This window comes from Lucilia sericata, unplaced genomic scaffold (assembly GCF_015586225.1).
Source record: "Lucilia sericata isolate MDLA Ls3-8-SP2 unplaced genomic scaffold, ASM1558622v1 Contig000384F_arrow, whole genome shotgun sequence".
Taxonomy (NCBI): domain Eukaryota; kingdom Metazoa; phylum Arthropoda; class Insecta; order Diptera; family Calliphoridae; genus Lucilia; species Lucilia sericata.
In genome coordinates this window covers 99,918-172,006 of record NW_023994403.1, presented here as the reverse complement: position 1 = coordinate 172,006, position 72,089 = coordinate 99,918, and the positions used below count along the sequence as shown (strand labels likewise).

General features: G+C 32.0%; 2 protein-coding genes across 2 annotated transcripts in view; both read left to right on the top strand.

The window, feature by feature from the left end:
• LOC119604354 (esterase B1) overlaps positions 1-10,265 on the top strand; it is a 23,364-nt gene extending 13,099 nt beyond the window's left edge. The window contains exons 2-6 of the mRNA XM_037956932.1: positions 5,696-6,008; positions 6,258-6,408; positions 6,466-7,026; positions 7,102-7,271; positions 9,489-10,265. Of these exons, the coding sequence (XP_037812860.1) occupies positions 5,696-6,008; positions 6,258-6,408; positions 6,466-7,026; positions 7,102-7,271; positions 9,489-9,959 (1,666 nt within the window). The 3' untranslated portion in view covers positions 9,960-10,265. The remainder of the gene's footprint in view (positions 1-5,695; positions 6,009-6,257; positions 6,409-6,465; positions 7,027-7,101; positions 7,272-9,488) is intronic.
• Positions 10,266-21,105: 10,840 nt separating this feature from the next.
• Positions 21,106-43,302, top strand: LOC119604351 (esterase B1). The gene is made up of 5 exons (XM_037956927.1): positions 21,106-22,057; positions 38,865-39,180; positions 39,296-39,446; positions 41,272-42,005; positions 42,127-43,302. The coding sequence occupies exons 1-5, from the start codon at positions 22,011-22,013 to the stop codon at positions 42,898-42,900; spliced, it is 2,022 nt and encodes a 673-aa protein (XP_037812855.1). The 5' UTR covers positions 21,106-22,010; the 3' UTR covers positions 42,901-43,302.
• Positions 43,303-72,089: the final 28,787 nt, after the last annotated feature.

Here is a 72,089-nt window from a genome sequence, read left to right as displayed (position 1 = left end):
TTATAAGAACATAAGCAAATGATAACAAATTAAATTTTTTGACTAAAATTTTCCTTTTAAGCGATACTAACGCTTCTGTGTCCATGTCCAAAGTAATTGAGAATTGTAGATTGATTAAATGATAGACTGACATACAGACAAATGTACATATATAGTATGTATATTAAAAGTATTCTCTATTCGGAAAGACATATATACATAACCAGTAATTCTAATTAGGCTAAATCAACATTTCTTTCCTAAAGTAATATCAACTATAAGAACAGCTGCATTAATACTCCCAAATTAGAAAAAACCTTATAAGCCGTATTTTAAATAAATTAATTAAAAGATAATTGTATGTTAATAAAAACTGAAAAAGGGTTAACAAAAATTTTCATTCCAAATCTGTGCAGCCAAATACAAAAATAGTTAATCTGTTTTAGAATAATAATTTCTCAGCTGTTGAAAACAAGACAAATCATCCATTTTAAACACTAGTTTTTCCTAACGACTTATACAATTGAATATACTGTTGACCAGACTACAGCTTAGACTACAGACTAAAATATAGACGAAACTATAGGCAAGATTATAAACTAGACAATGGAATAAACTATGGACTATACAATAACTGGACCATTAAGTAGACTATGGAATAAACTACAGAGTAGATAATAGACCAGACAATAGACCAGTAGATTATACACTAGACTATAGACTAGACTATCGAATAGATATAGCTATAATTATCGATTGGAATATAGAGTGGACTATACAATTGAAGAAAATAAATAACTAGATTATAGACTACACTATATACTGTAGACTAGACCATAGACTAGACCCTAGACAAGACTATATGTAGACTATACAATAGACTAGAGACTATACTATAGACTATAATATAGACTAGACTATGGACTAGACTACAGACTATACTATAGACTAGACTATAGGCTTGTCTACGGTATAATCTGTAGTCTAGCGACTATAGACTAGACTATAGACTAGACTATAGACTAGACTATAGACTAGACTATAGACTAGACTATAGACTAGACTATAGACTAGACTATAGACTAGACTATAGACTAGACTATAGACTAGACTATAGACTAGACTATAGACTAGACTATAGACTAGACTATAGACTAGACTATAGACTAGACTATAGACTAGACTATAGACTAGACTATATACTAGACTAGGACTAGACTAGACTAGACTATAGACTAGACTGTAGACTAGACTAGTAGACTAGACTGTAGACTAGACTGTAGACTAGACTATAGACTGTAGACTAGACTATAGACTAGACTGTAGACTAGACTGTAGACTAGACTATAGACTAGAGTGTAGACTAGACTATAGACTAGACTATAGACTAGACTATAGACTAGACTATAGACTAGACTATAGACTAGACTGACTAGACTATAGACTAGACTATAGACTAGACTATAGACTAGACTATAGACTAGACTATAGACTAGACTATAGACTAGACTATAGACTAGACTATAGACTAGACTATAGACTAGACTATAGACTAGACTATAGACTAGACTATAGACTAGACTATAGACTAGACTATAGACTAGACTATAGACCTAGACTATAGACTAGACTATAGACTAGACTATAGACTAGACTATAGACTAGAACTATAGACTAGACTATAGACTAGACTATAGACTAGACTATAGACTAGACTATAGACTATACTATAGACTAGACTATAGACTAGACTATAGACTAGACTATAGACTAGACTATAGACTAGACTATAGACTAGACTATAGACTAGACTATAGACTAGACTATAGACTAGACTATAGACTAGACTATAGACTAGACCTATAGACTAGACTATAGACTAGACTATAGACTAGACTATAGACTAGACTATAGACTAGACTATAGACTAGACTATAGACTAGCTACTAGACTAGACTAGACTATAGACCTAGACTATAGACTAGACTATAGACTAGACTATAGACTAGACTATAGACTAGACTATAGACTAGACTATAGACTAGACTATAGACTATAGACCTATAGACTAGACTATAGACTAGACTATAGACTAGACTATAGACTAGACTATAGACTAGACTATAGACTAGACTATAGACTAGACTATAGACTAGACTATAGACTAGACTATAGACTAGACTATAGACTAGACTATAGACTAGACTATAGACTAGACTATAGACTAGACTATAGACTAGACTATAGACTAGACTATAGACTAGACTATAGACTAGACTATAGACTAGACTATAGACTAGACTATAGACTAGACTATAGACTAGACTATAGACTAGACTATAAACTAGACTATAGACTAGACTATAGACTAGACTATAGACTAGACTATAGACTAGACTACTATAGACTAGACTATACTATAGACTAGACTATACTATAGACTAGACTATAGACTAGACTAGACTATAGACTAGACTATACTATAGACTAGACTATAGACTAGACTATAGACTAGACTATAGACTAGACTATAGACTAGACTATAGACTAGACTATAGACTAGACTATAGACTAGACTATAGACTAGACTAGACTATAGACTAGACTATAGACTAGACTATAGACTAGACTATAGACTAGACTATAGACTAGACTATACTATAGACTAGACTATAGACTAGACTATAGACTAGACTATAGACTAGAGTATAGACTAGACTATAGACTAGACTATAGACTAGACTATAGGCTAGAGTATAGACTAGACTATAGACTAGACTATAGACTAGACTATAGACTAGACTATAGACTAGACTATAGACTAGACTATAGACTAGACTATAGACTAGACTATAGACTAGACTATAGACTAGACTATAGACTAGACTATAGACTAGACTATAGACTAGACTATAGACTAGACTATAGACTAGACTATAGACTAGACTATAGACTAGACTATAGACTAGACTATAGACTAGACTTTAGACTAGACTATAGACTAGACTATAGACTAGACTTTAGACTAGACTATAGACTAGACTATAGACTAGACTATAGACTAGACTATAGACTAGACTATAGACTAGACTATAGACTAGACTATAGACTAGACTATAGACTAGACTATAGACTAGACTATAGACTAGACTATAGACTGACTAGACTATAGACTAGACTATAGACTAGACTATAGACTAGACTATAGACTAGACTATAGACTAGACTATAGACTAGACTATAGACTAGAACTATAGACTAGACTATAGACTAGACTATAGACTAGACTATAGACTAGACTATAGACTAGACATAGACTAGACTATAGACTAGACTATAGACTAGGACTATAGACTAGACTATAGGACTAGACTATAGACTAGACTATAGACTAGACTATAGACTAGACTATAGACTAGACTATAGACTAGACTATAGACTAGACTATAGACTAGACTATAGACTAGACTATAGACTAGACTATAGACTAACTATAGACTAGACTATAGACTAGACTATAGACTAGACTATAGACTAGACTATAGACTAGACTATAGACTAGACTATAGACTAGACTATAGACTAGACTATAGGACTAGACTATAGACTAGACTATAGACTAGACTATAGACTAGACTATAGACTAGACTATAGACTAGACTAGACTACTATAGACTAGACTATAGACTAGACTAATAGACTAGACTATAGACTAGACTATAGACTAGACTATAGACTAGACTATAGACTAGACTATAGACTAGACTATAGACTAGACTATAGACTAGACTATAGACTAGACTATAGACTAGACTATAGACTAGACTATAGACTAGACTATAGACTAGACTATAGACTAGACTATAGATTAGACTATAGACTAGACTATAGACTAGACTATAGACTAGACTATAGACTAGACTATAGACTAGACTATAGACTAGACTATAGACTAGACTATAGACTAGACTATAGACTAGACTATAGACTAGACCATAGACTAGACTATAGACTAGACTATAGACTAGACTATAGACTAGACTATAGACTAGACTATAGACTAGACTATAGATTAGACTATAGACTAGACTATAGACTAGACTATAGACTAGACTATAGACTAGACTATAGACTAGACTATAGACTAGACTATAGACTAGACTATAGACTAGACTATAGACTAGACTATAGATTAGACTATAGACTAGACTATAGACTAGACTATAGACTAGACTATAGACTAGACTATAGACTAGACTATAGACTAGACTATAGACTAGACTATAGACTAGACTATAGACTAGACTATAGACTAGACTATAGACTAGACTATAGACTAGACTATAGACTAGACTATAGATTAGACTATAGACTAGACTATAGACTAGACTATAGACTAGACTATAGACTAGACTATAGACTAGACTATAGACTAGACTATAGACTAGACTATAGACTAGACTATAGACTAGACTATAGACTAGACTATAGACTAGACTATAGACTAGACTATAGACTAGACTATAGACTAGACTATAGACTAGACTATAGACTAGACTATAGACTAGACTATAGACTAGACTATAGACTAGACTATAGACTAGACTATAGACTAGATAGACTATAGACTAGACTATAGACTAGACTATAGACTAGACTATAGACTAGACTATAGACTAGACTATAGACTAGACTATAGACTAGACTATAGACTAGACTATAGACTAGACTATAGACTAGACTATAGACTAGACTATAGACTAGACTATAGACTAGACATAGACTAGACTATAGACTAGACTATAGACTAGACTATAGACTAGACTATAGACTAGACTATAGACTAGACTATAGACTAGACTATAGACTAGACTATAGACTAGACTATAGACTAGACTATAGACTAGACTATAGACTAGACTATAGACTAGACTATAGACTAGACTATAGACTAGACTATAGACTAGACTATAGACTAGACTATAGACTAGACTATAGACTAGACTATAGACTAGACTATAGACTAGACTATAGACTAGACTATAGACTAGACTATAGACTAGACTATAGACTAGACTATAGACTATAGACTAGACTATAGACTAGACTATAGACTAGACTATAGACTAGACTATAGACTAGATTATAGACTAGACTATAGACTAGACTATAGACTAGACTATAGACTAGACTATAGACTAGATTATAGACTAGACTATAGACTAGACTACAGACTAGACTATAGACTAGACTATAGACTAGACTATATACTAGACTGTAGACAAGACTCTAGACCAGACTGTAGACTTGACTGTAGACTAGACTGTAGATTAGACTGTAGATTAGACTATAGATTAGACTATGGACTAGACTATAGACTGTATTGTGAGAAACCTAAAATGTTGACTTAAAGAAGTATTTTGCGAATATTTATTAGTAAAACTACTCAAGCTTCAACAGAAAATATTTATTCACATAGATCTTACAACTTCAAGGTACACACCCAGAACTACAGGGTAAATATTTAACCAGATATTTAGTTGTTTTAGTACGTGTGGCAATTATAGCTTCCATGTAGGTGTGCTAGAAATATTAAAATGTTTATTAACAGATTTCCCCTAAAATATGCTATGAAAACTTTTAAAATTTAATTAATTTACTACACTTTTCTAATCACTTTTATTTTATCAAAAACGTTTTTCTATACCATTTTTAGATGCATTGAAAATAAATTTCTAAACTATCGTTTAACTACCAATGAAACGGTGGTAGCTGAAACTGAATATGGCAAAGTTAAAGGCGTTAAACGTTTAACTGTGTACGATGATTCCTACTACAGTTTCGAGGGTATACCGTACGCTCAACCCCCAGTGGGTGAGCTGAGATTTAAAGCACCCCAGCGACCAACACCCTGGGATGGTGTGCGTGATTGTTGCAATCATAAAGATAAGTCAGTGCAAGTTGATTTTATTACGGGCAAAGTGAGTGGCTCAGAGGATTGTCTTTACCTAAGTGTCTATACGAATAATGTGAGTATATTTATGTACATTATTGAAATGTTTAAGAATTTATATGATAATTTATTAGAGAGATTTTTGGGGAGTTTATGTGTTCATTAGCTCACACAATATTAATTATGTTATAGAAATATTAATGCGCTTGTGTTTATTAGATATTTATCTATTAGTTTACTTTAATTGCTTAAAAGTTGAAAATATTGATTTTTAAGGTATTGTTTTAAGAAATTTTATTTAAAAGTTTTTATTTTTAATTTCCAGCTAACTCCCGAAACTAAACGTCCCGTTTTAGTATACATACATGGTGGTGGTTTTATTATCGGTGAAAATCACCGTGATATGTATGGTCCGGATTATTTTATTAAAAAAGATGTAGTGTTGATTAACATACAATATCGTTTGGGAGCCCTAGGTATGTCAGTTTTCATTAGCTAATAAACTAAGACTATATATATTAAACCCTTTATAGGTTTCCTAAGTTTAAATTCGGAAGACCTTAATGTGCCCGGTAATGCGGGTCTTAAAGATCAAGTCATGGCTTTGCGTTGGATTAAAAATAATTGCGCCAACTTTGGTGGCAATCCCGATAATATAACGGTATTTGGTGAAAGTGCTGGTGCTGCTTCTACACACTACATGATGTTAACTGAACAAACACGTGGTCTTTTCCACCGTGGTATACTTATGTCGGGCAATGCTATATGTCCTTGGGCTAATACCCAATGTCAACATCGTGCCTTCACCTTAGCCAAATTAGCCGGCTATAAGGGTGAAGATAATGATAAGGATGTTTTGGAGTTTCTTATGAAAGCCAAGCCACAGGATTTAATAAAACTTGAGGAAAAAGTTTTAACTCTAGAAGAGCGTACAAATAAGGTCATGTTTCCTTTCGGCCCCACTGTTGAGCCATATCAGACCGCCGACTGTGTCTTACCCAAACATCCTCGGGAAATGGTTAAAACTGCCTGGGGTAACTCGATACCCACTATGATGGGTAATACTTCATATGAGGGTCTGTTCTTTACATCGGGTAAGTATTTTGAATAATTGAAAAATATAATTTATGGACAATATATAATACTTCGTTTTGCATTTGTTTTTTTAGTTCTTAAGCAAATGCCTATGCTTGTTAAGGAAATGGATACTTGTGTCAACTTTGTGCCTAGCGAATTGGCCGATGCTGAACGCACCGCACCTGAGACCTTGGAAATGGGTGCTAAAATTAAAAAGGCTCATGTTACAGGAGAAGCACCAACTGCCGATAATTTTATGGATGTAAGTATGGAAGGGAAAATGTATTGTGAATTTGAAGAGTAGAACTCCAATTTGAAGTTTATTGTTTAAAACTTAATCAGGAATATATATACATAAGTGCTTAACATAGGAGTTTTTAGATGTAGAGCATATTTGGGGTTGTATGGGTTTGATGAAATACTGGTTGTTACTTTGAGCATGGATATTGCATGTACTGTATCGAATTGTATTAAAACTTACGACCTTAAGTTTAATTACAAAGTTTACTTAAAAATACAGGCAAACGTTTAAACAGACGGACGGACACGTCTTATTAGGAAATTACTGTTGCTTCAATTGTATATATTGATTTTGTGATTTCGTTTATTACACATAGAAATATCACTCGTAGACCACATAGAATATATATATATATATATATATATATATATATATATATATATTCTGAGTCCTTGTAAAATTCCAATACCGTCTGTCCGTCCATCCGAAAATATTACCAATCGGAATATGATAGCAATCGTTTTACATATGTAAAGTTGGAAATACAATAAATGAAATTTAGCACAAGTAAGTTTTAATTACCCATAAACTATTCTGTAAGTTATGGCTAATATCAACTTATTACAAATGATCTACTCTCCTTAAAAGGACTCCTACAAAAATTTCTTCAAAGCTCATAATAAGCTTAAATGAAAGAGTAAAGAGTTCAAAAATCTTCTTGGATCGGTCCATAATTAATAATATAATACCTCCTTCAGAACTTTTCACCAGGAGATACAAAATTCCAGAATTCAGAATACCTTAAGCGAAGCCAAATATCTTGGCGTAATCTTAGACTCTAAGCTCACGTGGAAACATAATGCTGAGAGTGGAATGAAGAAGGCATTTTGTGCCTTCTATATATGTAAGAAAACCTTTAGGAAAACATGGGGTCTTAAACCATACATTGTGCACTTGGTGTACACCGCGGTCATAAGACCTATTTTGACCTACGAAGCTCTTGTTTGGTGGAGAGCGGTGGATACCAAGACTTATCTCTCTATTCTAAACAAGGTACAAATATGAGCATGTCTTGCAATCACTGGCTGTTTGAGCTCCACCCCTCAGGCTAGTCTATAGACGATGCTAAATATAACTCCCCTTGATATATAGGAATATCAAATGCATTTCTGCTAAATCTGCTCTACGACTTAAACAGTCGAACGGACTGAAGCACGACCGCATTGGTCACGGGGTTATCCTACAAAAGATAGGCAGGCCAATCATGGGGCAGGAAATAAACTACATTCTATCTACACTGAATTTTAATAAGTCATTCAAGACCAGACATGGGGTGATTGGGCCGCGAACACTGTCCTAAAGGGACGACAACTTCTCCGAAAAACTAAATCTTTTACTGTCTCCTCGACTACCTGACACCTGCACGCTCCTTCAGCTAGAGAAATATGCCATCTATACAGCCGCAAGAAGAATCCGGGAACTTAATCTCGAAAATTCGACTATACATATTTACTTGGAGAACCTTGCATCAATAAGGCTCTTAACTCCAATGTTATTAAGTCGAAAAGTCTTCTCAATGGTATTCAATCTTTGGCTCAACTGACACAACATCACGTTGATATGTGTTCCAGGACATAAGGGCATCCGGGAAAATGAAATATCTGATGAATGCACAACCAAAGGTTTGTCTCCAGACTTAACCCTTGCGCAAAAGTATATTCACACTCCGCTGACGGCGGTCAGGTGGTCAAATATCAACACTTGTAGAATATCGAGACTCTGACAACAGATAAGACTAGGACTCTCTTGTCTCTTAGTAAAAACTCGATTAGGCTTCTAACTGGTATAATTACTGGGCACTGTATGATTGGACATATGTCGGAACGTATGAGCTACCCAAGTTATAGCTACTGTAGAAGCTGCTTGGACGAAGAAGAAGTGGAATCGATACAATGTCTTCTATGTGACTGAACAGCCTTATAATAGCACAGACTACTATATCTTGGTAGAGCTATTTTTCATGATCTATACTGTCTCAGAGATGCGTCACTAATAAACATGATCGGAGACCGAACGAACCAAGTAATCAACGAAATTAGGGAATGGTAATTCTTAGGGTATCACAATGGGCCACAAGGCCTCCGAGTGAACTCGCTTACTAGCTAGCAAACCACGTAACCTAACCTTCCTCTTCTAGAACATTATTAGCAATAATTACAATGACTTTTCTTTTTTCAGCTTTGCTCCCACATCTACTTCTGGTTCCCCATGCATCGTTTGTTGCAATTACGTTTCAATCACACGTCCGGTACACCCGTTTACTTGTATCGCTTTGATTTCGATTCAGAAGATCTTATTAATCCCTATCGTATTATGCGTAGTGGACGTGGTGTTAAGGGTGTTAGTCACGCTGATGAATTAACCTACTTCTTCTGGAATCAATTAGCCAAACGTATGCCCAAAGAATCACGTGAATATAAAACAATTGAACGTATGACTGGTATATGGATACAATTTGCCACCACTGGTAATCCTTATAGCAATGAAATTGAGGGTATGGAAAATATTTCATGGGATCCAATTAAGAAATCCGATGAAGTGTACAAGTGTTTGAATATTAGTGATGAACTGAAAATGATTGATGTTCCCGAAATGGATAAAATAAAACAATGGGAATCGATGTTTGAAAAACATAGAGATTTGTTTTAGATTATAACCAAAGAGTGAGATAAATATAACGATATTTAAATTTTTTTATTTTTTTTTGTAATTATGTAATCTTTTTTATATATTTAACTATGTAGTTTTGTAAAAATTAATTCCATATATAAAATAATAATAATAATAGAACATGCAATTTAACAATTGTTGTTTTTTTTTAATATTATAAAGTCATTTGTTTTAAAATAAAATTAATATATTATTATAAATGTCTTATTTTATTATTTACAATTATTTGACTTATAACGTGTTTTAATGAAAAATATTCTCTTAAAATAAATACAATTTTGAAAGTAAATATTAATAGATAAATTAAATAAATTACATATTTATATAATTTGTACTATTTTTTAAATAATTTTTGCATGAAACCGTTAGTTGCATGATATTTGAGTGAAAAACAACAATTGATCTTTAACTAGAGAACAAACTATTATTTTAGAAAGTATATTTTTGATGTTTTGCTAGTTCCGGTTATTATCACTAGTTGTTTTCTATAATATGATTTGTATTCTGTAATAATATGAACTATAATAGGGTGTAAATATACTAGATGTGGGGATTTCCTTTATTATGTATCGCTACTAAAATATTTAATATACATCAGTTCAAGTAATTACGATTGCTTAACTTTGTACACAAAGTAATTTTCTTTTAACTTAATTTTATGGCTGATAAAAGAAACAATATTTATTTTACCTACACTTTATTAACTCTATCACATTGAATTATTAATTATGCAAACATTTATGCATATTTAATGTAAACATTTCTTCAATTAGTGGTAAGTGAGTCTGTAAAAAATTAACCCAATAACGCTGAATGAGTTAAGAAAATACAAAAAAATTTATAAATATTTTTTGGCAATATTAGGGCATACCTTGATGGGAAAATAGTGGGCCAAAGTTAAGAAATTTTACAAAATGAACAAGTAAGGCTATGCAATTCTCACAAAAGTCGGTAGGAAGGTTTCAGTTCTTTATTTATTTCAAAGTTCATAGATCTACTTGTATTTTTAAGCCAGTAATGAGCATTAAAGTCATTTTCTTAAAGGGACCTTAAGGTTAATTATAGGTTAATTATGGACCGATCCTCACAAAATATGGTAGAGAGATTTTAGCTTAAAATTAGTTTATGTCGAATTGCATCGAATTTCATTTACGCAAGTAATGAGCGTTTAAGTGATTTTCTGATGGGGACCTTAAATGAAGGGTAGGGTCAATTATGGACCGATCCCCAAAAAATTTTGTAGAGAGATGTTAGCTCATACAAAACTATATCGAATTTCATCGTTTTTTAAGCCAGTAATGAGCGTTAAAGTAATTTTCTGTTAGGGACCTTATATGCGGGATAGGGTCATTTAAGGCCCGACCCACATACAATTTGGTGGAAAGGTTTTGGCTCCTAAGATACTTATTTGTGTCAAATTTCTTCGCTATACTCGTATTTTTACGCCAATAATGAGCGTTAAAGACATTTTCAGAAGGGGACCTTATATGGGCGGGTAGGGTTAATTATGGACGATCAACATAAAATTTGGTATAAAGATTTTGGCTCATATAAAACTTACTTCTGTGAAATTTCATCGCCATACTCTTCTTTTTAAGCCAGTTACGAGCCTTAAAGTCATTTTATGGAGGGGACATTATGTAGGGAGTAGGGTCAATTATGGACCGATCCACATTAAATTAGCTGGAAAGGTTTTGGCTCCTAAGATACTTACTTATGTCAAATTTCATCGCTATACTCGTATTTTTACGCCAATAATGACCGTTAAAGTCATTTTCTGAAGGGGACCTTATATGGGGGGTAGGGTCAATTATCGACCGATCCACATATAGTTTGGAAACCTATGTGTGTCCAATTTCATCGCTATATTCGTATGTTTAAGCCAGTAATCAGAATTATAGTAATTTTCAAAAGGGGACCTTATATGGGGGGTAGGGCCAATTGTGGTCCGATGTCCGACATAATTCAGAATTTTATTTCGGAGGTCAAAAAACTGACTTATGCCAAATTTTGTGCCATTTGCTTCATAAACAACGAATTTGTGAAAGTTTGAAGCTTTTTACACAATATTCAGGGGGGTACATTTGTATGGGGGCTATGTGAAATCGTTGACCGATTTTGCCCATTTTCAATACCAAACATTTCTGATTAATAAAAAATATTTTGGGAAAATTTCATCTCAATATCTCTTTTTTTTTGTGGACGCTATCGTGCAAACAACAGACAGACGGACGGACATACCTAGATCGTCTTAGAATCCTACGAGGTCCTAGAATATATATACTTTATGGGGTCTGTAAACAATATTTCGATGTGTTACACACGGAGTGACAAAATCAATACACCCCCCCCATCTTTTTTGATGGTGGGTATAAAAAAAGAAAAATCGAAAATAAATGGCTCTGGAAAATGGGGGGAGCGGAAGTCCACAATGTCCTCTATGTGTTTTGTAGTCTTGGATGTTCTCTAACCAACACATTAGGTTCAATTTCCACAATATTTTCATAAAATTTTAATATAATTATTTTATATAAAGAACAAATAAGAATGTATACTCGGGCATGGCCGACCGCATGACATCCTACACAAGTGAGTAGTATGTTAGAAATGTGGACTATTTTTAGTAATTAAGTTTTTGTTTTTATAAAGAAAATCACAAAAGATTTGGTTGGTATATTATTTTTGTCATTCCTCTCAGAAAATTACTTTAACATTCATAATTTGCGCTAAGAATCTGAAAGAATTATTGAAGATTTAAATCCCGAAGATATCTGGGGTCTTCAGAAAATTGATTTTAACAGACAGAAATATGACTAGAGTATGATTAGAATACGAATAGAATATGACTAGACTATGACTAAAATGTGACTAGACTATGACTAGACTTTTTCAATAAGTACTGCAGGTAAACAATAACTATATTTATATAATTACACTATGATTAAACTAAAATTGTGCTAAATAAATATTCATAGAAGTTGTAAAATTTTGTTGCTAAAATTATAATAAATTTTAAAGAACACGTAGTTTTCCATACATGTGTTTCCTGGAAAAATGTTTAATAATTATTCGAATACGTTGATTAGTTCATCTGTTCGTATCTTATCCCATTATAGCCTGAGTTTGCAAAATTTTATCGTTTGGTTGTCAATAAATACATCATACAACTTACTTAAATTTATATCATGCTCGCTTTTTGGTTATCAGATTTAATTGCAAACAATTCTAAGAATCCGAAATTTTCAGAAAATATTTTTAAATTTCACCTGCTGCTCTAATATGCTATTTTCAGTGAATTGGAATTTGATCAAATATGAAATACATCATGCTAAATATACATAAATAAATTATAAGTTTTTACATTCATCTAGACACTGAATATTTCGAGTTACATGGTCAAGTAAAGCTTTTGCCAGCATTGCAACGTTATTGGCAATGATCTTGTATTTGTGCAAAAAAAAAACAAACAAAAATACAATTAAATACAAATTTTAATTTGATTCCAAATCTGTTTACAAGCGGTTCAGTAATAAACTGGTTTCTTTTACGAAATTGTCTCATTTTCAAAAGTTGTTTGTTATGATGACAAATATTAAATTAAATTTCCAGATTTGTAAATCTGTAAGAAAGAACATTTTGTTTATTATTATATAAGATGATGATTTAGATAAATATTACAGGTACTTGAGTATTTAGTGATATTAATTAGGTGATTTACGTTTAAAACTATAAAATATGTTAAAAATATAATAAATAATAAACAAAATCATGTAAATTAAGATACATATTTATATTTAAAAAATTAAAAAAAAAAAAAAAATACTAGACATTTATAAATCCTGTAAACTGCTTTACTCGTTTGCATATGTCAGTCTCAAACAATTTTTATTATTCTTATGAATCAAAAATATCGTAATGCTTACTATTCTGTCTCTTATTAAATTACAAAAACAATTTAGTTATTAAAAAATGAATCGATAAAAATAATGATTGTTGTTAGTTGTAAGTATAATATACGGAAAAACGTTATATTTTTGATAAGCAAAACTAAAACATTGACAGGTTTAAAATTTAAATTACATATTTGCTTAGAAGGTGTGAGAAATATAACGGATGATAGGGGAATTATAAAATAAATTGCTTTCAAGTAGAGTAGGGTGTGATCAATACCATGAATCCCTACAATATCAAAACAGGTAAAGATATTTTTAACTGTGACTAGGTTGTCACTAGACTATGGACTGTTCTCAGGGGAAAACTATTGCTACAACCGTGGACTAAAATACGAACTAGATTACACTAAGCAATGGACAAAAATATGGAATAGACTATGATTACATTATTGACAACACTATAGAATAGACTATATACTAGACTATATACTAGACTATAGATTAGATTATAGACCAGACTACAGACCAGACTATAGACTAGACTATGCCCCTGAGGGCGTTATACCAACGCCCTCAGGGGCAGGGTCTTCCAGTCTGCCAGTGTCGAATTTCCTCACTGGACATGTCCGCTCCGCGTTTGTTTCGCACATCCAGAAGAGACCCATGCCATTTTTTGCTGATGGCGATGTGGTCAATTTGGTTTTCGGTTGCGCGATCGGGCGATACCCATGTCTCCTTATGAATCCGCTTATGGGGGAATAGTGTACCTCCAACGACATGACTGTGATTAAGACACAGGCTCGATAGGAGTTCACCGTTCTCGGTGAACTATAACTATAGACAAGAACTATAGACTAGACTATAGACTAGACTATAGACTAGACTATAGACTAGACTAGACTATAGACTAGACTATAGACTAGACTAGACTATAGACTAGACTATAGACTATAGACTAGACTAGACTATATACTAGACTAGACTATAGACTAGACTAGACTATAGACTAGACTAGATAGACTAGACTATAGACTAGACTATAGACTAGACTATAGACTAGACTATAGACTAGACTATAGACTAGACTATAGACTAGACTATAGACTAGACTATAGACTAGACTATAGACTAGACTATAGACTAGACTATAGACTAGACTATAGACTAGACTATAGACTAGACTATAGACTAGACTATAGACTAGACTATAGACTAGACTATAGACTAGACTATAGACTAGACTATAGACTAGACTATAGACTAGACTATATACTAGACTAGACTATAGACTAGACTATATACTAGACTAGACTGTAGACTAGACTAGACTAGACTATAGACTAGACTATAGACTAGACTATAGACTAGACTATAGACTAGACTATAGACTAGACTATAGACTAGACTATAGACTAGACTATAGACTAGACTAGATAGACTAGACTATAGACTAGACTATAGACTAGACTATAGACTAGACTATAGACTAGACTATAGACTAGACTATAGACTAGACTATAGACTAGACTATAGACTAGACTATAGACTAGACTATAGACTAGACTATAGACTAGACTATAGACTAGACTATAGACTAGACTATAGACTAGACTATAGACTAGACTATAGACTAGACTATAGACTAGACTATAGACTAGACTATAGACTAGACTATAGACTAGACTATAGACTAGACTATAGACTAGACTATAGACTAGACTATAGGACTAGACTATAGACTAGGACTATAGACTAGACTATAGACTAGACTATAGACTAAGGACTATAGACTAGACTATAGACTAGACCTATAGACTAGACTATAGACTAGGACTATAGACTAGACTATAGACTAGACTATAGACTAGACTATAGACTAGACTATAGACTAGACTATAGACTAGACTATAGACTAGACTATAGACTAGACTATAGACTAGACTATAGACTAGACTATAGACTAGACTATAGACTAGACTATCGACTAGACTATAGACTTAGACTATAGACTAGACTATAGACTAGACTATAGACTAGGACTATAGACTAGGACTATAGACTAGACTATAGACTAGACTATAGACTAGACTATGACTAGACTATAGACTAGACTATAGGACTAGACTATAGACTAGACTATAGACTAGACTATAGACTAGGACTATAGACTAGACTATAGACTAGACTATAGACTAGGACTATAGACTAGACTATAGACTAGACTATAGACTTAGACTATAGACTAGACTATAGACTATAGACTAGGACTATAGGAATATGACTATAGACTAGACTATAGACTATACTATAGACTAGACTATAGACTAGTACTATAGACTAGACTATAGGACTAGACTATAGACTAGGACTATAGACTAGACTATAGACTAGACTATAGACTAGACTATAGACTAGACTATAGACTAGACTATAGACTAGACTATAGACTAGACTATAGACTAGACTATAGACTAGACTATAGACTAGACTATAGACTAGGACTATAGGACTAGACTATAGACTAGACTAGACTATAGGCTGACTATAGACTAGACTATAGACTAGACTATAGACTAGACTATAGACTAGACTATAGACTAGACATAGACTAGACTATAGACTAGACTATAGACTAGACTATAGACAGACTATAGACTAGGACTATAGACTAGACTATAGACTAGACTTAGACTAGACTATAGACTAGACTATAGACTAGACTATAGACTATAGACTATAGACTAGACTATAGACTATAGACTAGACTATAGACTAGACTATAGACTAGACTATAGACTAGACTATAGACTAGACTATACACTAGACTATAGACTAGACTATAGACTAGACTATAGTCTAGTCTATGGTCTAGTCTATAGTCTATAGTCTAGACTATAGTCTAGTCTATAGTCTAGTCTATAGTCTAGTCTATAGTCTAGTCTATAGTCTAGTCTATAGTCTAGTCTATAGTCTAGTCCTATAGTCTAGTCTATAGTCTAGTCTATAGTCTAGTCTATAGTCTATCTATAGTCTAGTCTATAGTCTAATCTATAGTCTAGTCTATAGTCTAGTCTATAGTCTAGTCTATATTCTAGTCTATAGTCTAGTCCTATAGTCTAGTCTAGTTGTCTAGTCTAGTCTAGGCCATGGTTGACGGAAATTACATGGAATCTTATAAAACAGCGTACAGAGAAGAAAAACATAGTAAACTGTGCTAAAACCAGGACTGCAGAAGCTCTAGCCCAACAAGAATAGGCCAGATTAGTACGTCAATTGACGGACTCCACATTCTCTACCATCATACCTTTGATGGATGGCAACTACAGACTAGACTGTAGACTAGACTATAGACAAGACTATAAACTAGAGTATAGACTAAACTATACTACAGACTAGACTATAGACTGGTCTATAGACTAAATATATACTAGACTATAGACTAGACTTTAGACTAAACTATTGTCAAAACCTTATATGGAGTAGACTAACTACGTATAGGCTACGGACTAGATTTTGATTAGTTTATAACTAGACAATTGCAATTAAGAGTATTCGATATTTTGTCAGCGCCGATGTTTTTAGTGCTTGCTTGATACATGTGTTTCATGTAGAGTATGTATGTATAGTGTAAGATGTAAAATACAAATGTGAACGTTAGAAGATAAAAAATGGCATTTAAAATATAATATACAATTAATTAAAAAAAATCACTATCAAAACCATGTACATATCGCAAATAAAAAATAAACTACCTACTTTTATAACAAGCCAGCCTTAAAAACAAAAAATATCAAGCTTATTACACTCTACTTCATTATATTGTAATAATATTATATTAATTATTAAAAAAAGAAAAAAACTTTTAAATGTATTTTAACACCTGTTGTAATGGTTGTAGCTATGGAAACCCAGTCGTGCTCACACACTCACATCAACAGCAGCTAACAAATAAACTGCAAGGATATTATGGTCTTGTACTTGTATAAATTGACAAGAAAATTAAGGTGACTAGAATAAATAAAAAAAAATTGCAACCAATAATATTTTGATTTACCAATATAATAAACCTCTTTATAACACTCATTCTAACAAACACTTTGGTGTTGGCTATAGAATACACGCAGACACCTACACATGAGTCAACATAGACAGGAAAACAAATACATTGATAAGATAACCCTACAGTTTGGTGATGGATGATACTACATAGTGGTTTTTATACCAATTTACAGATTATGTAATACAGTCGATTTATTTGAATTTTTCTATGAACTTTTTTAAAGCGACTACTCCCCACATTACATAGGGATACTAATTTGGAGCCTCATTTTCTTCCGAAATTTCTTGAAAAATATTATCTAAAAGGGACACATTAACTTCCTTTTAACTGTTGTGATGTACGCGAATGCTTTCGAGTCTATATGTATATAGGTGAGAGAGTGTGAGAATTTGAGGTGTAACTGTGCTAATAGAAAATAGCTTAAAGCCGCATAAGAGTTTATATTGCTTCTAAAATATAAAAACAAACAAAAGCGGCAGAAGAGGCTGCGGAGAGAAAAAAAGGAAAGAAAGAAAGGGAGAGAGCAAGAGGAGGGGGGAGGGGGGAGGGGGGGGGGGGCAAGGGGGGGGGGGCGAGAGGGAAAGGGCGGGGGGAGACAAGGGAGGAAAGCAGGGAGGGGGGGGGGAGGGGGGGAGGGGGAGAGAAGAAAGACCGGGAAAAAGGCAGGAAGAGGAAAAAGGGGACGCGAGGGAGGGGGGGGAGGAGGAACAAAACGCACGAACGAAACAACGAACGAACGAACGAACGAACGAACGAACGAACGAACGAAAACGAACGAACGAACGAACGAACGAACGAACGAAACGAACGAACGAACGAACGAACGAAGAACGAACGAACGAACGAAGAACGAACGAACGAACGAACGAACGAAGAACGAACGAACGAACGAACGAACGAACGAACAAAACGAACGAACGAACGAACGAAGAACGAACGAACAACGAACGAAACGAACGAACGAACGAACGAACGAACGAAACGAACGAAAGAACGAACGAACGAAACGAACGAACGAACGAAACGAACGAACGAACGAACGAACGAACGAACGAACGAACGAACGAACGAACGAACGAACGAAAGAAAACGAACAACGAACGAACGAACGAACGAACGAACGAAACGAACGAACGAACGAACGAACGAACGAAACGAACGAACGAACGAAACGAACGAACGAAAACGAACGAACGAAACGAACGAACGAACGAACGAACGAACGAACGAACGAACGAACGAACGAAACGAACGAACGAACGAACGAACGAACGAACGAACGAACGAACGAACGAACGAAAACGAACGAACGAACGAACGAACGAACGAAAGAACGAACGAACGAAACGAACGAACAACGAACGAACGAACGAACGAAACGAACGAACGAACGAACGAAGAACGAACGAACGAACGAAGAACGAAAACGAACGAACGAACGAAGAACGAACGAACGAACGAACGAACGAACGAACGAACGAACGAACGAAGAAACGAACGAACGAACGAACGAACGAACGAAAGAACGAACGAACGAACGAACGAACGACGAAAGAACGAACGAACGAACGAACGAACGAACGAACGAAACGAACGAACGAACGAACGAACGAACGAACGAACGAAAACGAACGAACGAACAACGAACGAACGAAGAACGAACGAAACGAACGAACGAACGAACGAACGAACGAACGAACGAACGAACGAACGAACGAACGAAAACAAGAACGAAACGAACGAACGAACGAACGAACGAACGAACGAACGAACGAACGAACGAACGAACGAACGAACGAACGAACGAACGAACGAACGAACGAAGAACGAACGAACGAACGAACGAACGAACGAAAACGAACGAACGAAAACGAACGAACGAAACGAACGAACGAACGAACGAACGAAACGAACGAAACGAACGAAACGAACGAACGAACGAACGAACGAACGAACGAACGAACGAACGAACGAACGAACGAACGAACGAACGAACGAACGAACGAACGAACGAAACGAACGAAACGAACGAACGAACGAAAAGAACGAACGAACAACGAACGAACGAACGAACGAACGAACAACGAACGAACGAACGAACTAACGAACGAACGAACAACGAACGAACGAACGAACGAACGAACGAACGAAACGAACGAACGAAAACGAACGAACGAACGAACAACGAACGAACGAACGAACGAACGAACGAACGAACGAACGAAACGAACGAACGAACGAACGAACGAACGAACGAACGAACGAAACTAACGAAGAACGAACGAACGAACGAACGAAGAACGAACGAACGAACGAACGAAAAACGAACGAACGAACGAACGAACGAACGAAACGAACGAACGAACGAACGAACGAACGACGAACGAACGAACGAACAAAGAACGAACGAACGAACGACGAACGAACGAACGAACGAAAACGAACGAACGAACGAACGAAACGAACGAAACGAACGAACGAACGAACGAACGAACGAAACGAACGAACGAACGAACGAAACGAACGAACGAACTAACGACGAACGAACGAACGAACGAACGAACGAACGAAACGAACGAACGAACGAACGAACGAACTAACGAACGAACGAACGAACGAACGAACAAAGAACTAACGAACGAAACTAACAACGAACGAACGAACTAACGAACGAACGAACGAAACGAAGAACGAACGAAAAACTAACGAAATAACGAAATAACGAACTAACGAATAACTAACTAACGAACTAACTAACGAACTAACTAACGAATAACTAAAACTAACGAACTAACGAACTAACTAACTAACTAACTAACTACTAACTAACTAACTAACTAACTACTAACTAACTAACTAACTAACTAACTAACTAACGAACTAACTAACTAACTAACAAAAAGAACTAACTAACTAACTAACACTAACTAACTAACTAACTAACTAACTAACTAACTAATAATGTTTCATAATATTCCATAACAAATGTTCTAAAAAGCTGTTGATTTTCTTCAGTGTATACTATACGTATATTTATAAGTTTGACTGTAAGTATGTCTATCCGTATCTGAGAGAGTGTACATGCGGTTTTATGTATATACTCTATGTTGTTGGTACGTGTTTGAAATATATTATAAACACAAACTCAACATGACGTTATTGTTGATGATATACTCTTACTGCTGCTGCTGATGTTGTTGTGTTTGTTATTGTTCGGTAGGTCGGTTGGTCGTTGCTGTCGTTGTTCGATGTTGTTTTTGTTGCTATTTGTTTTGCTTAAAGTATCTATAGAATACGTAGAGAATTTTGGTCAGTAGTAGTATGTTTTATATGGCAAACGTTTTAGACTACCGTCAGTTGTCGAACAAACCCTTGTGCAAAAACGTTCGTTAAAAAAAATAAATAAAAAATTAAGAAACAAAAAGAAAACTCTTGAGAGAAATATTGCAAAAAAGCACAGACATAATATAAAAAGTTCTTACCTACACATTCTAAAAAGATACAAAAAAAAAACTTAAATAAAATTTACTTTTCGACAATTGAATTGTTTTGTGTGTATTTGATTTGCTTTTTGTTTGTAAATAAAATTTTCTACCTACAAATTCAACCACTTTTAGAACATGTGAGAAAAATTTCTAGTTTCTATTAAGAGACACAAATTATTAAGTTTCAACAAGTGCTTTAATAACACAAAATTCCCAAACAATTGTAAGAAAAAATTGAATCTTTTAGAACAACAGAACAAAAGCTAAGCAAAAAAGTGACAAGTGTTGTTATATATTTATTTTTCATTTCATACATAGCCTGTCTACAAGTAAAACGTGAAGAAAAAAATCAAACTCACATTTATTGATTTTATTTCCATTTCGTGTAGATTTTGTGGTTTGTTACCCTAGGGCGTATACGTACTTTTTTTGCTCTTCATATTTGTGTAATATTTGGTATTTGTTTATGTTTAAACCCACCACGCGCCTACTCGTGCCACAACGCTTTAACTCTATGAACAATTTTTATGTTGGAAATATTTAAGCATTAAGTAAATTCTTGTGTTTTGGCTGAAATTTAAGTTTCTCCAACATGTCGTTTGATATACCAATCGCTGAACAAATGCGTATAGCATTAAGGTAAGTGTGTAATAATACGGTAATTATAGAGAATTAGTGTCAAATGTAAAGAAAATTATTGATTATGTGCGTGTGGCATTTAACCGCCAATTTTATGTTTTGAAAACCCTTAATAATTTCCAGAAAAAGTGATGATGATGAGGGTCTTTGAGAAATATTTTGTCATAGGATTTGTAACGTTATTTTATTGTTATTGTATTTTGCGGGATATAAAAAACAGAATTTAATGATTAGTGCTAAATAGTGTTGAAAAAAAAACTAGACTATTGACTATAGATTAGAGTATATTTAGATTGGACTAGACTAAATAATACTTATATACTATTGACTAGACTAGACTAGACTAGACTAGACTAGACTAGACTAGACTAGACTAGACTAGACAAGACTAGACTAGACTAGACTAGACTAGACTAGACTAGACTAGACTACACTAGACTAGACTATAGACTGGACGTAGATTGGACTATAGACTATATAAAATGTACTGTCGACTAGGCAATAGACTAGGATATAGACTAGTCTATAGACTAGACTATAGACTAGACTATAGACTAGACTATATACTACACTATATACTAGACCATATTACTAGACTATATACTAGACCATATACTAGACTATAGACTAGACTAGACCAAACTATAGACTAGACTAGACTAGACTATAAAACTAGACTATAGACTAGACTATAGACTAGACTATAGACTAGACTATAGACTAGACTATAGACTAGACTATAGACTAGACTATAGACTAGACTATAGACTAGACTATAGACTAGACTATAGACTAGACTATAGACTAGACTATAGACTAGACTATAGACTAGACTATAGACTAGACTATAGACTAGACTATAGACTAGACTATAGACTAGACTATAGACTAGACTATAGACTAGACTATAGACTAGACTATAGACTAGACTATAGACTAGACTATAGACTAGACTATAGACTAGACTATAGACTAGACTATAGACTAGACTATAGACTAGACTATAGACTAGACTATAGACTAGACTATAGACTAGACTATAGACTAGACTATAGACTAGACTATAGACTAGACTATAGACTAGACTATAGATTAGACTATAGACTAGACTATAGACTAGACTATAGACTAGACTATAGACTAGACTATAGACTAGACTATAGACTAGAATATAGACTAGACTATAGACTAGACTATAGACTAGACTATAGACTAGACTATAGACTAGACTATAGACTAGACTATAGACTAGACTATAGACTAGACTATAGACTAGACTATAGACTAGACTATAGACTAGACTATAGACTAGACTATAGACTATACTAGACTATATACTAGACTATAGACTAGACTATAGACTAGACTATAGACTAGACTATAGACTAGACTATAGATAGACTATAGACTAGACTGTAGGAAAGACTATAGACTAGACTATAGACTAGACTATAGACTAGACTATAGACTAGACTATAGACTAGACTATAGACTAGACTATAGACTAGACTATAGACTAGACTATAGACTAGACTATAGACTAGACTATAGACTAGACTATAGACTAGACTATAGACTAGACTATAGACTAGACTATGGACTAGACTATAGACTAGACTATAGGCTAGACTATAGACTAGACTGTAGACTAGACTATAGACTAGACTATGGACTAGACTATAGACTAGACTATAGGCTAGACTATAGACTAGACTATAGACTAGACTATAGACTAGACTATAGACTAGACTATAGACTAGACTATAGACTAGACTATAGACTAGACTATAGACTAGACTATAGACTAGACTATAGACTAGACTATAGACTAGACTATAGACTAGACTATAGACTAGACTATAGACTAGACTATAGACTAGACTATAGACTAGACTATAGACTAGACTATAGACTAGACTATAGACTAGACTATAGACTAGACTATAGACTAGACTATAGACTAGATTATAGACTAGACTAGACTAGACTAGACTAGACTATAGACTAGACTATAGACTAGACTATAGACTAGACTATAGACTAGACTATAGACTAGACTATAGACTAGACTATAGACTAGACTATAGACTAGACTATAGACTAGACTATAGACTAGACTATAGACTAGACTATAGACTAGACTATAGACTAGACTATAGACTAGACTATAGACTAGACTATAGACTAGACTATAGACTATACTATAGACTAGACTATAGACTAGACTATAGACTAGACTATAGACTAGACTATAGACTAGACTATAGACTAGACTATAGACTAGACTATAGACTAGACTATAGACTAGACTATAGACTAGACTATAGACTAGACTATAGACTAGACTATAGACTAGACTATAGACTAGACTATAGACTAGACTATAGACTAGACTATAGACTAGACTATAGACTAGACTATAGACTAGACTATAGACTAGACTATAGACTAGACTATAGACTAGACTATAGACTAGACTATAGACTAGACTATAGACTAGACTATAGACTAGACTATAGACTAGACTATAGACTAGACTATAGACTAGACTATAGACTAGACTATAGACTAGACTATAGACTAGACTATAGACTAGACTATAGACTAGACTATAGACTAGACTATAGACTAGACTATAGACTAGACTATAGACTAGACTATAGACTAGACTATAGACTAGACTATAGACTAGACTATAGACTAGACTATAGACTAGACTATAGACTAGACTATAGACTAGACTATAGACTAGACTATAGACTAGACTATAGACTAGACTATAGACTAGACTATAGACTAGACTATAGACTAGACTATAGACTAGACTATAGACTAGACTATAGACTAGACTATAGACTAGACTATAGACTAGACTATAGACTAGACTATAGACTAGACTATAGACTAGACTATAGACTAGACTATAGACTAGACTATAGACTAGACTATAGACTAGACTATAGACTAGATTATAGACTAGATTATAGACTAGACTAGACTAGACTAGACTAGACTATAGACTAGACTATAGACTAGACTATAGACTAGACTATAGACTAGACTATAGACTAGACTATAGACTAGACTATAGACTAGACTATAGACTAGACTATAGACTAGACTATAGACTAGACTATAGACTAGACTATAGACTAGACTATAGACTAGACTATAGACTAGACTATAGACTAGACTATAGACTAGACTATAGACTAGACTATAGACTAGACTATAGACTAGACTATAGACTAGACTATAGACTAACTATAGACTAGACTATAGACTAGACTATAGACTAGACTATAGACTAGACTATAGACTAGACTATAGACTAGACTATAGACTAGACTATAGACTAGACTATAGACTAGACTATAGACTAGACTATAGACTAGACTATAGACTAGACTATAGACTAGACTATAGACTAGACTATAGACTAGACTATAGACTAGACTATAGACTAGACTATAGACTAGACTATAGACTAGACTATAGACTAGACTATAGACTAGACTATAGACTAGACTATAGACTAGACTATAGACTAGACTATAGACTAGACTATAGACTAGACTATAGACTAGACTATAGACTAGACTATAGACTAGACTATAGACTAGACTATAGACTAGACTATAGACTAGACTATAGACTAGACTATAGACTAGACTATAGACTAGACTATAGACTAGACTATAGACTAGACTATAGACTAGACTATAGACTAGACTATAGACTAGACTATAGACTAGACTATAGACTAGACTATAGACTAGACTATAGACTAGACTATAGACTAGACTATAGACTAGACTATAGACTAGACTATAGACTAGACTATAGACTAGACTATAGACTAGACTATAGACTAGACTATAGACTAGACTATAGACTAGACTATAGACTAGACTATAGACTAGACTATAGACTAGACTATAGACTAGACTATAGACTAGACTATAGACTAGACTATAGACTAGACTATAGACTAGACTATAGACTAGACTATAGACTAGACTATAGACTAGACTATAGACTAGACTATAGACTAGACTATAGACTAGACTATAGACTAGACTATAGACTAGACTATAGACTAGACTATAGACTAGACTATAGACTAGACTATAGACTAGACTATAGACTAGACTATAGACTAGACTATAGACTAGACTATAGACTAGACTATAGACTAGACTATAGACTAGACTATAGACTAGACTATAGACTAGACTATAGACTAGACTATAGACTAGACTAGACTAGACTATAGACTAGACTATAGACTAGACTATAGACTAGACTATAGACTAGACTATAGACTAGACTATAGACTAGACTATAGACTAGACTATAGACTAGACTATAGACGACTATAGGCTAGACTATAGACTAGACTATAGACTAGACTATAGACTAGACTATAGACTAGACTATAGACTAGACTATAGACTAGACTATAGACTAGACTATAGACTAGACTATAGACTAGACTATAGACTAGACTATAGACTAGACTATAGACTAGACTATAACTAGACTATAGACTAGACTATAGACTAGACTATAGACTAGACTATAGACTAGACTATAGACTAGACTATAGACTAGACTATAGACTAGACTATAGACTAGATTATAGACTAGATTATAGACTAGATTATAGACTAGACTATAGACTATACTATAGGGTAGACTATAGACTAGATTATAGACTAGACCAGACTATAAACTAGACTATAGACTAGACTATAAACTAGACTTTAGATTAGAATTTAGAATGTATAATGTATTACTATTGACTAGTCCTTACTATTGAATAGACTAGAATAAAGTCTCATTATTATACAAAACATCATTACTTTTGTAGTAGTCTTCGAGTTTTATCAAATTTCTGCCACTAAGTACTTATTTCATTAAAAATGTCAGCATTGTAAATACATTTAAGTAGCTACTGACATAGTTCAACCAACTAACAGTCATTTTCTCGACAGTACATATATATTATAAGTTCAGACTTATAATACCAGTTGGAAAGTAAAAAACCTAGATCACCCAACGTATACACCACCACCACATCCTTGTCTTTACAAATTGTAAAATAATTCTTTGTAATTTAAAACTTTTTGTTTTTTTCTTTCAATTTTCTTAACACCAAATTTCAATCAAATTCTTGCACCTTACATAAAATGGTGGCACAAAAAAGAAATCTTCAACTTTTAGAAATTACCGAACTCTTTAGATTAAGGTTCATTAACTAAGTAAATTCAATACTTTTAATAGACAACATAATGATGTGTATAAGGAAGACTGACTCAAAACAATTTGTAGAGTATCTTAAGCTTCACACATTTTATGTTAATTGTTGTAAACGTGTACCTTTACTCTGTTTGAGGCAGCAGCAGCAGCCTCAAACATGAATAGAGTTTGAGGTATATACATACTTTTGTAAGTCATTAACCGAAATCAATCATTGTAAACCGAGTGAGTAAACGAATGAATAAGTGACTGAATGAACGCTTATACTGCTGATGTTCAAATAAATAATTGATTTTCTTTGAAAATAATAAAAGGTGTAAATGCATGTAATACGATACAACACCAACATTTAATCATTTAAAGTAAACAATTTACTTTATTCTCAAATATAACTTTAATGTCACAAAAATAACGTAAAGTAAGGGTGTAAAATTTAAAACTTTTTTCCAAAAGTTTACATGTTTTGTTAAGAAAAGTTTTTCTTAACAAATTTTAAAAATGTAAAAGCAATTAAAAAGTTAAAAATTTAAATTTGTTGCGTTTGGCCTTTTGATAAATTTTGTTTTCTGAAAAAGGTTATCGGCTGCATTAGTATCTGAATTATTTATGCAGTCTTAGCGTAGACATGCACATTAGATTTAACAAAATAAATTTCGTTTGAATAAATCAATAATGACATCAACAACCTTGCAAAGTATGAGAGAGTATGAAAGTATTTAAACAGGCAAGGCTGTATATCGCTACAGGTATGGCAACTTCAGTACTTTAGTACATTTTCAGTACTTTTTAATCATAAAGTACATCAGTACATCGGTCTATAGTCTAGTCTAGCCTATAGTCTAGTCTAAAGCCTAGTCTATAGTCTAGTCTAAAGCCTAGTCTATAGTCTAGTCTAAAAACTAGTCTATAGTCTAGTTTATAGGCTAGTCTATTCTATAGTCTAGTTTATAGGCTAGCCTATAGTCTATTCTATAGTCTAATCTATAGTCTAGTCTATATGCTATTCTATAGTCTAATCTATAGTCCAATCTATAGACTAATCTATAGTCTAGTCTATAGTCTAATCTATAGTCTAGTCTATAGTCCAATCTATAGTCTAATCTATAGTCTAGTCTATAGTCTAGTCTATAGTCTAGTTTATAGTCTAGTTTATAGTCTAGTCTATAGTCTAGTCTATAGTCTAGTCTATAGTCTAGTCTATAGTCTAGTCTATAGTCTAGTCTATAGTATAGTCTATAGTCTAGTCTATAGTCTAGTCTATAATCTAGTCTATAGTCTAGTCTATAGTCTAGTCTATAGTATAGTCTATAGTCTAGTCTATAGTCTAGTCTATAGTCTAGTCTATAGTCTAGTCTATAGTCTAGTCTATAGTCTAGTCTATAGTCTAGTCTATAGTCTAGTCTATAGTCTAGTCTATAGTCTAGTCTATAGTCTAGTCTATAGTCTAGTCTATAGTCTAGTCTATAGTCTAGTCTATAGTCTAGTCTATAGTCTAGTCTATAGTCTAGTCTATAGTCTAGTCTATAGTCTAGTCTATAGTCTAGTCTATAGTCTAGTCTATAGTCTAGTCTATAGTCTAGTCTATAGTCTAGTCTATAGTCTAGTCTATAGTCTAGTCTATAGTCTAGTCTATAGTCTAGTCTATAGTCTAGTCTATAGTCTAGTCTATAGTCTAGTCTATAGTCTAGTCCATAGTCTAGTCTATAGTCTAGTCTATAGTCTAGTCTATAGTCTAGTCTAGTCTAGTCTAGTCTAGTCTATAGTCTAGTCTATAGTCTAGTCTATAGTCTAGTCTATAGTCTAGTCTATAGTCTAGTCTATAGTCTAGTCTATAGTCTAGTCTATAGTCTAGTCTATAGTCTAGTCTATAGTCTAGTCTATAGTCTAGTCTATAGTCTAGTCTATAGTCTAGTCTATAGTCTAGTCTATAGTCTAGTCTATAGTCTAGTCTATAGTCTAGTCTATAGTCTAGTCTATAGTCTAGTCTATAGTCTAGTCTATAGTCTAGTCTATAGTCTAGTCTATAGTCTAGTCTATAGTCTAGTCTATAGTCTAGTCTATAGTCTAGTCTATAGTCTAGTCTATAGTCTAGTCTATAGTCTAGTCTATAGTCTAGTCTATAGTCTAGTCTATAGTCTAGTCTATAGTCTAGTCTATAGTCTAGTCTATAGTCTAGTCTATAGTCTAGTCTATAGTCTAGTCTATAGTCTAGTCTATAGTCTAGTCTATAGTCTAGTCTATAGTCTAGTCTATAGTCTAGTCTATAGTCTAGTCTAGTAGTCTAGTCTAGTCTAGTCTATAGTCTAGTCTATAGTCTAGTCTAGTCTAGTCTATAGTCTAGTCTATAGTCTAGTCTATAGTCTAGTCTATAGTCTAGTCTATAGTCTAGTCTATAGTCTAGTCTATAGTCTAGTCTATAGTCTAGTCTATAGTCTAGTCTATAGTCTAGTCTATAGTCTAGTCTATAGTCTAGTCTATAGTCTAGTCTATAGTCTAGTCTATAGTCTAGTCTATAGTCTAGTCTATAGTCTAGTCTATAGTCTAGTTTATAGTCTAGTCTATAGTCTAGTCTATAGTCTAGTCTAGTCTAGTCTATAGTCTAGTCTATAGTCTAGTCTATAGTCTAGTCTATAGTCTAGTCTATAGTCTAGTCTATAGTCTAGTCTATAGTCTAGTCTATAGTCTAGTCTATAGTCTAGTCTATAGTCTAGTCTATAGTCTAGTCTATAGTCTAGTCTATAGTCTAGTCTATAGTCTAGTCTATAGTCTAGTCTATAGTCTAGTCTATAGTCTAGTCTATAGTCTAGTCTATAGTCTAGTCTATAGTCTAGTCTATAGTCTAGTCTACTAGTCTATAGTCTAGTCTATAGTCTAGTCTATAGTCTAGTCTATAGTCTAGTCTATAGTCTAGTCTATAGTCTAGTCTATAGTCTAGTCTATAGTCTAGTCTATAGTCTAGTCTATAGTCTAGTCTATAGTCTAGTCTATAGTCTAGTCTATAGTCTAGTCTATAGTCTAGTCTATAGTCTAGTCCATAGTCTAGTCTATAGTCTAGTCTATAGTCTAGTCTATAGTCTAGTCTATAGTCTAGTCTATAGTCTAGTCTATAGTCTAGTCTATAGTCTAGTCTATTAGTCTAGTCTATAGTCTAGTCTATAGTCTAGTCTATAGTCTAGTCTATAGTCTAGTCTATAGCTAGGTCTATAGTCTAGTCTATAGTCTAGTCTATAGTCTAGTCTATAGTCTAGTCTATAGTCTAGTCTATAGTCTAGTCTAATAGTCTTAGTCTATAGTCTAGTCTATAGTCTAGTCTATTAGTCTAGTCTATAGTCTAGTCTATAGTCTAGTCTATAGTCTAGTCTATAGTCTATTCTATAGTCTAGTCTATAGTCTAGTCTAGTCTAGTCTAAGTCTAGTCTATAGTCTAGTCTAGTCTAGTCTATAGTCTAGTCTATAGTCTAGTCTATAGTCTAGGTCTATAGTCTAGTATTAGTCTAGTCTATAGTTAGTCTATATACTAGTCTATAGTCTAGTCTATAGTCTACTGTATAGTCTACTCTATAGTTTAGTCTATAGTCTAGTCTATATTCTAGTCTATAGTCTAGTCTATAGTCTACTCTATAGTCTAGTCTATAGTCTAGTCTATAGTCTAGTCTATAGTCTACTCTATAGTCTAGTCTATAGTCCTAGTCTATAGTCTAGTCTATAGTCTAGTCTATAGTATAGTCTATAGTCTAGTCTATAGTCTAGTCTATAGTCTAGTCTATAGTCTAGTCTATAGTCTAGTCTATAGTCTAGTCTATAGTATAGTCTATAGTCTAGTCTATAGTATAGTCTATAGTCTACTCTATAGTATAGTCTATAGTATAGTCTATAGTCTAGTCTATAGTCTACTCTATAGTCTAGTCTATAGTCTAGTCTATAGTCTAGTCTATAGTCTAGTCTATAGTCTGGTCTATAGTCTAGTCTAGTCTATTGTCTAGTCTATAGTCTAGTCTATAGTCTAGTCTATAGTCTAGTCTATAGTCTAGTCTATAGTCTAGTCTATAGTCTAGTCTATAGTCGAGTCTATAGTCTAGTCTATAGTCTAGTCTATAGTCTAGTCTATGTCTAGTCTACAGTCTAGTCTATAGTTTAGTCTATAGTCTAGTCTATAGTCTAGTCTATTGTATATTCTATAGTCTAGTCTATTGTATAGTCTCTAGTCGAGTCTAGTCTATATTCTAGTCTCTGGTCTATTCTGTAGTATATTCTGTAGTATGACCAAAAATATTTATTGTTCCCTCCTCTTGCATTGTCTAATTTTAAACTAAGTGCCAGTTTGTAGCAAATTTATAATTATTATTTTATTATTGCTAAAATAGCTTTTGTCTGTCGTCGCCTTTATGAACTTAATAAAGCAAATCAAAACTAGTTGTACAAAATTTTAAAATACTACCGGGAATATAATCTTATCGTCAATAATTTATAATATTTATCAATATACAAACGTGATATTTAATACAAGTAATAGTGAGTTTGCAAAAAAAAAAAACTAACCAGCATAGAAATCGTTATCGATTTTTAAACATTAGTTATAAAATAAAAAGAAGTTAAAAAATAGTTTGGTACTATTTTCATTAAAATTTTGCAAAATTATACTAATTTTTTCTTCACTCTATTAATGTTTGGTATTTCAGCATTCTAAAAATATTTTATAAATACTTAAAGTGAATGTACGTTTATTGATAATTAAAAGACAACCCTTGATTTTGTTTTTAATATTTATAGTTAATAATAATATTATCAATTTTTCATGAGATAAGACCTTCTTAGGTGGTTTATACATAAGTATGTATGTACTTATACTTAAAGAATTTAAATAAAAATAAATTATATTGGTGTCAGGTACTAGTAAAAATTTAAGTACTTTAGCACCTAAACTAACAAAAATTTCGCAAGTGTTAAAGTTTTTTTTTATTATTTTATGGTGTTTATAAAAACTATTCTAAATCTTTTTTATATAAGTTTTTACTATCGGGGTTTTTTTACTTTAGCCATGATTTATATTTATTATACAAAATAAAATTGTTAAAAATGCTAATTATATAAATAAATACAGAAATTAAAAAAATGTTGCTTGCTTAAATAGTTAACGTAGTGTAAATTTTTTTAACACAATTATTAATAAATTTTAAACAGTATAAAAAATGAACAAACACAATTAAGGGCAAATAAACGTTAATTTATTTTAATTTAGCTTATAGTTTTATGAAGTCAGCAGAAATGTAGTGGAAGAATTTTTGCACAAATTTTAACATAAATTATAACTTGGAGCTCATACTGTTGCCATACTGGTATTATTCAAAGTATTGACCAATATTAACTAATACCTTTTTCCATCTTTCCTGCAACATATGGATTCAGCTCTAAAAGTCCGTCTTATCTTTTGAGTCCAAGAAATAACCAAGCCTTTTTTAAATAGCCTGAAGTGAAGCGTATTCCCGAGATATTGAAACAAATAGTAGTCGGACGGGCCAAGGTTTGAACTATAAGGCTGATGATGCAAAACTTCTCGACCACTTCTTTCTAAATAGTTTTTAACAAATGTTGCAACATGTTGTCTAACGTATTCTGGTCGTTTATCGTTAAATGCTCTATTCATACATATCAGTTGCATTCTGTACAGGTTCGCAATGATGATCTGAGCAGATTTGGTATGACCCCTGCTGCTCATAAATATTTTGAAATTGAAATTGTTGAGTTTTTCAACAAGATTCGTAAAGTAATGCTCAAGATTTTTAGTTTGGGTTAGATTAATCAGGCAGTCGACATAAAGGCCGCGAACGACATACTTGGGTCCATGGCCTATTATACCAAAAAGGGATAATTTGACTACTTACCCACACGATATTTGGCATATGATTAAGCGCCTAAATTTGGCATAGAATTCAACCAAACAAACGTTTGTTTCTTTTAATAGCATTTCTTGATCGATTAGATAGATGTCGTGTAGCATCTGACTGCCCAAGGTAAAAGTATTAGTACCGGACGTTTTGTAGTCTCCTCGTTATGACAGCTTCTATATAAGCCGAAGAGTTTTACTTGAAGATACACCTGCCTTTTGATCTATTTCATAGTGGTACTTTATAACTGTAGGTTGAGCAAGAGGCCCCCACTTTGTGTTCCTTGCAATCACAAGCAGGTGCCAATTTTTGATCATGGTTCTGTTGCTTCATGTATAAGCAATTTACTCAAGTTCTCGACCATCACTGTCGCCTTGCTTAACTTCCGACATGCAAAATCATCACTTCCGTTTAAAGAGCATATAGATGGTATGGTCTCTGCTGATTCGGCAACACCAAATAGAGGCATGATCGGTAGAGCAAAATACGAAGCCTTCAAATAGGACAAAGACAAGTTCATACTCACAGAGAATACACTGTGGTAAGACTGGTACGAACAGAGTAAACCCTGATCATACCCTGGCAAAGAAAGGTATCACTTGTCAGCCCAGCACACTTCTCATTTATCCGACACATTCATAGAGATAAACATCCGACACGTTCTATCTAGGTATACTGGTAGCGGAAGGCCCGCCTAACACTTCATCCATTCCGTTATCTTATTCAATTGACACTTAGCTTAGTCTCTTCTCTGCGGGGTATTTGTTGTCTTTTCGGCAACAGCTCTGAACTTATTCCAGTAACAGTATTTTAACCAACATTCTCTTACCGCGATTTTGGTTTTTACCACGTGCTCTCCATAGGACAAGACAAAGTCCAAAACTCTGCCGAAAATATATATATGGCTTATTGGTTCGAACCCAGGTCAAATCATTCCAAGGAAAGGTCGAGGATACATTTCACATCACCAGAGGTAACATGTCCGCTTTATTATTTCTGACTTTTTGGAGAGTCTAGCTCTCCAGGACAGTTCTAGGCTCAAATGTTTCACCATTTCGTCGTGAGATGCCTGATATTTACAATATAGTGTGGATGTACGAATAAGCCATGTCTGTCTGACAGTTCAAGTACTATCATTCTGAAATCAGATTCTAGATTCAATTTAAGATCATTAAGGACTCGAGAACACTATGGTATAGATATCATCTAGTTTATCTTAAATGCTACAAATCCTAAATTTTCTTTAGAAATCCTTAATTTCTCAAATGTTATAAAATGCTAATAACAAGATAATAAGAATTTACTCAACATTCTCTAATTTGTTAAACAATAATTTACTAAATTTACTTTAGATTTTGTATTGTTAAAATACTTTAATACTTTTTAAAATATTCCAATTGAAATCGAATGATTATATTTATGTATGTATATCTGAAACGTTCTGCATAACATTTAAATATTTCAATTTTTTATTTCTCTAGTGACACTTGAATATTTTACACTTATACCTTTAGACATATAAAGGTGCAGTATCATTCTCATCTAAAATAAATGCTGTATTTCATTTCAAATCAACAGACAAATATGCAAATTTATTCATTTTTGACAAGTATAACAAGTATAAAACAAAATTCCCCTTTAATATTTGGAAACAATAAACTTATGATTCAAATGAGGTGGGTAAAGATAAGAACAAAAAAAAAACACTTAAAAATCGACTGCATTGGTAAAAAAAATCTCATTATTTCTATAATTAAACTGTCTACGACAAATATTAAACAGTTCAACGGCACAATGATTTCTTTCCATTTTATTTTTCAAGAACTCTGTCTTAATTTACTGATAATAGACCGAAAAAAGAGAGAAAAAAAAACCATTCCTACACACATGACACACAGTTGATAAACTCAATCTATTACAGCATCAAGTATGTGTGTTAATGTAGCGTGTGCATCAGACGAGTCAATACATTCCAATCATAATGATTCAATAACGAATCATTAATTTTAAACGCATCCCATAAAGACATGATGATTTGTTTTGTATGACTTGTTGAATGTTTGGTTGACTGCTAGAGTGATAGACCGACTGTCGGGCTGTCTAAAGGTCTGTCTTTCTATAAATTATTATTGCTGTTAATAACAATAAACCGGATTTGGTATATTCTATAATCTATTTGTAGAAAAAAAATTAGTATGCCATTTGTTCCGATAAGCTAAGTAGATGTTATTTGTATATTTTTGTAGAAAAAAAATCATTTAATATGAATTAAATTAAATTAAAATACAATACAGATATAGCAGTTCAACAGATATTAAGTTTAGAAGTATTCTTCATTTCAATACATGTAATTGTTATGATACGACTATGAGATTGTACTACACAATAGCGTATTTGTCACAATCAGGTCAGAAGTGGAAAAGTATCTGACGTTATTAAAATGTTTATGGTAATTTTCTTAACTATATATATAAAGCAAATTTCGATAAAAAGAAAATTTACCTAACAGTTTCTATAAACGAAAATGTATTGAAAATTTCCTATTCAAAATATCGGTAGGTCAGCGGTTAGTGTTCTTGTCTGGTAGACGGGAGGTGGTGAGTTCAATTCCAACTTAAGGCACAGGCGCACACAATAGACCCGATAGAGGCGTGGGTGCATCTCTCCGGAAGTTGATGTGTATAACTAGCTAACTAACTAACTAACTAACTAACTAACTAACTAACTAACTAACTAACTAACTAACTAACTAACTAACTAACTAACTAACTAACTAACTAACTAACTAACTAACTAACTAACTAACTAACTAACTAACTAACTAACTAACTAACTAACTAACTAACTAACTAACTAACTAACTAACTAACTAACTAACTAACTAACTAACTAACTAACTAACTAACTAACTAACTAACTAACTAACTAACTAACTAACTAACTAACTAACTAACTAACTAACTAACTAACTAACTAACTAACTAACTAACTAACTAACTAACTAACTAACTAACTAACTAACTAACTAACTAACTAACTAACTAACTAACTAACTAACTAACTAACTAACTAACTAACTAACTAACTAACTAACTAACTAACTAACTAACTAACTAACTAACTAACTAACTAACTAACTAACTAACTAACTAACTAACTAACTAACTAACTAACTAACTAACTAACTAACTAACTAACTAACTAACTAACTAACTAACTAACTAACTAACTAACTAACTAACTAACTAACTAACTAACTAACTAACTAACTAACTAACTAACTAACTAACTAACTAACTAACTAACTAACTAACTAACTAACTAACTAACTAACTAACTAACTAACTAACTAACTAACTAACTAACTAACTAACTAACTAACTAACTAACTAACTAACTAACTAACTAACTAACTAACTACTAACTAACTAACTAACTAACTAACTAACTAACTAACTAACTAACTAACTAACTAACTAACTAACTAACTAACTAACTAACTAACTAACTAACTAACTAACTAACTAACTACTAAATAACTAAATAACTAAATAACTAAATAACTAAATAACTAACTAACTAAATAACTAAATAACTAAATAACTAAATAACTAAATAACTAACTAACTAACTACTAACTAACTAACTACTAACTAACTAACTAACTAACTAACTAACTAACTAACTAACTAACTAACTAACTAACTAACTAACTAACTAACTACTAACTAACTAACTAACTAACTAACTAACTACTAACTAACTACTAACTAACTAACTAACTAACTAACTAACTAACTAACTAACTAACTAACTAACTAACTAACTAACTAACTAACTAACTAACTAACTAACTAACTACTAACTAACTAACTAACTAACTACTAACTAACTAACTAACTAACTAACTAACTAACTAACTAACTAACTAACTAACTAACTAACTAACTAACTAACTAACTAACTAACTAACTAACTAACTAACTAACTAACTAACTAACTAACTAACTAACTACTAACTAACTAACTAACTAACTAACTAACTAACTAACTAACTAACTACTAACTAACTAACTACTAACTAACTAACTAACTAACTAACTAACTAACTAACTAACTAACTAACTAACTAACTAACTAACTAACTAACTAACTAACTAACTAACTAACTAACTAACTAACTAACTAACTAACTAACTAACTAACTAACTAACTAACTAACTAACTAACTAACTAACTAACTAACTAACTAACTAACTAACTAACTAACTAACTAACTAACTAACTAACTAACTAACTAACTAACTAACTAACTAACTACTACTAACTAACTACTAACTAACTAACTAACTAACTAACTAACTAACTAACTAACTAACTAACTAACTAACTAACTAACTACTAACTAACAAACAAACAAACAAACTAACTAACTAACTAACTAACTAACTAACTAACTAACTAACTAACTAACTAATTAACTAACTAACTAACTAACTAAATAACTAACTAACCAAATAACTAACTAACTAACTAACTATGAAATCTATGAAATATAAATTTTCTACAAAAATAAAATTTTCCATTAAAAGAAAATTTTCTATAAAAGAAAAATTTCTTTAAAACCATTTCTGTAAAAAAGAATATTTTCTCTAAAAATAAAATTTTGCAAAAATTTTCTCAAAAAGATAATTTGGCCATAATTTGCTATATGAGAAAACTTTAGTAATCTAGCGAATTAATTCCTTTATATTTCTTTTGTCTCGTTGATATTCTTTTCATCTTGAGTTCGTCATTTAGGCGAGTATATAGAGCTCTTAATGGAATTATTAAATAAGATTATAGAAAGAATATCATCTGTATGCAAATGATCCATAAAATCAACACTAGTTGAAATATATTTTTCTAAGCATTATGCTTATTTTAACGATACTATTGATATTTTATTTCTTATATTAAAATGTACAATGAGAGCAAACATCTGCTTAATATGACATTCAGGAAAGGATATAACAGTGGAAATGATAAAAATAGTGGCACAAAATACATATATGTTTAAAAAATGACTTAACTACAAAAATTTATTAAGTAGTTGACTTAGTTATTATATTAAGCCTAATAAACAAAATCTTATCTTTAGGGTTCAAAATCCAGCTTAAGTACGTTTAATGCTAAATTTGAAATGATTGTCAGTTGTCTGCTAAAGCTTATCAGGTTCGTGTGCCATAAATACCCAAAGCGGACCTACTAAATATTAAACATATTTATATAGTCTAATGACGTATTAGCAGCATTTCAATAATGTCAGTATTTATTTGTATTATAGTCCAAATTTCATTAATCTACATATTTAATAAATAAACAATATTTTTCACATCTTTAACCTGTAATTTTGTTGGCAAATTGATAAGTGGGCAAATTTAAATAAATAAACTAAATATTACCAATGCAAAAACAATAAGAAACATCTATAATTTTTCTCACTACTATAAATAAATTTTTATAATCATTTATTGTAAAGGTCAGTCAGTTCAATATTAAATTAAGCAAAAATAATCATAAAAAAATTTTTTTTAATTAAATTTTAAACACAAATGATATTGTTATTGCTACAGTCTAATAGAAACATTTCTCATTCCTCTATTTATATGTACTTGCAGCTACGTCAAGTTCAAAACTAAACAAAAACGTTTACGTACAGATGAAAAGGTCATTGTCGATACTACATATGGCAAAATTAAAGGTGTTAAATGGCGTTCACTCTACGGTCCCACCACATATTACAGTTTTGAAGGCATACCATTTGCCAAGCCTCCAGTGGGTGAGTTGCGTTTTAAAGCGCCCGTAGAACCGGAACCATGGACGGGCATTAAACGTTGTACACGTGTACGTGCCAAACCCTGTCAATATAATATTATAATGAAACAAGTTCAAGGACGTGAAGATTGTCTGTATTTAAATGTCTACACAAAAAGGGTGAGTTACAGAGGATTTTAATTTATTTTCATACATATTTTTTTTTCCTTTCAATAAAGGAATTTTAAGCATTTATTGATTTTTAATATGAACATTTTGTCTGTTTTTTTTATAGCTAAAGCCTACCAGACCAATGCCAGTTTTGGTTTGGGTTTATGGTGGTGGTTTTCAAATGGGTGAAGCATCCAGAGATTTATATAGTCCGGACTATATTATGATGGAAAATGTTGTTCTAGTAACAATTGCCTACAGATTGGGACCTTTAGGTAAGTTGTTGATTTTAATTATTATTAAACAAGTAAGAAATTATAGTCGGGGCGAGGCCAACCATATAATACCCTACACCTGTTACAAAAATAAAATGTGATTTAGTTTTCATAATAAAGCATTTAAATTGAATAGAACCTTGCATCAGATATACTTAAGCCATTTATTGTTGAATAAAATTGTGAATAGTAAAGTTAAATTTTGAAGGGCGCTTTGTGTAGGGGCTAAGGACAAATGAGGCTAAGGTCATGAGGTTCTTTAAGGCTAGTATAGAACTTGTTTTGCAGCTTTTTGTCGAGATACGAATATATTAAACATAATAATGAGTTTAAAAACCCTATTCGGAGGGTTCAGTTGTATGGGGGCTAGGTGAAATAATGGACCGATGTTAACCACTTTCAATAGACTTCGTCTCCGATACAATAGAAGATCATGTGCCAAATTTCATTGAATTATTTTAAAAATTGCAACCTGTAGTTTGATTAGAAGGTTTACAGGCCTATTCGGGGATTCGGTTGTATAGGGGCTAGGTGAAATAATGGACCGATCTTAACCAGTTTCAATAGGCTTTGTCCCTGGGATAATAGAATATAATGCCAAATTTCATTGAATTATCTTCAAAATTGCGAAATGTAGTTTGATTACAAGGTTTACATTACGGACAGACAGACGGACAGACAGACGGACGGACATAGCTAAATCGACTCAGGAAATGATTCTAAGCCGACTGGTATACTTTAAGGTGGGTATGGAACCAATATTATTGTACGTTACAAACATCAGCACAAACCCAATATACCCTCCCCACTAAAGTGGTGTAGGGTATAAAAAGATGGGGGTATATTGAATTTGTCATTCCGTTTATAACACATCCAAATATTGGTCATAGACCCACAAAAGTATGTATATATATTCTGGACCCTTTCTTATTAAATTCTAAAAACATGAAACCATGTCCATCCATCCGTCTATCTGTTGAAATCACGATAGGGACCGAACGGAAGGAGCTAGACAGTTGAAATCAGCATAGCTGGTATTAAAAATGGACAATATCGGTCCACGTTTTCTCATAGCCCCCATACAAGTGGACCCCCAAAAAACAGCTTTAACGGGTATAACTGTTAAGAAGCACAGAGATGAAAATCGGCATAAATAAGTTTCTTAGAGCAATAACCTATCTACCATCTTTTTTGGAAGATCGGCCCATAAATGACCCCCCATATAAGGTCCGCTTCAGAAAATGACAATAACGCATATTACTGGCTTAAAAATTTGAATATAGTAAGGAAATTCGACACACATAAGTTTTCTGCGAGCAAAAATCTCTCTACCAAATTTAGTGAGGATCGGTCCATAATTGACCCAACCGCCCATGCAAGGCCCCCTTCCGAAAATTACTTAAACGTTTAATACCGGCTAAAAAATACGAGTATAGCGATAATATTTCACAATTAAGTTCTTCGAAAGCCAAAATCTCTCTACCAACTTTTCGGTCCATAATTGACCCAACTTCTCATATGAAGTCCCCTTCAGAAAATGACTTTAATGCTCATTACTGGCTTAAAAATTATTAAATTCGACACACATAAGTCTTATACGAGCCTAAATTTCTCTAACAAATTTAGTGAGGTTCGGTCCATATTTGAACCTACCCCCCATACAAGGTCTACTTCAGAGCCGAATATAATAAATTTATAGATTTTTTGTTTTAGAAATAGAAAAATAGACATAGAAAATTTTCAATAAGTTCACTTTTTACAGAAAACTTTTGTGAAAATTTCGATGAATTAAACACTTTGTTTTCATTTTTCCTTTTTTTTGCAGGATTCCTAAGTCTTGGTGACGAAGGCTGTGATGTACCCGGTAATGCGGGCTTAAAAGATCAAGTTTTGGCCTTAAAATGGATCAAAAAGAATTGTCATTACTTTGGAGGAGATTCTGAAAATATTACCGTTTTTGGTGAAAGTGCTGGAGCTGCATCTACACACTATTTAACATTGACCGAACAAACGAAAAATCTATTTCACAAAGCAGTTGCCATGTCAGGCTGTGCCATGGTACCATGGGCTAAAATACCTCACTTAGATTGGGCCTATCGTTTGGCAAAAGTTACCGGCTATAAGGGAGAAAATAAGGATACAGATGTATTGGCATATCTAAAGCAATTACAACCCAGTGTTATGTTTAAGGCCTGTGATGATTTACTAACCACCGAGGAGAGACAACATAGCAGATTGAACTTTAGTTTTGGACCTTGTGTGGAACCGTACAAAACAGAGCATTGTGTTATTGATAGAGAACCTTTGGAAATGTTAAGAAATAATTGGGGCAATAATATACCTTTACTAATAGGTGGCAATTCTTTTGAGGGACTTTTGGCATTTTCCGAAATTAGAAAGTATCCATATCTATTAAATGAAATAGGTGAGGGTGAGAGTTTGCCACCACAAGATGCGAATTTAACACCAGAAAAACGTTTGGAATATGGTCGCATGTTAAAGCAAATGTATTTTGGTGATCAGCATACAACCTGTGAAGCCTTAATGCAGTACAGTGATGTAAGTATTTTAACATATTCAACAATAAAACATATATTGCCACTAGATATGGAGGTAGATTTAATTAAAATTATTTGTTTTTTTCATTTCTTCTATTTGTGTATTTTGTCTTTTTTTGTAGCTTATTTCATATAAATGTTTTTGGCATGGCATACATCGTACACTGCTGTCACGACGTCAATATGCTACAGCGCCCACCTATTTGTATCGTTTTGATTTCGATTCGAAACATTTCAATTTAATGCGCATCATCACGTGTGGTCGCAAAGTACGTGGTACCTGTCATGCCGATGATCTATCGTATCTTTTCTACAATGCGGGCGCAAAAAAACTTAAATATCGCACCGCTGAATATACAACAATACGTCGAATGGTAGCAATATTAGTAAAATTTGCTGAATGTGGTGATCCCAATATACCGCTAACGGATGCGGTTTGCTGGCCTTCATTAAATGGCTGTATCAGCAATGGCCATCACAAACAAAAGCAATACCAACAACAACATCACCAGCTTCAGTCTCCCACTGAAAAGGATGCTTACAAACATATGCAAAATGATGGAAATTCTAATGGTGATGTTTCTCCCATGAATGGTCATGATGTTCATATTAATGATGATAATGATGTGAATGTTGATGATGATGCTGTAGTTAGTGATTGTGTCAATAATGAAAGCAATACAAATATGGATGAACAACAACAACAACAAGTTCATCATCATCAACAGCAGCAGCAACAACATCAATATTGGCCACCGATTACATGTTGTGATGACACAACAACAACATTCAAATGTTTAAATATTTCGGATGAATTGGAAGTGATTGATTTGCCAGAAGCTGAAAAATTAAAACTATGGGATGCCATGTATGAAGATAAATCCTTATTATATTAGGGACATCAACAACTGTTATAAATATTAAATAAAATATCCTATACCAAACTACACTCCCATTTGTCCTGTGTTTAAACAACAACATTTTATTTGAAAAATTTCATCAAATTTCTAAAACAAAAAAAAAGCAAATAAATAACAAAATTGTCGATATTACTATATAGAACACATACACATATAAACATTTGATATAATTTAGTTTTGTTATTAAACCTTAAATTAGTTGTAAAAAAAATGTTTTTAAAATTTTTTATATTATTACTGTTCTTTGAAAGAACATTGTTTTTTTTTTTTTTTTGGAATGAATATTATTAGTCTAAGAATTCAGAGAATTTTTCTTGTAGTTAGTAGTTTTAGTAATTTTTTATTACCTAATAAATATTTTATTTTTAATATAAAATAGTTTTTTTGTGTTTTATTTATTAAAATATTTATTGAAAATATTTAGATAAAGTTCAATTTTTATTATACATAGGTATCTATATACTAGTCTATTATAAAATAATTGCTCAATAGAGAACAAGTAAGAAAGTATAGTCGGGCGTGGCCGACCATATGATACCCTACACCAGTTATGAATATTAATTGAGATCTATTTTTTATAATAAAGCATTTATCTGGAATATTCCCTTGATTCCGATTTATTTAAGCAATTTATTGACGAAAAGCTAATTTTCTGAAAGAGGCTTTATATGGGGGATATGAGCAAATGGAGGTGAAATAATGGACCGATTTTAACCATTTTCAATATTCTTCGTAAAAAACATGTATGCCAAAGTTAAATCGACTCAGAAAGTTATCCTTCCCACTATAGTAGTGTAGGGTATAAAAATGTGTGTAGGTATGAATTGACGTTTAAATTATAAAACTCCAAACTTTAATTGACAAAAGTAATGAAGCAAATTGAATCATTTGCTCTTGCTTTTATAGAATATTTTCAATAAATTTCCTTATATAGGAAATGTTCGATAAATTTTCCTTTTATAGAAAATGTTCTATAAATTTTCGTTTTATAGAAAATTTTATCTTTTTATAGAACATTTTTAATAACTTTTCACTTTTTATAGATTTTTATGATAAATTTTCACTTTTTATAAAAATTTCTCATAAATTTTCACTCAATTTTTCCACAAATTTTCTTTATATCGAAAATTTTTAAAAAAATTTCTTTTTATGGAAAATTTTCAATAAATTTTATTTTTAAAGAAAATTTTCAACAAATTTGCTTTTAATAGAAAATTATTCATAATATTTTTCTTACAGAAAATTTTCAACAAATTTTTCTTTTCATAGAAATTTATAAAATTTTTTTGTTAATTATTTTCGATAAATTTTCTTTTATAGATAATTTTATTAAAAAAAATTCCATAAATTTACTTTTTATAAAAAATTTTACATAATTATACAAACCATCAAAAAAGATGGGGGGGGAGGTATATTGATTTTGTCATTCCGTGTCTAATACATAGAAATATTATTCGCAGACCCCATAAAGTATATATATTCTGGGACCTAGTAAGATTCAAATACGATCTAGCTATGTCCGTCCGTCCGTCTGTTGTTGGCACGATAGCGTTCACAGAGAAAAAGAGATAGTGAATTAAATTAAATTAAAATTTTGAAAATCGGCAAAATCAGCCAACGATTTCACATAGCCCCCATACAAATGTACCCCCGGAATATTGTATAAAAAGCCTCAAACTATCACAAATTCGTTGTTTATAAAGCAAATGCCACAAAATTTCTCATAAATGAGTTCTTTGATTTCCAAAATAAAATTCTGCATTATTGCAGAAGGGCCACAATTGACCCTAACCCCCATATAAGGCCCCCTTTTGAAAAGGACTATAATGCTGATTACTGGCTTAAAAATACGAATATAGCGAAATTCGACACACATAAGTTTCATGCAAGCCAATATCTCTCCACCAAATTTTATGTGGATCGGTCCATAATTGACCCTACCGCCCATATAAGATCCCCTTCAGAAAATAACTTTAACGCTCATTATTGGCTTAAAAATACGAGTACCACAAAGAAATTTGACATAAGTAAGTACCTTAGAAGTTAAAACCTTTCCAACAAATTTTATGTGGATCGGTCCTCCATACAAAATCACTTTAAGGCTTATTACTGGCTTAAAAATACGAGTATAGCAATGAAATTCGACTCAAATAAGTTCCAATAAGATCCATCCCCATCAGAAAATGACTTTAACGAGCGATGAAATTTCACAAAAGTAAGTTTTATACGAGCCAAAATCTGTCTACCAAATTTTATTTGGATCACGCCGTAATTGACCCTACCCCCCACATAAGATCCCAATCACTTTAACGCTCATTACTGGCCTAAAAAACGAGTAAAGCGATATAATTCGATATAAACATGACTTGTAGGAACCAAGATCGTTCTACAAAATTTTACGAGAATTGGTCTGTAATTGACCTTACCTTATAAAAGGCCCCTTCTGAAAATGATTTTAAAACTTACCCCCCGATTTAAGGTCCCCATTAGAAAATTACTTTAAAGCTCATTACTGGCTGAAAAATGCTAGTAGAGCGATGAAATTCAACACTGATAAGTTCTATAGGAACCGAAATCTACCAATTTGTATGAAGATCAATCCATAATGAACCCACCCCATAATGTAAATTCCCCCTCAGAAAATGACTAAAACTCGAAAAACACGAATACCGCAATTCGACATAAACTAATTTTGAGCTAAAATCTCTCTACCATATTTTATGAGGATCGATTCATAGTTAAGCCTAACCTCATATAAGATCCCTTTAAGAAAATTACAAGTAGACCTATGTAATTTGAAATAAATAAGGAACTGAATTCAAATATTACCTTGATGTTCTCATTAATATCGATATATAATAATAAAATATTCAAAATATCAAAGTTTATTTGTATGGCAGTGATTTGATGGTGGGTATAAAAGATTCGACATAGCCGAATATAACACTCTAACTTGTTTTCTTCTTATCAATAATCTTCCATGAGTTTTCTTTTTATAGAAAATTTTTCGTAAATTTTCTTTTTATAGAAAATTTTCCATAAATTTTGTTTTTATACAAAATCGTTCATACATTTTCTTTTCAAAGAAAATTGTCTTTTTATAGAAAATCTTCCACAAATTTTCTTTTCCATTTTCCATAAATTTTAATTTTTTAGAAAAATTTTTATAAATTTTCTTTTTATATAAAATTTTCACTAAATTTTCTTTTTATAGAAAATTTTGGATAAATTTTCTTTTTATAGAAAATTTTCCATAAATTTTCTTTTTATAGAAAAAATTCCATAAATTTTCTTTTTATAGAAAATTTTCCATAAATTTTCTTTTTACAGAAAATTTTCCATAAATTTTCTTTTTATAGAAAATTTTCCATAAATTTTCTTTTTATAGAAAATTTTCCATAAATTTTCTTTTTATAGAATATTTTCCATAAATTTTCTTTTTATAGAAAATTTTCCATAAATTTTACTTTTATAGAAAATTTTCAATAAATTTTACTTTTATAGAAAATTTTCAATAAATTTTACTTTTATAAAAAATTTTCCATAAATTTTACTTTTATAGAAACTTTTCCATAAATTTTACTTTTATAGAAAATATTCCATAAATTTTACTTTTATAGAATATTTTCCATAAATTTTACTTTTATAGATTATTTTCCATAAATTTTACTTTTATAGAATATTTTGGACAAATTTTCTTTTTAAAAATTTTCCATAATTTTTCTTTATAGAAAATTTTCCATATATTTTCTTTTTTTTTAGAAAATCTTTCATAAATTTCATTTTATAGAAAATTTTCCCACCTTCGTTTCATTTCTCTTAATTCCTTGTTTAAATAAAGTAATTTTAAATATTTTATTATCTACACTAAATAAAGACATAAATATTTTATGTTCACAAAACAAAATATTTCTATACATTTCGTTACCAAAAAAAGGAAAATCATATCAAATATCAGGGGTTGTTTGCTAGAAAAAAGACTGTCTAAATATTAACATTGCCCTCACTATAATTCAGATTCCATCTAATTAAACATTATAATAATTACAATTATTGTTTTATTTAGCCCTCATTTTGTTCCCCTATAATTTACTCACCAACATTATAAAACCACTCACACCATAACACACGGTTACACAAAGCAACATTAAGAGCAGTAGTATATGGAAAAAACATAGAATATTTTCTGTTTTCATTTCAATTCAACAGCCTTAAGTTATACAATACAAATACATTATAAAACTATATTTGTACATATATATTTTTATTTGTATTTACATACATTTAGGCAACCGAAATAATAAATGTACTAATGGCTATACACTTGATACTCGAGGAGCGGAAAAAAGATCTGCTAGTTTAAAAAAGTCTTTCTTTATTGTAGCAAAGGACCCTACAAATAAAATGGAATTTTTACATAAACTGTAAATATTATTTTATGTCCTTGAAAACGTTATGTTGGATCGTTCATCTTTGCTTCGGTGTATAATTATAAACAGTACACTAATATAACAATTTACTCACACCAATATAAAAATAATTCACATACCTCTACACAGAGTAAGCCTCAAACTTTTATACAAAATTACCCAGTAGTTTTAAAAGGAGTTGATTTATCTTCTCTTACCTTTTAGAAATCGATCGTAAAGTTTTATTTTTAATTTATATGCACTGTAACTCAGTATGTAGTTATTCAACACACCACCAGTAATCTATAATGTAGTCATTTGTCCATTTTTGATCGATTACTTTCCTAACACAAACCAATGTTATACCTGTTAACTCTCTGATTATGTCTAACTACTAGTTCCCGACAATCACCAAAAACTGCTGGGCACTTAATGAGCATTTACACAAAATTTATATAAATTAAAATATGTACAATGTACATACATATGTATGTGTGTAAGTATATTTTACCCAAAAATGTTACTGCTACCGGCAAAAAACCAAAAGGAGAAAATATTAAAAAACAAGTAAGAAATTATAGTCGGGCGAGGCCGACCATATAATACCCTACACCTTTGACAAAAATATAATGTGATTTAGTTGCCATAATAATGCTGATTTAGTTGCCATAATAATGCTGATTACTGGCTTAAAAATACGAATATAGCGAAATTCGACACACATAAGTTTCATGCAAGCCAATATCTCTCCACCAAATTTTATGTGGATCGGTCCATAATTGACCCTACCGCCCATATAAGATCCCCTTCAGAAAATAACTTTAACGCTCATTATTGGCTTAAAAATACGAGTACCACAAAGAAATTTGACATAAGTAAGTACCTTAGAAGTTAAAACCTTTCCAACAAATTTTATGTGGATCGGTCCTCCATACAAAATCACTTTAAGGCTTATTACTGGCTTAAAAATACGAGTATAGCAATGAAATTCGACTCAAATAAGTTCCAATAAGATCCATCCCCATCAGAAAATGACTTTAACGAGCGATGAAATTTCACAAAAGTAAGTTTTATACGAGCCAAAATCTGTCTACCAAATTTTATTTGGATCACGCCGTAATTGACCCTACCCCCCACATAAGATCCCAATCACTTTAACGCTCATTACTGGCCTAAAAAACGAGTAAAGCGATATAATTCGATATAAACATGACTTGTAGGAACCAAGATCGTTCTACAAAATTTTACGAGAATTGGTCTGTAATTGACCTTACCTTATAAAAGGCCCCTTCTGAAAATGATTTTAAAACTTACCCCCCGATTTAAGGTCCCCATTAGAAAATTACTTTAAAGCTCATTACTGGCTGAAAAATGCTAGTAGAGCGATGAAATTCAACACTGATAAGTTCTATAGGAACCGAAATCTACCAATTTGTATGAAGATCAATCCATAATGAACCCACCCCATAATGTAAATTCCCCCTCAGAAAATGACTAAAACTCGAAAAACACGAATACCGCAATTCGACATAAACTAATTTTGAGCTAAAATCTCTCTACCATATTTTATGAGGATCGATTCATAGTTAAGCCTAACCTCATATAAGATCCCTTTAAGAAAATTACAAGTAGACCTATGTAATTTGAAATAAATAAGGAACTGAATTCAAATATTACCTTGATGTTCTCATTAATATCGATATATAATAATAAAATATTCAAAATATCAAAGTTTATTTGTATGGCAGTGATTTGATGGTGGGTATAAAAGATTCGACATAGCCGAATATAACACTCTAACTTGTTTTCTTCTTATCAATAATCTTCCATGAGTTTTCTTTTTATAGAAAATTTTTCGTAAATTTTCTTTTTATAGAAAATTTTCCATAAATTTTGTTTTTATACAAAATCGTTCATACATTTTCTTTTCAAAGAAAATTGTCTTTTTATAGAAAATCTTCCACAAATTTTCTTTTCCATTTTCCATAAATTTTAATTTTTTAGAAAAATTTTTATAAATTTTCTTTTTATATAAAATTTTCACTAAATTTTCTTTTTATAGAAAATTTTGGATAAATTTTCTTTTTATAGAAAATTTTCCATAAATTTTCTTTTTATAGAAAAAATTCCATAAATTTTCTTTTTATAGAAAATTTTCCATAAATTTTCTTTTTACAGAAAATTTTCCATAAATTTTCTTTTTATAGAAAATTTTCCATAAATTTTCTTTTTATAGAAAATTTTCCATAAATTTTCTTTTTATAGAATATTTTCCATAAATTTTCTTTTTATAGAAAATTTTCCATAAATTTTACTTTTATAGAAAATTTTCAATAAATTTTACTTTTATAGAAAATTTTCAATAAATTTTACTTTTATAAAAAATTTTCCATAAATTTTACTTTTATAGAAACTTTTCCATAAATTTTACTTTTATAGAAAATATTCCATAAATTTTACTTTTATAGAATATTTTCCATAAATTTTACTTTTATAGATTATTTTCCATAAATTTTACTTTTATAGAATATTTTGGACAAATTTTCTTTTTAAAAATTTTCCATAATTTTTCTTTATAGAAAATTTTCCATATATTTTCTTTTTTTTTAGAAAATCTTTCATAAATTTCATTTTATAGAAAATTTTCCCACCTTCGTTTCATTTCTCTTAATTCCTTGTTTAAATAAAGTAATTTTAAATATTTTATTATCTACACTAAATAAAGACATAAATATTTTATGTTCACAAAACAAAATATTTCTATACATTTCGTTACCAAAAAAAGGAAAATCATATCAAATATCAGGGGTTGTTTGCTAGAAAAAAGACTGTCTAAATATTAACATTGCCCTCACTATAATTCAGATTCCATCTAATTAAACATTATAATAATTACAATTATTGTTTTATTTAGCCCTCATTTTGTTCCCCTATAATTTACTCACCAACATTATAAAACCACTCACACCATAACACACGGTTACACAAAGCAACATTAAGAGCAGTAGTATATGGAAAAAACATAGAATATTTTCTGTTTTCATTTCAATTCAACAGCCTTAAGTTATACAATACAAATACATTATAAAACTATATTTGTACATATATATTTTTATTTGTATTTACATACATTTAGGCAACCGAAATAATAAATGTACTAATGGCTATACACTTGATACTCGAGGAGCGGAAAAAAGATCTGCTAGTTTAAAAAAGTCTTTCTTTATTGTAGCAAAGGACCCTACAAATAAAATGGAATTTTTACATAAACTGTAAATATTATTTTATGTCCTTGAAAACGTTATGTTGGATCGTTCATCTTTGCTTCGGTGTATAATTATAAACAGTACACTAATATAACAATTTACTCACACCAATATAAAAATAATTCACATACCTCTACACAGAGTAAGCCTCAAACTTTTATACAAAATTACCCAGTAGTTTTAAAAGGAGTTGATTTATCTTCTCTTACCTTTTAGAAATCGATCGTAAAGTTTTATTTTTAATTTATATGCACTGTAACTCAGTATGTAGTTATTCAACACACCACCAGTAATCTATAATGTAGTCATTTGTCCATTTTTGATCGATTACTTTCCTAACACAAACCAATGTTATACCTGTTAACTCTCTGATTATGTCTAACTACTAGTTCCCGACAATCACCAAAAACTGCTGGGCACTTAATGAGCATTTACACAAAATTTATATAAATTAAAATATGTACAATGTACATACATATGTATGTGTGTAAGTATATTTTACCCAAAAATGTTACTGCTACCGGCAAAAAACCAAAAGGAGAAAATATTAAAAAACAAGTAAGAAATTATAGTCGGGCGAGGCCGACCATATAATACCCTACACCTTTGACAAAAATATAATGTGATTTAGTTGCCATAATAAAGCATTTAAGTTGAATTGTACCTTGCCTTAGATATACATACTTAAGCCGTTTATTGTTGAATAAAATTGGGGACATTTAAGTGAAATTTTGATGGGGCTTTTCATAGGGGCTAGGGTCATATGAGAACCTATTATTATGGAATTCGTCTTGTATACAACTTGGTTATTGCAGCTTTTTGTCGAGATATGAGTATATTAAACATAATTATGAACTTAAAAACCCTATTCGGCGGGTTCAGTTGTATGGGGGCTAGGTGAAATAATGGACCGATGTAAACCATTTTCAACAGGCTTCATCTACGGTACCATAAAAGATCATGTGCAAAATTTCATTGAATTATCTCAAAAATTGCGACCTTTAGTTTGATTACAATTTTTAAAAGCCCTATTCGGGGGTTCAGTTGTATGGGGGCTAGGTGAAATAATGGACCAATGTTAACCATTTTCAATAGGCTTCGTCTACGATACCATAAAGGATTATGTGCCAAATTTCATTGAATTATCTCCAAAATTGCGACCTGTAGTTTGATTACAAGTTTCAAAAGCCCTATTCGGGGGTTCAGTTGTATGGGGGCTAGGTGAAATAATGGACCGATGTAAACCATTTTCAACGGGCTTCATCTACGGTACCATAAAAGATCATGTGCCAAAATTCATTGAATTATCTCCAAAATTGCGACCTGTAGTTTGATTACAAGTTTTAAAAGCCCTATTCGGGGGTTCAGTTGTATGGGGGCTAGGTGAAATAATGGACCGATGTTAACCATTTTCAACAGGCTTCATCTACGGTACCATAAAATATCATGTGCCAAATTTCATTGAATTATCTCCAAAATTACGACCTGTAGTTTGATTACAAGTTTTAAAAGCCCTATTCGGGAGTTCAGTTGTATGGGGGCTAGGTGAAATAATGGACCGATGGTAACCATTTTCAATTCGTCTACGGTACCATAAAAGAATGTGCCAAATTTCATTGAATTATCTCCAAAATTGCAAGCTTTAGTTTGATTACAAGTTTTAAAAGCCCTATTCGGGGGTTCAGTTGTATGGGGGCTAGGTGAAATAATGGACCAATGTTAACCATTTTCAATAGGCTTCGTCTATGATAGATCATGTGCCAAATTTCATTGAATTATCTCCAAAATTGCGACCTGTAGTTTGATTACAAGTTTTAAAAGCCCTATTCGAGGGGTTCAGTTGTATGGGGGCTAGGTGAAATAATGGACCGATGTAAACCATTTTCAACAGGCTTCATCTACGGTACCATAAAAGATCATGTGCCAAATTTCATTGAATTATCTCCAAAATTGCGACCTGTAGTTTGATTACAAAGATTACAAGCCCTATTCGAGGGGTTAATTGTATGGGGGCTAGGTGAAATAAAGAACCGATGTTAACCATTTTCAATAGGCTTCGTCTACGGTACCATAAAAGATCATGTGCTAAATTTCATTGAATTATCTGCAAAATTGCGACCTGTAGTTTGATTACAAAGATTACAAGCCCTATTGGGGGGTTCAGTTGTATGGGGGCTAGGTGAAATAATGGACCGATCTTAACCATTTTCAATAGGCTTCGTCCCTGAGACAATAGAAGATCATGTACCAAATTTCATTGAATTATCTTCAAAATTGCGACCTGTAGTTTGATTACAAGGTTTACATGGACGGACGGACAGACGGACGGACAGACGGACGGACAGACGGACGGACATAGCTAAATCGACTCAGAAAATGATTCTAAGCCGATTGGTATACTTTAAGGTGGGTATAGGACCAATATTATTGTGCGTTACAAACATCAGCACAAACCCAATATACCCTCCCCACTAAAGTGGTGTAGGGTATAAATATATCTAGAAATTAAAACTTAACATACAAATTATATACTTAAAGACTAATTACAATTTTGGGGTTGAGTTAAGGAACCGTAAGACTATTTAAATAAAATGTTAACAACTAAAATTTATTACCATACATACATACAAACTGCATGTGTAGTACACCCAAAAAAAAAAAAACAAGTAAGAAATTATAGTCGGGCGAGGCCGACCATATAATACCCTACACCTTTGACAAAAATATAATGTGATTTAGTTGCCATAATAAAGCATTTAAGTTGAATTGTAACTTGCCTTAGGTATACATACTTAAGCCGTTTATTGTTGAATAAAATTGTGGACATTTAAGTGAAATTTTGATGGGGGCTTTTCATAGGGGCTAGGGTCATATGAGAACCTATTATTATGGAATTCATGGGGGTCATCAAGTCTTGTATACAACTTGGTTATTGCAGCTTTTTGTCGAGATATGAGTATATTAAACATAATTATGAACTTAAAAGCCCTATTCGGCGGATTCAGTTGTATGGGGGCTAGGTGAAATAATGGACCGATGGTAACCATTTTCAATAGGCTTCGTCTACGGTACCATAAAAGATCATGTGCCAAATTTCATTGAATTATCTCCAAAATTGCGACCTGTAGATTGATTATAAATTTTAAAAGCCCTATTCGAGGGGTTCAGTTGTATAGGGGCTAGGTGAAATAATGGACCGATCTTAACCATTTTCAATAGGCTTCGTCCCTGAGACAATAGAAGATCATGTACCAAATTTCTTTGAATTATCTTCAAAATTGCGACCTGTAGTTTGATTACAAGGTTTACATGGACGGACGGACGGACGGACATAGCTAAATCGACTCAGAAAATGATTCTGAGCTGATTGGTATACTTTAAGGTGGGTATAGGACCAATATTATTGTGCGTTACAAACATCAGCACAAACCCAATATACCCTCCCCACTAAAGTGGTGTAGGGTATAAAAATAGTTGGCTATTGAGCGTTGAAAGGTGCCAGATAGAGGTAAAGGAATATTCAAGGAAATTTTAGGGGGATAAAATAAGCATAGCATTTGCTAATTAAACCTTACCGACTTTACATAATTATTTCTTTCCAAAACAACTACAATATACATATGTAGATATGGAAGTGAGTACATTAGTATGGTCCATGAGAAACTACTAGCAGCTCTAATAGAATGTTGTGAAATTTAAAACACTTAAATATTTGTACGTCACGTACGTTATACTATGGCGAGATTGCATGGAATTGTAAGAATAGAATCTGTATTGAACAGATTTTATTGTTTTCTATAAAAAAATGTCAGCATTGTGCAGAAAAACATTTGCATTGAGCAGTTATCTATAGAAAAGTGACTGCATCGGACAGTTTTCTAAATAAAAGTGTCTGCATTGGACAGTTTTCTTTAGAAAATTGTGTGTATTGAACATTTTCTATAGAAAAGTGTCTGCATTGGACAGCTTTCTATAGAAAAGTGTCTGCATTGGACAGTTTTCTATAGATAATTGTCTGAATTGTACAGTCCTCTATAGAAACTTGTCCGCATTAGACAGTTTTCAATAGAAAAGTCTCTGCATTGTATATTTTTCAATAGAAAAGTGTTTGCATTGGAAACTTTTCTATAGAAAAGTGTATGCATTGGAAACGTATATAGAAAGGTATCTTCATTGGACAGTTTTCTATAGAAAAGTGTCTGCATTGGAAACTTTTCTATAGAAAAGTGTCTGCACACAGTGGTATAGGAAAAAAAAAAAGAGGGAAATAATTCGGTAACTTCTAAACGGTTAATCCGATTTTAATGAAATTTGGTGTGCACAAAGAGGAGGTGTTGTCGAGTTTAGGTTTTGAATTTGGACCTTATAGGCCAACCAGGGGCCCGGCGGGGGGTCCTCAAATTAGGACACCTCGGCTATGTTAAATTTTTAAAACGATCCTATTTCTTCATTTGAGTTCCGATTTAAAAAAAATTTCGTATATAGAATCTCCTCATCGAGCACTATAAAAAATGTCGTCGTAGCAGTAAATTATCTCTTATAGTTTAGGAGATATTCGCATTTGAATATTAAAATTTTAAAATTTTTACCGTCCTTACTTTAGTTTTTTTGATAATAGCAGGTCCAAATATTTCCGATTTTCGCCATTTTGTTTTATTCGCTTAACAACAAGTTTATATATCAAGCAGTGAAAGAATTATGTAAAAATCATGACTGAGTCCAAAGTTATAGGCATTTTAATTTAAAAAATTAAAAAAGGCGATTTTTTGTCATTTTTTTGGGAAAAAAGTATCTTTTTCTTTTTAAGTTATCTAAAAAGTTTCTAAGAAGATGTATATAGAATTTATACTTTTTGGAAAGCTGACTTTACATAAAGTACGATAAATGAAACAAAACCTAAAAATTTTTGATACCGAGGGGACCAGGTCCATCCAAAAAAACCCTATTTTTTATGGAAAATTAAATTTTGAGCAAAAATTCTCAAATCGCATAGTCGATATCAAATTATAGTGACCTGTTTTATATGACCCAATATGTTCTTAATCATTTTGTAACGGGTTTCGATAACCCCGCCCCTGGTATGGATATAATAGGCAAAAAACTAAAAAATCCCATTTTTGGGATTTTTTAAAACTTTTTTGGGAATTCCGGGATTTCTAATAAGAAAATTCGAAATTTTGATTTAATTTTGGATTTTAAGTAAAAAAATCTACCTAACTGTAAAATTTCATCAAAAAATATTCATAAATAAAATTTTTATTGCAATTAGAAAAATTTGTATCTTCGCAAAAACTGAATAAAAAACATTTTTTAATTTTTTTTAAAAAAAGTATTCCGCGAATTTTTTAATTTTCAAAAATTATATACAGTTTTGAAAAATAGACAAAATTACCTTTCCATTGATATATAACATGCCTACCTAATGTTTTTTAAGTGACAAATTAATTAGGGAAAACTCAACATCTTTTAGAAAATTTGCCTAGCACTATTATTTTCATCCATAAGGTTAACTCTTAAATTTGTTACATATATGGATGAAAATAATAGTGCTAGGTAAATTTTCTAAAAGATGTTGAGTTTTCCCTAATTAATTTGTCACTTAAAAAACATTAGGTAGGCATGTTATATATCAATGGAAAGGTAATTTTGTCTATTTTTCAAAACTGTATATAATTTTTGAAAATTAAAAAATTCGCGGAATACTTTTTTTAAAAAAAATTAAAAAATGTTTTTTATTCAGTTTTTGCGAAGATACAAATTTTTCAAATTGCAATAAAAATTTTATTTATGAATATTTTTTGATGACATTTTACAGTTAGGTAGATTTTTTTACTCAAAATCCAAAATTAAATAAAAATTTCGAATTTTCTTATTAGAAATCCCGGAATTCCCAAAAAAGTTTTAAAAAATCCCAAAAATGGGATTTTTTGGTTTTTTGCCTATTATATCCATACCAGGGGCGGGGTTATCGAAACCCGTTACAAAATGATTAAGAACTTATTGGGTCATATAAAACAGGTCACTATAATTTGATATCGACTATGCGATTTGAGAATTTTTGCTCAAAATTTAATTTTCCATAAAAAATAGGGTTTTTTTGGATGGACCTGGTCCCCTCGGTATCAAAAATTTTTAGGTTTTGTTTCATTTATCGTATTTTATGTAAAGTCAGCTTTCCAAAGAGTATAAATTCTATATACATCTTCTTAGAAACTTTTTAGATAACTTAAAAAGAAAAAGATACTTTTTTCCCAAAAAAATGACAAAAAATCGCCTTTTTTTAATTTTTTAAATTTAAATGCCTATAACTTTGGACTCAGTCATGATTTTTACATAATTCTTTCACTGCTTGGTATATAAACTTGTTGTTAAGCAAATAAAAACAAGTAAGAGTGTTATATTCGGCCATGCCGAATCTTATATACCCACCATCAAATCATCCTTATTAATAAACTTTGATATTATCGATCTGTGTTGAATCATATGTTGATATTAATATGAACATCAGGGAAATATTTGGAAGAGGGCCAAGGGCTTAAGCATGGACCGTGCTATTCCGAATTAAAAATATTAATTTTGTTTCATCCAATATTTATAACCATAAACTGTTTTTTTGTAAGAGTGGTTATATGGAGGGTAGAGTCAATTATGGACCTATCCTCGTCGGTTTATACAATAATTGTTTGTATCTAATGACGCTGTACTCGTATTTTTAATTCAGTCATGAGGTTTAAAGTAATTTTCTGAAGAAAACCGAAAATGGGGGCTTGATAGTTATCGACCGATCTTCATCAAATTCAGTTCCTATAAAACTACCATAATTTGGAAGAACTTTTAAGCCATACATGAGCGTTAAAATGATTTTCTGGAGCGAATCTTATATAAGGGTCAATTATAGACCGATTTTTATAAACTTGTGTATATAAATTATGTTCGTAAAGAAGTTGTTTATTCGTATTTCATCGCCTAAGTCGTAATTTTAAGCAACTAATGAAAGTTAAAGTAATTTTACTGAAGTGGTCATTTATCGATCCATCTTCATCAATGTCGGTAGGAAGATTTCAGTTCCCATAACATTTGTTTATGTTGAATTGCATATATATACTCGTATTTTTATGCAGTAATGAGCGTTAAATGAGCACTTGTACGCCGATTTTTGTTCATACAAATGTAATGAGCTTTAAAGTAATTTTCTAAAGGGGACCTTAATAGGGGCATAGAGTAGCGGCTCATACAAAACATGTTTATGTGAAATTTCATCGCGTTACAGCATGATTTCTATGCAAAATTTCAGCTCGATAGCTACTTCCATTTGGACTCTATCGTGTTTTCAACAGACAGACAGACGGACGGACATGGCTAGATCGTCTTAGAATTTAATAAGGACCCAGAATATATTTACTTTTAAGGATCTTAGACGAATATTTCAATGTGTTACAAACGGAATGACAAAAACAATATACCCCCCATCTTTTTTGATGGTGGGTATAAAAAAGAAAACATTAAATCACAAGATACTTTACACAATTGAGACTTTTACATCATGACAGCTGTCATCATTGTTGTCACTATTGTAAACCAAAATACAGCAACAAATAAGAATGTATAATAAACAGAATGAAGAAACAAATGAAATTGTACTTGTTGTACCCTCTTTGTATATAGCAACAACAATAACAAACATTAAGAAGTACAACTCCAGCAATATTCATGAATAACGAGTATATTAACTCTCAAGTATAGAAAGAAAAGAGTAATATGTGAGAATACTTGGAAAAAAAGAAGAGAGTGGGACAATAAAAAAACAAACGTAAAATATGGCAACAAACAAAAACATTAAATGAATACATAAATTAAATGAAGAGCAAAGAATGGCAGCAATATTAATAACAACAACAATGACACCATAATGCCAGGCATTTAGTACAAGACGGATAAGGAAAATGCGGATGCGGAATTGTTAGTTTTAAGCTCTCAAAAGAAACATGCATTTCCGGATTCATAAGAAATTCAGCCAGTCTAATGAACAGACCAAGTTTTAATACACTTGTATAAGTGAAAATGACGCATTTAAAAAAGCTTTTCAATATTTTTATAGTAAATATTTTCTTATTCACAAGATTCTCACCCATACGATTTTGGTCCAGGCTATTATTATGCATTGTGACAGTAAAAAAAGTCCTGAATAAATGCAAAAGGAAATTGCAGACAAGATGAAAAAGTACAACTAATAAATACGTTTAAATAATAGTTTTTTTTATTCTAATATTTATTACTTCTATTCAAACACGAAGCAATGTAACAAATACAACAACATCAGTTTGTTTAATTTTAAAAGGTCCTTTAAAACTCAAAATTTATTATTAAATAATTTCATGTTGAAACTACCATAGAGTATACATTTATTATACAAATGAGACGACCTATTATCCCACCAACTCTTTAACGACATATTAAATAACCCAAAATATTAAAGCTCAATTTTATTACTTACACATCCTGCTATTAAAACTTTTGCCGGATAAATATAAAAATAAAGTCATTTATTTTTATGATTTTACTACCTCATATTCCTTTCTACACAATTAGTTATTGAAATCGTTAAACGGGGGCAAAAAAAAAAACTCATAATAACGAAAAAGACAACACACCAACCAATAGCACGAAAAACAAACAATAACAAGTAAGAGTGTTATATTCGGCCATGCCGAATCTTATATACCCGCCATCAAATCATCCTTATTAATAAATTTTGATATTATCGATCTAGTTTGAATCATATGTTGATATTAATATGAACATCAGGGACATATTTGGAAGAGGGCCAAGGGCTTAAGCATGGACCGTGCTATTCCGAATTAAAAATATTAATTTTCTTTGACCCAATATTTATAACCAAAAACTGTTTTTTTGTAAGAGTGGTTATATGGAGGGTAGAGTCAATTATGGACCTTTCCTTGTCGGTTTATACAATAATTGTGTGTATCTAATGTCGCTGTACTCGTATTTTTAATTCAGTCATGAGGTTTAAAGTAATTTTCTGAAGAAAGCCGAAAATGGGGGTTTGATAGTTATCGACCGATCTTCATCAAATTCAGTTGAAAAATTTCAGTTCCTATAAAACTACCGTAATTTGGAAGAACTTTTGAGTCACACATGAGCGTTTAAGTGATTTTCTGGAGCGAATCAATTATAGACCGATTTAAATAAGGACCGATCCTTATAAAATTTGATAGAGAGGTTTTGGCTCGCACGAAATTTGTTTATGTATAATTTTACCGCTGTACTCACATTTTTGAGTCAGTAATGAGCGTTAAAGTCATTGTATAAAGGAGACCTTATTAGGGGGTTAGGGTCAATTATGGACACATCCTCATAAAATTTAAGAAAATGATTTTAGTTCCTGTAAAACTTTTTTATGTCGAATTTTATTGTTATGCATATGCTTCTTAAGGTAGATATGAGCATTAAAGTCCTTTTCTGAAGGGGACCTTATAGGAGGTAGGGTCAATTATGGACCGATCCTTATAAAATTCTACGACGAGATTTATGTTCCCATAAAACATGTTTGTGCCGAATTTCACAGCTATTGATGCTTCTCTTAGCCAGTTATGGGCGATAAAGTCATTTTCTGAAGGGTACTTTATATGGGGGTAGGGTCAATTATGGGCCTATCCTTATAAAATTTTACAAAGAGATTTATGTTCCCATAAAATATGTTTGTGCTGAATTTCACCGCTATTGATGCTTCTCTTAGACAGTTATGGGCCATAAAGTCATTTTCTGAAGGGGACTTTAAATGGGGGGTAGGGTCAAGTATGGACCGATCCTTATAAAATTTTCGAAGAAATTTACGTTTCCATAAAACATGTCTGTGCGGAATTCCACCGCTGTTGATGTTTCTCTTAGCCAGTTATGGCCGATAAAGTCATTTTCTGAAGGGGACTTTTTATGGGGGGTAGGGTCAATTATGGGCCTATCCTTATAAAATTTTACAAAGAGATTTATGTTCCCATAAAACATGCTTGTGCCGAATTTCATCGCTATTGATGCTTTTCTTAGCCAGTTATGGGCGATAAAGTCATCTTCTGAAGGGGACTTTATATGGGGGGTAGGGTCAATTATGAGCCTATCCTTATAAAATTTTAAAAGGAGATTTAGGTTCCTATAAAACATATTTGTGCCGAATTTCACCGCTATTGATGCTTCTCTTAGGCAGTTATGGGCGATAAAGTCATTTTCTGAAGGGGACTTTATATGGGGGGTAGGGTCAATTATGGACCGATCCTTATAAAATTTTACAGTGAGATTTTAGTTCCCATAGAACATGTTTGTGCCGAATTTCACTGCTATTGATGCTTCTCTTAGCCAGTTATGGGCGATAAAGTAATTTTTTGAAGGGGATTTTATATGGGGGGTAGGGTCAATTATGGACCGATCCTTATAAAATTTTACAAAGAGATTTAGGTTCCCATAAAACATGTTTGTGCCGAATTTCACCGCTATTGATGCTTCTCTTAGGCAGTTATGGGCGATAAAGTCATTTTCTGAAGGGGACTTTATATGGGGGGTAGGGTCAATTATGGACCGATCCTTATAAAATTTAACAGGGAGATTAAGGTTCCCATAAAACATATTTGTGCCGAATTTCACCGCTATTGATGCTTCTCTTAGGCAGTTATGGGCGATAAAGTCATTTTCTGAAGGGGACTTTATATGGGGGGTAGGGTCAATTATGGACCGATCCTTATAAAATATAACAAAGAGATTTAGGTTCCCATAAAACATGTTTGTGCCGAATTTCACCGCTATTGATGCTTCTCTTAGGCAGTTATGGGCGATAAAGTCATTTTCTGAAGGGGACTTTATATGGGGGGTAGGGTCAATTATGGACCGATCCTTATAAAATATAACAAAGAGATTTAGATTCCCATGAAACATGTTTGTGCCAAATTTCACCGCTATTGGTTCTTCCCTTAGCAAGTTATGAGCGATAAAGTCATTTTTTGAAGGGGGCCTTATATGGGGGCTAGGCGAAATTGTGGACCGATATTGCCCATTTTCAATACCAAACAAACTGCATCAACTAAAAGTATCTGTGCAAAATTTCAGCTCGCTAGCTACTTCCATTTGGACTCTATCGTGTTTTCAACAGACAGACAGACAGACAGACGGACAGACGGACAGACGGACAGACGGACAGACGGACGGACATGGCTAGATCGTCTTAGAATCTAATAAGGACCCAGAATATATATACTTTTATGGGTCTTAGACGAATATTTCAATGTGTTACAAACGGAATGACAAAAACAATATACCCCCCATCTTTTTTGATGGTGGGTATAAAAATGGCGAAAATCGGAAATATTTGGACCTGCTATTATCAAAAAAACTAAAGTAAGGACGGTAAAAATTTTAAAATTTTAATATTCAAATGCGAATATCTCCTAAACTATAAGAGATAATTTACTGCTACGACGACATTTTTTATAGTGCTCGATGAGGAGATTCTATATACGAAATTTTTTTTAAATCGGAACTCAAATGAAGAAATAGGATCATTTTAAAAATTTAACATAGCCGAGGTGTCCTAATTTGAGGACCCCCCGCCGGGCCCCTGGTTGGCCTATAAGGTCCAAATTCAAAACCTAAACTCGACAACACCTCCTCTTTGTGCATACCAAATTTCATTAAAATCGGATTAACCGTTTAGAAGTTACCGAATTATTTCCCTCTTTTTTTTTTCCTATACCACTGTGCTGCATCGGAAACTTTTCTATAAAAAAGAGTCTGCATTGGAAAATTTTCTATAGAAAAGTGTCTGCATTGGAATGTTTTCTATATAAAAGTTTTCTATATAAAATGATGTCTGCATTGGATAGTTTTCTATAGAAAAGTGTCTGCATTAGAAACTGTTCTATAGAAAAGTGTTTGCATTGGAGCCTTTTCTATAGAAAAGTGTCTGCATTGGACAGTTTTCTATAGAAAAGTGTCTGCATTGGATAGTTTTCTATAGAAAAGTGTCTGAATTGCACAGTTCTCTATAGAAATGTGTCAGCATTGGACAGTTTTCCACGAAAAAGTGTCTGCATTGGATAGTTTTCTGTAGAAAATTGGACAGTTTTCTATAGAGAAGTGTCTGAATTGGCCAGTTTTATATAGAAAAGTGTCTAAATTGGTCACTTTTATATAGAAAAGTGTCTGAATTGTACAGTTCTCTATAGAAACGTGTCAGCATTGTACAGTTATCCATAAAAAGTGTCTATATTGGACTGCTTCCTATAGAAAAGTGTCTGCATTGAACATTTTTATACCGAAAAGTGTCTGCATTGGAAATTTTTCTATAGAAAAATGTCTGAATTGTCCAGTTATATATAGAAAGTGTCTGAATTGTACAGTTCTCTATAGAAACGTCTCAGCATTGGACAGTTATCCATAAAAAGTGTCTATATTAGACAGTTTTCTATAGAAATGTGTCTGTATTTGGACTGCTTTGGTCTGCATTGGAAGTGTAAGCATTGGAAAGTTTTCTAGTGTCCGCATTAGACAGTTTTCTATAGAAAAGAGTCTGCATTGGACAGCTTTCTGTAGAAAAGTGTCTGCATTGGAAACTTTTCTATAGAAAAATGTCTGCATTGGACACTTATCTATAGAAAAGTGTCAGTATTCTTTAGAAAAGTATCAGCCTTGGTCATTTTCATATTAAAAAGTTTGGACATTGAATAGTTTTTTTTAGAAAAGTGTCGACATTGGAAAGTTTTCAACAGAAAGATGTTTGCATTGAACAGTTTTCTATAGAAAAGTGTGCTTGTTGGGCAGATTTCTTTAAAAAAGTGTCTTAATTAAACATTTTAATCCTTATTTATTATCGATTTGTTTTATATTAAGTTTACTTTATTTTCTAAGAGCCAGTCTTATATACAAACCTCTTCTACCACACTTTATATAAATTATATTCATGTATTAATTACATTTACACACAAATCTCACTCAAATTTCTATGTAATGTAAAGTATGACCATAATTTTCAGTCTTTAATTACAATTAGTTTAAACATTTATAATACTTGGTCTTGTCTTGCATTCATATAAAGAAAATTTATAACATTTAAAACAAAATTTTAAGGTACTATTAAGACCAAAAATCAAATGTATAAGTATTTATGTGTGTTTTCTTAAAATGTTACTTAAATAAATTATAGACATTTGTAAATGTCAATTTTAATTAGAAAATTGCACATGTAAATGATTTACTAGCAAAAGATTGTAAATTGTCAGAGAGAAATTCGAAAAATAAGTATTTAATCGCCTTAGAATACTATTTTGAGGGTTTCTTAATAACTCATATAAGTTAGGTACATTTTAATGAAATTCTTATAACTATGGCTATAATAAAAGTCTGAGTTTAGTAATGTTTTAGGCAACAAAAACTAAATACAAAAGAAAATAAATTCCAAGTGGCTATTTCTTAATTATTAAATATATGTACCATTTACAGATAGACTAGTTCAATAATGTTTATTTTGATTTTAAATAATTTTTGCCAAAGGCAAGGAAAAAGCTTAATTCTAATCTGTTATATGGGTCACATTAATAGTGACTAAAATTCTAACTCACAAATCTGAATAACAATAGGAAAATTTACAAAATTCTTTTTGTGTGCAGCAAAACATTTCTTATCATTTTTATAAATGTTCGTCTTCATAAAAGATGATCATTCATATTCATCACAAATCATATACAATTTTATCGCATCAAAAGTAAATTTTTCAGACAACTCACTCTCTAGACAACAAACAGTTCGATTTTCAGTATTTAAATGTGATCAACAATTGTCTCCGTGTCATTAATTAAAAAATATAATCATTCCCAATGTTTATTGTAATTAAATATTTAATATAAATAATATTTGATAAGAATATTTTTAAGAAATGATTAATAGCAAAAAATAAGACTCAGTTATGAGGTAAAAAACACCATAAAAACCTGTGATTTTTTCTAACAAAAATATAAATAATATAACTTTTTTACGATATAAATATTTATAAATATTTATGTATCGGCAAGGTACTGTATTTAATTAAAATAAACAAAAATATAAATAAACAAAATATACATACATATTGATAAATAGGGAACATTTGATAGTGTCAAAACTTGTGTCGTAAGTTTGAAGGAGAATTTTACCTTGAAATACCTATAGCGTCAAAATCGCTCAATTTATCCATAAAATGAAGCTTTCGAGATGTCGTGCCCTTAAAGGTGAAAAACTCCAGCACGAAGATTCGTTTGTGTCACCTGAAAGTTCAATATAGTTAGTTAGTTAGTTCGTTAGTTAGTTAGTTAGTTAGTTAGTTAGTTAGTTAGTTAGTTAGTTAGTTAGTTAGTTAGTTAGTAGTTAGTTAGTTAGTTAGTTAGTTAGTTAGTTAGTTAGTTAGTTAGTTAGTTAGTTAGTTAGTTAGTTAGTTCGTTAGTTAGTTAGTTAGTTAGTTAGTAGTTAGTTAGTTAGTTAGTTAGTTAGTTAGTTAGTTAGTTAGATTAGTTAGTTAGTTAGTTAGTTAGTTAGGTAGTAGTTAGTTAGTTAGTTAGTTCGTTAGTTAGTTAGTTAGTTAGTTAGTTAGTTAGTTAGTTAGTTAGTTAGTTAGTAGTTAGTAGTTAGTTCGTTAGTTAGTTAGTTCGTTAGTTGTAGTTAGTTAGTTAGTTAGTTAGTTAGTTAGTAGTCTAGTTAGTTAGTTATTAGTTAGTTAGTTAGTTAGTCTAGTTAGTTAGTTAGTTAGTTAGTTAGTTAGTTAGTTAGTTAGTTAGTTAGTAGTTAGTTAGTTAGTTAGTTAGTTAGTTAGTTAGTTAGTTAGTTAGTTAGTTAGTTAGTTAGTTAGTTCGTTAGTTAGTAGTAGTAGTAGTAGTTAGTGTTAGTTAGTAGTTAGTTAGTTAGTTAGTTAGTTAGTTAGTTAGTTATTAGTAGTTAGTTAGTTAGTTAGTTAGTAGTTAGTTAGTTAGTAGTCGTTAGTTAGTTAGTTAGTAGTTAGGTAGTTAGTTAGTTAGTTAGTTAGTTAGTTAGTTAGTTAGTAGTTAGTAGTTAGTAGTTAGTTAGTTAGTTAGTTAGTTAGTTACGTAGTTAGTAGTTAGTTAGTTAGTTAGTTAGTTAGGTAGTTAGTTCGTAGTTAGTTAGTTAGTTAGTTAGTTAGTTAGTTAGTAGTTAGTAGTTAGTTAGTTAGTAGTAGTCGTTAGTTATTAGTAGTTAGTTTAGTTAGTTAGTTCGTTGTTAGTCGTTCGTTTCGTTCGTTCGTTCGTTCGTTCGTTTCGTTCGTTCGTTCGTTCGTTCGTTTCGTTCGTTCGTTCGTTCGTTCGTTCGTTCGTTCGTTCGTTCGTTCGTTCGTTCGTTCGTTCGTTCGTTCGTTCGTTCGTTCGTCGTTCGTTGTTCTTCGTTCGTTCTTTCGTTCGTTCGTTTCGTTTCGTTCGTTCGTTTCGTTCGTTAGTTCGTTCTTCGTTCGTTCGTTGTTCGTTCGTTCGTTTTTCGTTCGTTCGTTAGTTATTCGTTCGTTCGTTCGTTCGTTCGTTAGTTCGTTCGTTCGTTTGTTCGTTCGTTCGTTCGTTCGTTCGTTTTTTCGTTGTTCGTTCGTTCGTTGTTTTCGTTCGTTCGTTGTTCGTTGTTTGTTTCGTTCGTTCGTTCGTTCGTTGTTCGTTCGTTCGTTCGTTGTTCGTTCGTTCGTTCGTTCGTTCGTTCGTTCGTTCGTTCGTTCGTTCGTTTCGTTCGTTCGTTTCGTTAGTTCGTTTCGTTCGTTCGTTCGTTCGTTCGTTCGTTAGTTCGTTCGTTCGTTTCGTTCTTGTTCGTTCGTTCGTTCGTTCGTTCGTTCGTTCGTTCGTTCGTTCGTTGTTCGTTCGTTCGTTCGTTCGTTGTTCGTTCGTTCTTTCGTTCGTTCGTTTTCGTTCGTTCGTTCGTTCGTTCGTTCGTTCTTGTTCGTTCTTTTTTTTTTTGTTTTCGTTCGTTTCGTTCGTTCGTTCGTTCTCGTTCTTTCGTTCGTTCGTTCGTTCGTTCGTTCCGTTTGTTCGTTCGTTAGTTAGTTCGTTCGTTCGTTCGTTCGTTCGTTCGTTCGTTCGTTCGTTCGTTCGTTCGTTTCGTTTCGTTCTTCGTTCGTTTCTCGTTCGTTTCGTTCGTTCGTTCGTTTTCGTTCGTTCGTTCGTTCGTTCGTTCTTTCGTTCGTTCGTTCGTTTCGTTCGTTCGTTAGTTAGTTAGTTAGTTAGTAGTTAGTTACTTAGTTAGTTAGTTAGTTATAAATCCCTCCTACCCAAACTTTATAAGGATAGGCCCATATTTATCGATGCCCCCACATAACCCTTCATTTAGAAATTTTCTTTTCTTGTCAAAAAACTGTTAAAATACATAATTATTTTTCTATTAAGATAATTAAGAATGCTGATGATGCATTCATACTTGTTTTTAATAATTTTTGTTTAATTGAGTAGCATTGTTAAAAGCTACTTATCCCATATAATTTTCTAAAAAATATAAAATAAAGCTGTAAAAGCTCCATGGCCTTCTGCAAACATTATCGACACTTTATGTATACATGTATCCAATATGAATGTATGTATGTATGTACATTACCCAGCTGATTTTAAAAGCTTTTTCTATTACAAAATTCTTTCTTAGTTATTCTCTTTTGTTGTCTCATTCGTAAACGAAACCAAATAAAATAATCAAAACAAACGTTGAAAAAATAGGTTAACCGTAGGTGTATGGCACGCTTATACATACTTTTGCTGTGTAAATTATTTCTGCTGTTCACCTGTCTTGTGTACATTTGTAGGTATACATACAATGTTTGTTTATTTGTGCATATTTTCTCACGCATATGCACGCGCGAACATAATGAAACATGTTTTCATATACAATAATTTTAATACTCGTGTTTGGCCTAATAAGAAAGGAAATATACGAATATTTGTGGTTAAAGTTAATTCGAATGAGTGCCCTTCTTTATGTCTTATACTTTTATAAGATATTCAAGAGTATAGGGATGGTGTTCCCTTATTAAGAGGTTATTAAAGAAACTTAAATCGTATACAAAAATTACATATTTTTTCGAGAAGATGTCTTTCCAAATTGACAATTTTTAAAAATGTTGCTCTTCTTCATAACTGTAGAGTTTCCCTGATTCGTCTCAACTGCTAGTATCTCTTTTCGGTTTATGTAGTAAAATATTTACAAGTTATTTTTGTGTAGGCAGCAGAAAAAATTGCTTTACACACACTTTAAATGCTATTAATTACAAAAATGATTTCATATTGTTTGCGTGTGTTTGTGTTCGTTCTACTTTACAAATTTTATCACTGAATATTAACAATAACTGATGGCGTGTGAATTTATTATTAAACAAATATATATATGTATGTATGTACATTTATGTATTTATGGCACTTCTATACAATTAAGCCTAGACTTATCGTCTTTTTGGGGGGATCACAGCAAAAAAATTAAATACGGAGGAGTTTCAAATAATTCAAGCAATAACACCTTTAAGAAAGTGACTGTTTCAATCTCAACCAACTGTATTTTGGGTCAATAATCTCCTATGACATTTTAAAAAATTTTCCTTTAATTTTTGTATGCACTATATTTTTCATAAAATCATTACTTTACCTTAATAAAGCCTCAGAATTTAATAAAATCCATTTCAATTGTTAAGCACTTTAAGCAATTAGTTAAAAGTATATTGACCCTTATAACTTGTCTTCTTCGTAGTCCATGCACGTGACAATAAGTTCATATATAATTCAATAAATTACACTTATAATGAAAATACATTAGAACATGTTCGAGTACTTAGTGGACAGACGGACAGACATTGTGTAATACTCACGAGACCCATCACACTGTATGGAGTATTAGATAATGTCAAATGAACTTATTAATGTTGAATACATGAGTTTTAGTATATAATATTCTTAAAGGTAAGTTGGAAATAATAAACAGAGATAAGAAGAAAGTTTTACTTTTGAAAGTAATTGATAATAATATTTAATTAGTTTGATTATTGCTTACATCGATTAGTTATCAAATTGAATAGCAATTACACATTCTGAATTTTCAACTAAGTTGTCAACTGATTCTTTGCAAATTTTGGAATAAAAGATTTACACGTATGTCTGTCTTTCTATCTGTCTGTCTTTCTATCTGTCTGTCTGTCTGTATGTCTGTTGTCTGTCTGTCTGTCTGTCTGTCTGTCTGTCTGTCTGTCTGTCTGTCTGTCTGTCTGCCTGTCTGTCTGTCTGTCTGTCTGTCTATCTGTCTGTCTGTCTGTCTGTCTGTCTGTCTGTCTGTCTGTCTGTCTGTCTGTCTGTCTGCCTGTCTGTCTGTCTGTCTGTCTGTCTGTCTGTCTGTCTGTCTGTCTGCCTGTCTGTCTGTCTGTCTATTTGTCTGTCTTTCTATCTGTCTGTATGTCTGTTTGTCTGTCTGTCTGTCTGTCTGTCTGTCTGTCTGTCTGCCTGTCTGTCTGTCTGTCTGCCTGTCTGTCTGTCTGTCTGTCTGTCTGTCTGTCTGTCTATCTGTGTATCTATCTGAATGTCTTTCCGTCTGTCTGTCTGGATGTCTTTCCATCTGTCTGTCTGTCTGTCTACCTATCCAAAATCTATCTAATACCTCTCTCCATTACGATCTTTTACACAAAACCATTTCGCTTTGCATGGCTATACTTTCTTATGTTTTCAATAGAGTTTCCGTGTCACCCAAATTATCTATATATATAAAATTGTAACGTTACTGACTGACTGACTGACTGACTGACTGACTGACTGACTGATTCACTGACTGATTCATCATCGCACAGCCTAAACGGTTGAAGCTAAAGAGCTGAAATTTGGACAGGAGGTTGGTCTCCCGCCAAATAGATCCACTAAGACGGGATTTTTGGAAATTCGAATATTTAGGGGGTAAAAAAGGGTAAAAACGGGTAAATTCGGTAACCTTATATCTCCTAAACTAGAAAAGATACAAAAACAGTTTAAAGCTTATCGCCGTTCATTTAAAAAATAAACGGACAGGTGTCTGGTACTTTTTTAAAATTCGGCCCCTTTAGGGAATAAACGGGTAAAAACTGTATTTTGGTACTTTTTTCGCACCCCATGTATCTTTTAAACCAGTGCACATTCAAAAAATATTTTTGACTCCTTCATAACTTAACGAAAAAATAAAAATATGAATTTAGTACCTTTTGGATATTCGGACGTTTAAGGGGTTAAAATTGTACCTATTTTTGGTACTTTTTTCATAAAACATTGTTTTTGGTTTATTAACTTATACATATGAATACATAATAACGGGCTCCCACTACGATGTTGCAACTTTTTGGAATAGAATTTTTATTTCGTTAATGGGGAGGAAAAAAGTACCAAAAGGGGTAAAAACGGGAAATTTGATTTTATTCAACCACAATGATCCAATTTAGATAAAATTTTTAAATTTAGAAACACTAAATATCCTAATGGGGTGTTATTTGGAACCCCGGTACCAAGTGATATTTTTTGGTACTTTTCATTCTCCAACTGGTCCTTTTTGAGTTTTCTATGATATTGAAATAGAAACATGAAATTATTAATAAAGGGACTTTTCGCTACTTTTTCGTTCTACACAGGTACTTTTTTGAGTTTTCTTTAAAATTAAACCTAGAAACATGAAATTAAGCATGTAGAGCTCGGAGTAAATGAGAATCTATAAAATGGGACTTTTTGGTACTTTTTCGTTCTTCAAAAGGTACTTTTTGAATTTTCTATAATATTGAACCTAGAAACATGAAATTAAACATGTAGAGACCGGAGTAAATGAGAATCTATAAAAGGGGACTTTTTGGTACTTTTTCGTCCTTCGACTGGTACTTTTTGAATTTTCTATAAAATTTAACCTAGAAACATGAAATTAAGCATGTAGAGCCCGGAGTAAATGAGAATCTATAAAAGGGGACTTTTTGGTACTTTTTCGTCCTTCGACTGGTACTTTTTGAGTTTTCTATAAAATTTAACCTAGAAACATGAAATTAAGCATGCGGAGGCCTTAGTTAATGAGAATCTATAAAAGGGGACTTTTTGGTACTTTATCGTCCTTCGACTGGTACTTTTTGAGTTTTCTATAAAATTTAACCTAGAAACATGAAATTAAGCATGTAGAGCCCGGAGTAAATGAGAATCTATAAAAGGGGACTTTTTGGTACTTTTTCGTCCTTCGACTGGTACTTTTTGAGTTTTCTATAAATTTAACCTAGAAACATGAACTTAAGCATGCGGAGGCCTTAGTAAATGAGAATCTATAAAAGGGGACTATTTGGTACTTTTTCGTCTTTCGACTGGTACTTTTTGAGTTTTCTATAAAATTTAACCTAGAAACATGAAATTAAGCATGTAGAGCCCTTAGTAAATGAGAATCTATAAAAGAGGACTTTTTGGTACTTTTTCGTCCTTCGACTGGTACTTTTTGAGTTTTCTATAAAATTTAACCTAGAAACATGAAATTAAGCATGTAGAGCCCTTAGTAAATGAGAATCTATAAAAGGGGACTTTTTGGTACTTTTTCGTCTTTCGACTGATACTTTTTGAGTTTTCTATAAAATTTAACCTAGAAAAATGAAATTAAGCATGTAGAGCCCAGAGTAAATGAGAATCTATAATAGGGGACTTTTTGGTACTTTTTCGTCCATCGACTGGTACTTTTTGAGTTTTTTATAAAATTTAACATAGAAAAATGAAATTAAGCATGTAGAGTCCGGAGTAAATGAGAATCTATAAAAGGGCACTTTTTGGTACTTTTTCGTTCTTCAAAAGGTACTTTTTGAATTTCCTATAATATTGAACCTAGAAACATAAAATTAAGTATGTAGAGGATGGATTAAGTGAGAACCTATAAAAGGGGACTTTTGGTACTTTTTCGTTCTTTAAAATGTACATTTTGAATTTTCTATAATATTGAACCTAGAAACATGAAATTAAGCATTTAGAGCCTGGATTAAGTGAGAACCTATAAAAGGGCACTTTTTGGTATTTTTTCGTTCTTCAAGAGGTACTTTTTGTGTTTTTTATAATATTGATCCTAGAAACATGAAATTAAGCATGTGGAGCCCGGAGTTAATTAGAATCTATAAAAGCAATCAGGGACTTGAGTGAATGAAAATTTAAACTGTAATATTTTCTGGTACTTTTTGAATTTTCTATAAAATTGAACTTAGGAACATGAAATTAAATAAAATAGCTTTCTAAAATATTGAATATATAAACATAAAATTAAACACGCAGTATCCCAATTGAACGAAAATTGAAAAAGGATACTCTGGTAATTTTTTGTTCTTTTACTAATACTTTTCGAATTTTCTATAATATTGAACCTAAAAACATAAAATTGGACATGTAGCTTCCTGATTGTATAAAAATCTTTATGCGATTTTTTGGTTTCTGGTTGAAAATTAAACATGCGTCATCCTGATTTAATGAAAATATATAAAAAG

Bases quoted from the DNA above. Each gene is read 5' to 3' on its own strand.
- LOC119604351 (XM_037956927.1), top strand. From the start codon at position 22,011: ATGTCGTTTGATATACCAATCGCTGAACAAATGCGTATAGCATTAAG. The intron at 39,181-39,295 runs GTGAGTTACAGA...TTTTTTTTATAG, and splicing joins TAAATGTCTACACAAAAAGG to CTAAAGCCTACCAGACCAAT. The intron at 42,006-42,126 runs GTAAGTATTTTA...CTTTTTTTGTAG, and splicing joins CCTTAATGCAGTACAGTGAT to CTTATTTCATATAAATGTTT.